The sequence below is a fragment of the Aedes aegypti genome, chromosome 3, assembly GCF_002204515.2.
Source record: "Aedes aegypti strain LVP_AGWG chromosome 3, AaegL5.0 Primary Assembly, whole genome shotgun sequence".
NCBI lineage: Eukaryota > Metazoa > Arthropoda > Insecta > Diptera > Culicidae > Aedes > Aedes aegypti.
The window spans coordinates 252,399,289-252,471,377 of record NC_035109.1 but is presented as its reverse complement, the minus strand read 5'-3'; positions in this window follow the sequence as shown (position 1 = coordinate 252,471,377).

Sequence of the window (72,089 nt, the reverse complement as noted above, 5' to 3'; positions counted from 1 at the left end):
AAAAATTGTTAAATTGCACTGGTTTGCAACATTGACAATGATGGAGCCACGCGCACAGTTGCGTCGGCTGCCCCAAGCTCGATGGTGGCCATTGATGTCGCCTAAGATCATCATTGGCTCTGGAGTTTGCTTAAGAGCGTCCTTGAGTCGGGATTCTAAATTGGTCTGCTTGCCGTTCGGTAAGTAAATGGAAGCCACCGAGACGGGGAAGGGCCGCGGGAGGCGGCTCGTATCAATCGGTAGATCGGTGTCTATCTTGTTGTCTGTAGTGGAAAGTTCGGCGGCCATTCCGATGGCAACCGATTGGTAGATGTTGGCATAATTTTTGGAATACCATAGAGTAAAGTGGGGCAAAAGTTCGAGTGGGGCAAGAGTTTCTTTTTAAGATTTCTAGCTCAAATAAAATCAAAACTTATAAATGTCATGGTGGTTCGAATGCTATTCAAGTAAGAGACTTTCACTCCAAATATCATAAAAATCGATTGAGATTTGGAAAAGTTATGGCTATTTGTTGTTTTTCGACGTAAATATTGTAATATTTGGTCAAACTTTCGATGCATGGAACCAAATGAACCTTTGACGTGTATTAGTTTTTCCATAAATAGTTGGAATCAATTTTTGGCCCATAGCAGGGCAAAAATTCGAATCTTCGGGGCAAAAGTTCGACCCATGTATAAACCCACGGAAAATTTTTCAAATTTCCTGAAATCTACATATTATCTTCAAATTTAGCTAAATTTGCCTCATCGTGCGAAAAATGTCACAAAAATTTTACATTTTCACTTAGTTTTGCGAAAAACTGCTGTTTTTTGGGTGTATTACAATTAACCCTGTTTTGGGCATTTTTTGATGAAAATTTAGTATGTATTTTTCGGCAAACATAAGTTTACGGCTGGTATAAAGTATGCCTGGCATAACAGTATTGATATTTTGTGTTTTAGCCAACGAACTTTTGCCCCACACTAGATTCGAACTTTTGCCCCACCGGTGGGGCAAAAGTTCGTTTAAGACAATCAATTTTGAAACTGTTATAACTAAAAATGGGTAAATATTTTGACACAAGTTTGTTCAGCAAAGTTATAGCCAATATGTCGAGAGTTCGCTCTATGGTATTTGTTTTGTTTCATCTGCTATTTTTTTCCTGGAAACTTTGATTATACCACTAAGGTCGAACTTTTGCCCCACCTTACTCTAGGTAGTTTTTGCCTATTCTATTGTTCATCACTGCAGGTGTTGCTCTGTGGATCTCTTGTAGACCCAGAACCATAGGCAGCTGATTCGTACTAACATTGCCACGTCCTGGAGGTTGTGAAAAAAGCCATTCACATTCCACTGCGCGGCAAGAGTGATTCGGCCACCGGGATCCATTGGACACGATGTTCTGAGAGGGGCTTGGGCTCGTGCTCAGCGAGTGGGCCGAGGGCAGAGCAGTCTCGTTGGTGGTATTTTGGGTTGGATCAACAAAGGATCCGTCATCCTGGGTTGGGTTTTCGAGGAGACCGAGGTCCTTGCTGTGTGCATGTAGGGGTTGTGCCATGTTGCATGCTGTACCAATATGGACTAGCTGTTGTAATACCAGGAAGAAAGCTCTGCAGAGGATTCAAAATAAAATTTTGAAAATGATTCTAAGGCACCCTCTCTGGTATAGTACCAATGAGTTACAAAGAATATCTAATGTTGAAATATTGGAACAAGTGTAAAATAACTTATTAATATATTTTGGACAAAAATAATTGCAACCGATTGATTATCACGATTTATGCGTTATATATTTAGGTTAAGTTATGTTAAGTAAATTTAAATCTTTTTGAAATCAAATCTTCTGTAAAATAATTCTGATTTGTCACGGAAAATGAACTGTAACATGTTGTTAACAAAGTGTTAATAAATGCGTAATTTAGTTAGACCAAATTAGGGCAATGGTGTTGCCTAACACAGAACCTTAAGATATAAAAAATGAATGTAACGTTTAGAATAATAAGATAATTAAACTAAATAAATGAATAAAAACTGTTCAAAATAGTTTTTTACTTACTTTTATGTTCAATGGGAAGAAAATACTTTTGGTCAGCCAAATTCTCCAAATACCCCTTAGTGGCAAAGGATGATGGGAACGAACAGAAAAAATCCGATAATGACGTTCAATCAAGAATTAATAAAGTCACCGCGTTGGTCTGGCCACGAGTATGGTTCGCTGTGTGATGGGAACGATGCTGTCCCTATTAAATGCACATTTGTTTCGCATTCGATCGAATGGGTTGCCGCTGCCATCAGTTGCAGGATGCTCGCGCAGGACAATGCCAAGTTTCCCGATTTCGGGGCGTCAAAGTGCGAGAAGATACGGTTGTTAAATGTCAAGTGACTTTGATGGATCACCCGGTGGCATTTTCGATTTGAAGGGTGTTATGTTTGCGTACGGGAATCAAAAACAGCCGACCTGCAGCCAGCAGCGATTTGGTTGGGCCACGGTTCGCTGGACGTTTTCGTTGCGGGGTTGGTGCATACGTAATGTACTGCATTCTATTAAAAAGATGGATCACTTTAGGATGTGTTTTATTTTCTTGGGCTTTCCGATGAAATGGTTGATTATTATCGGTTGGCAGAGCTTTAATGACCATTTTCGTATAGTGGGAAAGTAATCGTGAAATGTGCATGTGCGCATAGCGAATGGAAGGGATTTCCGTTCCAAACTCAACCTGTACGTACTGCAAAGGGTTTTTTTTTAATATTTGTTGCAATGATAGATGAGGCGTTAAATCAGGATTTGATTTTGTGCTTGAGGTAGGCACGAATACAGTTCAGTTGAAGCAGACCGAACGTGACATGTGTAAGGGTGAAGTCAAATTGTTCAAATATAAATACGTTAGAAACCATGCCACTTTAGATCAAGTTAATGAATCAAATTGGAAGAAAGACGGTGTTGGTGGTCTACTGCACTTGCTTCATAAGCAAAAGGCCATGGGTCAATCCCAGGCCCATTCCTTTCTTCGTACTTTGTAGTTGTATCTTTCACTTGCTTCTATCACGGCCCAAGTAAAAATGGAGCAAATGACAAAACTAAATAAGCGGTTTTCTCCTTTCAAACTGACAAATCGAAGAAAATATAAACACACAAAAATTTATTTGCCAAATAAAAGAGCTCAGTGTTTATATTTTCTTCGATTTGTCAGTGTTACAGGAGAAAACTGCTCATTAATTTTGACATTTGCTCCATTTTTAATCGGGCCTTAATCTATCACAGTTGATCTATTCGTTTATAGCATTTTCTAGAACCAGCGACGAAAGGGAACCCTTTCCTCTACGCTTCCATTTTTCCATCGCCATTCCTTACGCCTGATAAAAAGGCAGTCTGCTTCCTAAACAGCAAGCCTCTCTGGCGTAGATGCAGTGGTATATACGGTCTACTGTGGGCCAGTTTCAAATGCATCATCAATTCCTCCCCCTTACCCTCATTGGTCAGCAATCAGACGTGTCATGCGCCATTGTTGGCTAAAAAAATCACCAGCACACTGAGGGTGTTCGTTAGTCTTTAGCAGTCATCTGGTTGGGTCCTTGTATGAGTGCAGCTGATTTGGCGATACTGGAGAAGCAACCACGAGTGGTCAATCAAGCTCAAGCTTAAGCAAAAGCTCAAGTCAATAAATCGAATTTAAAAAAGTACATACAGTCGAAGCTTGTTATAACGACATCGCAAGGGACCGTCGTAATAGGGAATTGTCACTATAGAGAATAGTTATTATATCAAAATATTCTTCAAGACATCGAAAAATTTCACTATAGAGAGCTTTTGTCACTATAAAAGTTGTCTTTATAGCGAGCTTCAACTGTAATTTTCATTTACATACTAGGGTAACTTATGGCTTCGACACCTTTCGACTATCATCGGCAACCAAATTTCAAACGCCAAATACACAGTATTTTTCTATGAAAGCGCACCAATGAAAACATTCAGTCGATTCTTTGCTCTATCAGCTGCCCGCTAACGAGATTTTCGAGACTGGACAAACAATTTCGCAAGAGAAGTCATCAATCCAAATGAAAACGCGTCAAAATGCGACTGATTTGGAGCTGTCGAACAGATTTACCTGCAGTTGCTGCTGAAGAGAATAAGCCTGCCGATAATAGTCACACTGATTTGATTAGAGATTTTCGAAGCGTTGTTAAAACGTTTCCAAAAAGCTTTTGACAAGTCTGTTGGTGTAAATCGATAGAGGATTGAGCAGCGTAAACATGTAAACAGACAAACGCGTAATTTGACAGAGCAAGCTGTAAAACAAGTGTCGTATTGGCTTAGATTGCCGAGAACATGTAATGTCCCCTACATCCTAAATAAAATTTGTGATCATTTCAGGCCACGCGGTATTCCTTAAGCCCATACTTCACAGTGTCTTTGGCAGTAAATATAATCTAAAAAACATAAGTATCTCCGAGTTACCCATCAAAGGAAAGTTTGGACCAAGGTTTGGACCCTCTTCATTTATATGGTAATAACACGGCAATGTTCAATCCAGATTTTTTTTTATTTCTAGAAGACAAATTTCTAGGAAATACCATTACACCCCATAGGCCCATTTCAATATTTTTCGGTCGATAGAAGGTACCCATATTTCCAAATTCGTCATCATCCAACCAATGAGATAAGCGAATGCAGGGCAACTAATGGCTCTCATGGAGTCGATTATATTCCGCGGACAAAGAGCCGCAGTTCAAATCGGCTATGTTTGTGTCGCCACTGATAAGATACCGGGTTACCTATTGGGAGAACGTCAATTACCATTTATCTAATAACCCTACTGAACGAGTAAATCGGGTAATTGTAGCTGCAATCAGAACACACCTAAAACATGAGCAGTAAGAATGGAATAAGAACCTACCAAAGATTGCGATGGCTATTCGAACAGCAGTTCATGAGTCAAACGATTTCATATCCTTTTTTATATATTTTGAAGGAAATGACATAAGTTCAGGGGATGAATACTCAAAACTAAGAGAGATAAGAGAGGATGGGGAGTAACATCCGATGGAATTAAGCGAGGAGAAGAAAGAAATATTCATAAAAGTCAAAATTAAACCGGAAAAATCGTACGAAAAATACGGAATATATTATAATCTTGAATCCAACGTAAATCCAATCAATTTTGAAATCGGGGAGATCATTTTAAAGGAAACCCACTTTCTTTACAATGAAGCAAAAGGATTTAGTACCAAACTAGCAGATACCTACTCACCCCGTTAAAACCAAAGCCAAACTGGGTTCAAAATATTTTGAGCTTGAGGATATTGACACACACGAGCTGGGAACTGCTTTTTTAGTGGTGTGTGATATGCAGAGGCGCGTCGATCACTGAGAGAATGTGCAAGTTGAGGCTCAAAGGCCGGTTCTTCAACTTCAGCATAATAAACGTGCACAGCCCTCACTCCGGAAGCACTGATGATGATAAAGACGCTTTTTACGCGCAGCTCGAATGCGAGTACGAAAGCTGCCCAAGACACGACGTCAAAATCATCATAGGAGATCTGAACGCTCAGGTTGGCCAGGAGGAGGAATTCAGACCGACGATTGGAAAGTTCAGCGCCCACCGGCTGACGAATGAAAACAGCTTACAACTATTTGATTTTACTATTTGAATATGGCCATTCGTAGCACCTACTTCCAGCACTGCCTTCCATACCGGTACACCTGGAGATCACCACAGCAGACAAAATCACAAATCGACCACGTTCTGATTGATGGACGGCACTTCTCCGACATTATCGTCGCCAGGAACTGTCGTGGCGCTAACATCGACTCTGACCACTATCTGGTGATGGTTAAACTGCGCCCAAAACTCTCCGTCGTTAATGACTTACGGTACCGACGGCCGCCCCGGCATGACCAAGAGCGGCTTAAGCAACCGGATGTCGTAACTGCGTATGCGCAGCACCTCGAGGCTGCATAACCGGAAGAGAGTGAGCTGGATGAAACCCCTCTTGAGGACTGCTGGAGAACAGTGAAAGCAGCCATCAACAATGCAGCTGAGAGTAACGTCGGGTACGTTCGATTGGTTCGACAAGGAATGTAGGCAGATTGTGGAGGAGAAGAATGCAGCGCGAGCGGTCATGCTATAGCAAGGGACCCAACAGAACGTGGAACTTTATAGACGGAAATGGAAACAGTCCAGCCTCTTGCGGGAGAAAAAATGCCGCCTGTGGGAGATAGAACAGCTGTGCCGGACAACGGAGGAAATGCCTTCGTCAGTACTGCGGGCGATGGAAACCAACCAGCCCCCACTTTAAGGGAGGTTATGGATACCATTCACCAGCTCAAGAACAATAAAACTGCTGGTAAGGATGGTATCGGAGCTGAACTCATAAAGATGGGCCCGAAGTGGCTGGCTATTTGTTTGCACCGGCTGATAGGCACAATCTGGGAAACAGAACAGCTACTGGAGAAGTTGAAGAAATGAGTAATATGTCCCATCGACAAGAAAGGCGACAAGTTAGATTGTGAAAACTTCCGAGTGATCACCATTCTAAATGCAGCCTACAAAGTATTATCCCAGATCATCTCTCGTCGCATGTCACCTGTAGTGAACGAGCTCATGGGAAGTTATCAAACCGGTTTCGTTGACGGACGATCGACAGCGGACCAAATCATTACTGTACGGCAAATCCTCCAAAAATGTCGTGAATACCACGTCCCAACGCATCACCTTTTTATCGATTTCAAGGCGCCATACGATAGTATCAACCACGTAGAGTTATGGGAAATCATGGACGAGAACAGCTTTCCCGGGAAGCTAACGAGACTGATAAGAGCAACGATGGAAGGTGCGCAAAATTGTGTGAAGGTTTCAAGCGGACATTCCAGTGCGTTTATATCCCGCCGGGGACTACAACAAGATTATGGACTTTCGTGCCTGTTGTGCAATATTGTGCTAGAAGGTGTTATGCGGAGAGCTGGGGTACGATTTTTACGAGATCCAGTCAGTTTGTATGCTTCGTGGATGATATGATATGATGATGGCCGAACATTTGAAAAGGTGGAAGAGCAGTACAGCTACCTGAAACACGAGGTAGCGCCAGTTGGACTGGTGGTGAATGGACCAAGACAAAGTACATGCTAGTTGGTGGGGCCGAGCATGACAGGGCCTGACTAGGTATCTGTGCTGCGATTGACGGAGATTCTTTCGAGGTGGTCGACGAGTTCGTCTACCTTGGATCCTTGCTGACGGCTGACAATAACGTTAGCCGTGAAATACGGAGGTGCGTCATCAATAGAAGTCGGGCCTACCATAGCCTCCAGAAGAAGCTGCGGTTAAAAATGATTCACATCCGCACCAAATGTATCATTTACAAAACGATGATGAGGCCGGTAGTCCTCCACGGGCATGAAACATGGACAATGCTTGAGGAGCACTTGCAAGCACTTGGAGTCTTCGAACGTCGGATGCTTAGGACGATCTATGGCGGTGTGCAGGAAAACAGTGTGTGGCGGCGAAGGATGAACCACGAGCTCGCCCAACTCTACGGCGAACCCAGAAGGTGACCAAAGCTGGAAGGTTACGATGAGCAGGGCATGTTGCAAGAATGCCGGACAGCAACCCTGATAAGATGGTGGTCGCTTTCGATCCGGTTGGTACAAGAAGGCGTGTGGCGCAGCGAGCTAGGTGGGCGGATCAAGTGCGCATCGATTTGGCAAGCGTGGAGCAGAACCGGAGATGGAGAGATGCAGCCACGAATCGAGTATTGTGGCGTGAAATTGTTGATTCAGTATTATTTGTTTAGATGTTAACTTAATAAATGAAAAAATGAATCCTGAAGAAATCCATTGCTGATTTTTTGGCTACATTAAAACGTAAAATTTCATTTTAGAACTATGGATTGAAAATTCTACAATTGATTGAAAAAAAAAAACCACTAGTTACGGTTCTGCTCTTTCAAAAACAACCATCAACAAAGGGTAGGAAAATTAATAAACTTTCAATCATTTGGTCGGGACCGCCAGCTGCATGTCTGGTGCATATTAAAATCGATGATTGTGCTGTATTCAAATTGAAAATTTATCTAAACTTTCCATCGATAGTCATCCATTGCCTAGCGCATTCAGTGTCCCTGCTTTGTCCACCAAGAAGGGTGGCAGGTTCAATTCTCCCCCTGGATCCGAAAGGGGTTGGTGAAAATGGACAGGAAACAATATTGTCATTTAAATTCTGTACTCTCGTACAACTCGCGCACGCCCACCTTTTCTGCCTGGACGAAGGAAAGGAACCATTTCGGTGAACCGTTCTGGCCAACGTCATTGTCAGTCTTTTCCGGGGTCAACCGTCTGTCTGGGTCGTAAATAGAACCAGAACCCGAGAACAAAACACCATGGCAATAGTGGACTCGGGAAGGGCGATTGCACAGGGGTCCATTTTTCCAAAAAAAGCTAACAATAATCTAATTACCAATAATTCAAAGTTGAAAAACAGAAACATTCATCTACAATATCAAATGGTTAAGAAAACATACGATAATTTAAACAGAAAAGTGTTTTTCATCACTTCTGGACACTGAATAGCTGTACATCATGAAAACCCTTAATTTTTGATTCAAAATTCGACTATTTCATTTTTATCAAAATGTACGGGTTTTCAGCATATATTTTGCAGTTAACAACTAGTTCAACTAATTCTGATTTTTCTGCAGTACATTTATCTGCATATACCATCAAATTAGTTCATTTTCGTAGGTTTTAATGTAAAATAATTAAAGGACAGCTTCATGACACCATAAGCATCGCTTTCCGCCAAAGAGGTACCTTACTCAAAAATGCATTTAAGACTAAGAATTCGAAGCACTCAAAATTTATGGAAAACTGCTATTTTGTTTCGATATTGTTCAATAAAAATCAAAATATAGTGACTGCGTCCAAAATAGAGTCTTCAACCCTTAATCATATTATTAAATACTCTTGTGGCTTAGTAAAATACTGAGAATGCGTAATTTTCCACACGATTTTTCATATCTGTACCACTGTGGATCGGTATCTACTGTTCTGGCCAGGAACTTAGTCGTTTCAATCGACTGCATCCTACTTTCACCTAACGTAGGACCTGAATGAACGTATCGTGAAGGTAGGATCGAACGGTAAGGTGCGCCAAGGAATGGGTTAAGTGCGTGAGTAAATGTTTTGACCGGTAATTTTCACCCCTTTTCTTAACGTTGATCAGATGGAGCGACGACCTAGGGCTCCCATTTGGGTTATTCACCGGAGATTGAATGAATACAATTATGTAACATTTGTTCGATTTCCCCAAACTCATCGACGGACGCTGTTCAACCCTCCAGCACTTTTACCGGATCAGGGCGACAAGCTGGCCCATGAGACAACAACAGCAACTCGAAAGAGGACTGTTGACCTTTTCTCTGACCGGTCAGGGGCACAACATTGACAAAGTTCGACACGATTAGGGTTACCAGGTTGAATGAATGGGTTGGATCTCCTGAACCATTTGTAGTTCGTTATTATATACAGTGACTCAAGTTCATATTCGTACAAGGCACTGTTTCCTCATCGATGATTTTTGACATTACTGAGTACAACACTTTTCTAAAAGATCAAATTGAACCATAAAATCGAAAAAAAAATAGTTATAAATAGCTATAAAATAAAAAATAAAATCTAATAGGCTATTGTGAAAAACGAACACACAAATACAAATAAAATCACCAGAAAAGCCATTGTTAGCTTTTATTTTTGTTTTCGATTACCGTAATCCGGGGTAACATTGATCAGATTTTATGATATTTCTTAATAAAATCATTCAAAAACGAGAATGTTGCATGTTTTATATTTTTAAAACCAGTACTGGCACCCAGTGCTCGTGTCTATATACTGCATTTTGTTTTCTGAAAGATTTGAATATGTTTAAAAAAATGTTTTAAGTGATTTTTTTTTTCGGCTGATATGGGGTAACATTGATCACCTATGAAAACAACGATCGGTAATATTGAAAATGTCCAAACTCTTACAAATCATTTACTTTTTGAGTTATTTCAAAATTAAAAGAGCTTTGATTTGTGGAATACGCCTAAAGGTAGGCAATTTCCTAAGGAAATACTGCATTCGTTTTAGTAATTTGTGAACTATGCTCAACTGAACATATTTATGGAAGTTTTGACAACGGAATCATTTTCAGCGATGTCATTTTAAGTAACAACCGCATTTCTTTTGCTCATATTGTTTTTGAAACTCATGTGAGACGTGATTTTTTAGTAGCGTCACCCATAAGCATGAATATTATTGTTTCCAAAAATTGAAAAATTTACGCATAAACACTACTCAATTTTTGCAAAACCTCATTGTTTATTAGCTCATGAATAAAAGTAAGACAATCACCATTCATGTATTGAAAATATTGCATCGATAAATGTTGATTTGAACTTGTTATGAGCAGGGTCATTGCGATCAATGTTACCCCGCTGATCAATGATACCCCGGATTACGGTACCTACTTCATCAGAATAAAAAAGTCATATATAAAAACAATATATTGTATTGAACTTGTTTTATTTAAAAAATTATATATTTCATTTTACAATACTGTATTTGAGAAGTTTTTCTATCATATCAGCAAAAATAATGGTTTTACTAAAAATCTGAAAAATCCCGGGATCGCGGGATTTTTTGGGACAATCATCAGTTTTTGTCCCGAATCCCGGGACAAGAAAAACGGCCGGCAAATGTACACTGTAGTAAGTACTCAATCAATTTGTTATACATTAGATTTGCTTAGAATACAAAAAAATGTCCTGCTAAAATCAACATGTTTCCAAATTTTGGGAAATGATAGACTAGCACATTTCTTATGTACTGCAGTCCTATGGAAACCCTAATCGCGACTGATTAAGCGAATGAATAGACCCACTGGGAGAAGTGTTTTAAATGAAACGACAAGGATCTAAAACGAGCCAATTTAATTTACGCTCCAAATTTCGGGTGAGAAAAAGGGTGAACCTTTAAAACGGAATTTCTGTTTTTCTTTCAATTTAAAGCTGATGAGCGAAAATGTTTCAAGTGGATCCCAACTAATTTTATTCAATATTATATCTTAATGTTAGACAATAAATTGAAAACATTATGCTTTCCACCAAATCAAATAATTTCCCCCAATGAACTCTTCGAACTGGAAGATGCTGCAAGTTCAAGCTCATTTCTACTCAGTATGTTACCCCAAATAACCTGTCACTTCGAGGCCAGCATTTGTCAGCGTGAAACATGAGTCCTGTTTGTTCGTTTGCGATAAACCTGTTCCCCCGGCCCTATTCTACACCGAGCGAGCGGCGTCAAAAAGAACACGTCTCTCAATTAAAACTTATTGTTCCGAGTGATGTTATTTGTAATTGGATATGCATGAAGCGCACTGACTATGTATGTGGAGAATACACGGTTCCTACGACTAAATGGTGCAAGGACAATTGTCCTGACACGGGCGGCAGCAAAAGGGGCACACATCGTATTCATTGAAAAGTGGTAGGACCATTAAAAAGGGTGTCGTCGTAGAATCGGAGTTTCGCAATCTCGTCTCAAAACTGCGACAGGAGGGAACGTGTGGCATTAGGGTGTACAGAAATAACATATGAACTTGCGAAAAGATCGTTTAGAGTTTCCGGCAGATCGATTAATGAAAAATGGCAATTTTTGATGAAAATTGTCATATTTTGACGGGGCAACGTTGATCGCCGTGGTACCATTGATCGAAATTGTCCTCCTCGTATAAAAATGATACCACAATTTATCGATAAACATGAGATTTCTTACGCAATACAATTTATTTATTATTTTTATTCAATACGTCTTACCATAAGAAGAGGGAGGATTGAAAAATCCTAATAATAGTCTAACGTAATTAACGGACAGCCCTTAAGCCCAATATTACTTATAGAAAATTAAAATAGGAGGCTTTGAAAACATCTGTACAAAACGTCAACACATTACAATTTTCATAAAAAAATTTCATTTTCCATGTTTCGATCTGGCGGAACTTCTGAAAGATTTTTCAGAAAGTTCATATGTTCTACAAAAATGCTATTAATATGCATATTTCACCATCATGACTTTTCGAACATTGATTTTTTTTTTCTGAGATACCCTAGTGTAACATGTCCCGTCGTTAGACAAGGGCAGTGAAAAAATATTATGGTACAACATGTCTCATCTTCCAGCTCACTTTGACAGGCCACCAACTGGTATCGAGTGAGTCACATCCAGTTAACACCCACCGTGAAACGACCAAAGCAAAAATTGAACCACGTTCCAATTGTAAACTACATATCTCGTGAAGCTCAGTTCCTATTTGCTTTTTCTCATTATAATGTTGTGATAACGAAACGATCCAGATTCTTCAAACCCTCCTCGGGCGAAATCCGGAGAGAACCACTTGTGCTGCACATTGTGCACAATCATCGCACAATGGTCGGGCTCTGTGCGAAGAGACGGGCAAAACTATCAAAAATAGTTTTGGGATTTTAATATGTTTTTATAATTTTGTAATAACTTTAATATGATATATATGGGGCCTTCCTTAGTCATGTGGTTAGAATCCGCGGCTACAAAGCAAAGCCATGTTGAAGGTTTCTGGGTTCGAATCCCGGTCGGTCCAGGATCTTTTCGTAATGGAAACTTCCTTGACTTCCCAGGGCATAGAGTATCATCGTATTTGCCACACGATATACGAATGCGAAAATGGCAACTTTGACAAAGAAAGCTCTCAGTTAATAAATGTGGAGGTGCTCATAAGAACACTAAGCTGAGCAGCAGCCTCTGTCCCAGTTAGGACGTTAATGCCAAGAAGAAGAAGATGATATATGTTTATGACCTTTGACTGACATTGTGCTGAAATTTTAATTTATTAGTTTATTATGTGGCTTAAGTGAAAAATTCGATATTATAATCAAGAACACAATTCATATTTTAGAAATGGACTAATTAAAGGCCCGGTCGAAAGCATATAATTCTACGTTTTTATCGCAAATGAGGATAAAGCAAAAATATTGGAGTTTTAGAACTATTGAATATAAGACCTTAATGTTGATGATACTTAACTTGAAAAACGGCTCGTGTCGCGTCATATCACTGATTTGAAGAAAAGAGCTATTTGAAAAATTCTATATTTTATATGGGTTTTGATGATATTCTTTATACTAAGTTCATATAAAAAATATCTATATGGACTTCTCACACACATTTTGATCAAACACGATAGAGTACAACAAAAATTGCATTTATAATAATGAATCACGTACTCTATTTCGATGAAAAAAGTTACGTATTATGTTAATAGCTTCTGGGACAATAAAACATAACATTTTAAGATAAGACTTTTCCTCGATAAGGATGAAAAATTAGTTATGGCCAAACTTTATTCTTTCCGACCATTGTGCATCGCCGTCGTCCTTCGGAATCGATCCCTGCCCTAGTTTGATAGAGTGGTGAACGGAAAGCTGTATGTGCCCCTCTAACAATACCGGTACACTATGACGACGACGACGCTCTTGGCATATGTGAGGACTAAAGAAACATATCGCAAAATAAACATCGAGATCAAATTACCAATAGTGCACCGCACAATCATCTCGATGGCATTGTAGGAGTGTTGGATATCCTTTGAGTTGGTTTCTGAATCCAATTTCTGTGAATTGAGCGCAAAGTATACTGCAAAGTGCAAAACAATGAACATAAAATGACCAATTTCAGGAGATTGTATGACAGTGTAAGCTTTGATTTGGAAAAACTTCTATCAGTATTAGCTTATGGAGTTCCATTGGTGCCAAACTTTTCCATTTCGATTGTATAATACTATGATATTAATCCCCTCAAAAACATACAACAGTGTTTTGTCCAAATCTCTGGAACAACAGATCCAATTGACACTATCTATTGCGCATTTGAAAAGCATAGAGTTAATCTTACTTCGTAGGTATTTTGACAAAAACATTGTTTTGAATTTTGATACTACATTTTTACTAAAAGTTGTGACATTTTTCAAAAAACACATAAAAACACGTAATCTTTTATTCTTTGAGGAGCACTTGCGAAAGTTCGGCGGAAAAATCTAAAAACTATACATTATTAGTAAAATAGTCATTCAAGACATCCTACAAAAGTTTGGGTTCACTAGAACACACACAGGGGCCTTTCATAGCCGAGTGGTTAGAGTCCGCGGCTACAAAGCAAAGTCATGCTGAAGGTGTCTGGGTTCGATTCCCGGTCAGTCCAGGATCTTTTCGTAATGGAAATTTCCTTGAGTTCCCTGGGCATAGAATATAGTATCATCGTACCTGCACACGATATACGAATGCGAAAATGGTAACTTTGGCAAAGAGAGCACTCAGTTAACAACTGTGGAAGTGCTCATATGAAAACTATGCTGAGAAGCAGGCTCTGTCCCAGTGAGCACGTAACGCCAAGATGAAGAAGAATAAGAACACATTTAAAACACATAATAATACTTTGTAATTTTATTGTACATATAAGTTATTACTCTATTTACTAACGTCGTTGGCACATTCAAACCTATCAGTACCGTAATCCGGGGTAACATTGATCAGCGGGGTAACATTGATAGGGATGACTCATCTTGTTAAACGTTCAAATAAAGATTTATTGATGAAGCATTTTCGAACCATGAATGGTGCCTCTCTTTCGTATATTCATAAGCTAATGATAATTAAGGTTTTTGCCAAAATTGCGTTTAGTTCATGCGTAAATTTGTCAACTTTTTGAAACAATGATTTCTATCATTTTCACTGGCACTACCGAAAATTCATGTCTCACATGAGTTCTGCAGACGATGTGATCAAGGAAGATGCGGGTGTTACTAAAAATGGCATCGCCGAAAACGATTCCGTTGTCAAAACTTTCATAAGTTTATTCATTTAGGCATCATTAACTAAATACTATTACGAATGTAGAATTTCCTGAGGAAATTGCCTACTTTTAGGCGTATTACGCGGTTCAAGGTGTTTTTAATTTTGAAATAACTCAAAAAGTAAATGACTTGTAAGAGTTTGGTCTTCATATTCGGCTTCAGGGGCCCTGATTTTAGTAAGTAACGACATTTCCAATATTAGCGAACGTTGTTTACTTGGGTGATCAATGTTACCCCATATCAGCTGAATCAAAAAATCACTTAAAACATTTATTTAAACATGTTTAAATCTTTCGAAAAACAAAATAAAGTACCGTAAAACGGGGTAACTTTGATAGTTTTTTCGAAGAAAACTTGAATATTTATGCATGCTGTTTCAAAGAATTATAGTTTATATTTTTAAAACAAGTACTGGCATCCTAGCTATCGATTGCAATTGATAGATTGCCAAAAGATTTATTTTGAATGGATATATATTTTTTCATATAATCGAAAGTCGGGTTTCTGTTCTGGGGTAACTTTGATAGTGGAGTATAAATCGAACAAAATAGAATGAATTACGTAACATTTGTAGGGCATTGCATACCTCTAGGCGTTTAATGTTATAAGGAAATTCCTGACTTAGATTACAAAAATGGTCCCAGTTTGTGAAAATGCTTTTCCCTAAGAGATTTGAGACCATATTCAAGTTCTATGATAACTAGGCTATCGAAGATAAGTGACCAACTATTCAAAACTACATCAAATAGTGATCGTAGAACAGATTGTTTGTAGGCGTTTCGAAAATGCTAAAATCGTATCAATTTTAAATATTCGTATATAAAGCCCCAAGTGTTCTCGATTCAAATGAAAACAGCTCTTACATGAAGTTTCATACTAATATTCTTTAGTTTTGCATTCGTTTTGCTTAACAGATTAACAGAAATTATGATATTTCGTTTAGTATGTGGTGGGTCCCACACTATCAAAGTTACCCGCATTATCAAAGATACCCCGTTTTACGGTACATAGCTAGGAGCGGTGGGTGCCAGTACATGTTTTATAAATTTGAAACTTGTAACATTTGTATTGTGAAATGAAAATTTTTAGAAAAACTAAAAAAAATGATCAATGTTACCCCGGATTACGGTACATCTTTAATATTGTGTATCGTAATCCGGGGTAACATTGGTCAGCGGGGAAACATTGATCGCAATGACTCTCCTTGTAAAAAGTTCGAACCAACATTTATCGATATTTTCAATGTATGAATGGTGATTATCTTCCTTCTATTCATGAGCTAATAAAGCATTAAGGTTTTGAATTAAATTGAGTTGCGTTCTTGCGTAATTTTTTCGACTTTTGGATACAATGATTTTTATGATTATGAATGACACGATAGAAGAATCGTGTCTCACATGAGTTCTGAAAATGATATTAGAAAGAGAAATGCGGTTGTTACTCGCTGAAAACGATTCCGCTGTCAAAACTTTCATAGACATGTTTAGTCAAGCATTATTCACAAACTAATATAAAGAATGCAGAATTTTCTAATGAATTTTCCTACATTTAGACGTATTCCACAAATCAAGGTGTTCATCATTTTGAAATAACTCATATATGACTTGTAAGAGTTTGGCCTTCATATTCGGCTTCAAGTACCATGATTTTAGTATATAAATGATATTTACAATGTTCCTGAATGTTGTTTTCATAGGCGATCAATTTTATCCCACATCAGCTAAATTAAAAAATCGCTTAAACATTTCGTTAACCATGCATTAAATTTTCAGTACATAAAACACAAAATAAGGACACAAGCAAAACCAAAAGTGTACAAAAGTACCAAATGTAAAACAGGCATAAGCCATCATCCGTCAACAGCAATTTGCACAACGTAGAAGAAAACTTCTGCACGGTAAATGGCTGGGCATGGCGTACCATTGGTACCTCGCGTACCGTAATTTAGGGTGAAATTGATCACTTTTCACTGTTTTCCATGTCTGTTTTCTATGATGTTGCCAATTCCAAACAACTTAATGCAGGAAAACAAGTACTAAGGTGAGCTTCGTTGGTTTATATACTCAAATTTTCATACAGTTGTGATTTTAGTGCTGAAAATCGTCTCCAAAATAAAAAATCGAGGAATTCCATTTCGGGGTGAAATTGATCACCTGTTAAAACAATTATTGTTAGTTTTAGAAACAACTTTACTTATTTAATTTGAGCCTCCTGAATCCAAATATGCTTGCCAAATTCTTAACAATGCGACATTTATGTAAATAATTAACAATTAATTTTCAGCAATACCGCAGAAAACGCCTAAATGTAGGCAATTTCCGAAGGAATTTGATGATATCTATACAAAAATTCAATTATTACAACAAAATGAACAAATTGGTACGAATTTTGATGATAAATTTCGTTTTGGCGATATATTTCAAGCATCCTTACAAATTTTCAGGTTGACACCATGCCGAAATCCTTGTTTAAAACAATAAGTTTATTGATGTCTGCCAATACCACACAGAACACGATGATGGAATTTCCAATTATTTTAATAGAAATTAACATTCCTTAACACAAAAAGCTTCACAACATGCAATTTGACAATAGTTAAGACAAACAACGTTCATTTACATAGGTTGCAATGGTTTCTGTGCTCTATTAGAGGGAAATGAAATCGTGTGACACAGTGATCAATTTCACCCTACTGATCAATTTCACCCGAATTTACGGTACCTACAGGAATAAAATAGACCCCTTTGTGTGGTCCTTAGCCTCTTGCCCAGCAACTCCTATCTCTACCTCCTCGTGGTACTGGCCGGGGTACGAGTAACCTTGGGGAAGATCGGGTAATCAACCCCCGGTGGGAACTTTGGTCGTATGCTGACAGGGAAGGGGGGGTTTGCTTCTGCAAACCTTGAGGGTCTGTACTCCATGTTAGGAGCGGCTCACAACAGCGTCTGTTCCCCATGTCAGGGGCGGCTGATCAGCGTCCGAGTGCCAGAGAAGGACTCTAAGCTAAACTGCGCACTATGGCCCTCCGAACATATAGGGGGAATGGTCCTCCGGAATTCTAGGGGGTTGGTGTCAGGCCCTGCAAGGCAGCCGTAAAAATACACCAGCACAGGAACGACAACGAGAGAATACGGACCGGAACAATCGGCAAAGACCACAGCGACGAAAATGGACTTGCGATTGGAAACTCGGTACGTGGAACTGCAAATCTCTCAAATTCATCGGAAGCACACGCATACTCTCCGATGTACTGAAGATCCGCGGTTTCGACATCGTAGCGCTGCAGGAGGTGTGCTGGACAGGTTCGATGGTGCGAACGTTTAGAGGTAATCATACCATCTACCAGAGCTGCGGCAACACACGTGAGCTGGGAACAGCTTTTATAGTGATGGGTGATATGCAAAGGCGTGTGATCGGGTGGTGGCCGATCAACGAAAGAATGTGCAAGTTGAGGCTCAAAGGCCGGTTCTTCAACTTCAGCATCATAAACGTGCATAGCCCTCACTCTGGAAGCACTGATGATGACAAGGACGCATTTTACGCGCAGCTCGAACGCGAGTACGACCGCTGCCCAAGACACGACGTCAAGATCATCATAGGAGACTTAAACGCTCAGGTTGGCAAGGAGGAGGAGTTCAGACCGACGATTGGAAAGTTCAGCGCCCACCGGCTGAGGAACGAGAACGGCCTACGACTGATAGATTTTGCCGCCTCCAAGAACATGGCCATTCGCAGCACCTACTTCCAGCACAGCCTCCCGTATCGATACACCTGGAGATCACCACTGCAGACGGAATCACAAATCGACCACGTTCTAATCGATGGACGGCACTTCTCCGATATTACCGACGTCAGAACCTATCGTGGCGCTAACATTGACTCCGACCACTACCTGGTGATGGTGAAACTGCGCCAAAAACTATCCGTCATTAACAATGTACGGTGTCGACGCCCGCCTCGGTATAACCTAGCGCAACTGGCCCAACCGAACGTCGCTGCCGCATACGCGCAGCATCTCGAGGTAGCGTTGCCAGAAGAGGGCGAGTTTGACGAAGCCCCTCTTGAGGACTGCTGGAGCAACATAAAAGCAGCCATCAACAACGCAGCCGAGAGCATCGTCGGGTACGTGGAAAGGAGGACATGTGACGATTGGTTCGACGAAGAATGCCGGCAGGTTTTGGAGGAGAAGGATGCAGCGCGGGCTGCAATGCTGCAGCAAGGAACGCGACAAAACGTGGAGCGATATAAAAGAAAACGAAAGCAGCAAACCCGCCTATTCCGGGACAAAAAGCGCCGCCTGGAAGAAGAGGAATGTGAAGAAATGGAACAGCTGCATCGTTCACAAGAAACGCGAAAGTTCTACGAGAAGCTTAACGCATCCCGAAAAGGCTTCGTGCCGCGAGCCGAAATGTGTAGGGATAAGGACGGAAGCATCTTGACGGACGGACGTGAGGTGATTGAAAGGTGGAAGCAGCACTACGATGAACACCTGAATGGCACGGAGAACACAGGCGCCGAGGGTCACGACAGCGGAGGAAGTGGCTACGTCAGCACGGCGGATGAAGGAAACCAACCTGCCCCCACATTGAGGGAAGTTAAGGATGCCATTAACCAGCTCAAGAATAACAAGGCCACTGGTAAGGATGGTATTGGAGCTGAACTCATCAAAATGGGCCCGGAGAGGTTGGCAGCCTGTCTGCACCGGCTGATCGTCAGAATCTGGGAAACGGAACAGCTGCCGGAGGAGTGGAAGCAAGGGGTCATATGCCCCATCTACAAGAAGGGCGAAAAACTGGAATGTGAAAACTATCGTGCGATCACCATCCTGAATGCCGCCTACAAAGTGCTATCCCAGATTATCTTCCGTCGTCTATCACCAATAACAAATGAGTTTGTGGGAAGTTATCCAGCTGGTTTCATCAACGGCCGCTCGACAACGGACCAAATCTTTACTGTACGGCAAATCCTCCAGAAATGCCGTGAATACCAAGTCCCAACGCATCACTTGTTCATCGATTTCAAAGCGGCTTATGATAGCATCGACCGCGTAGAGCTATGGAAAATCATCGACGAGTACAGCTTTCCCGGGAAGCTCACAAGACTAATAAGAGCAAAGATGGACGGTGTGCAGAATAGCGTGAAGATTTCGGGCGAACATTCCAGTTCGTTCGAATCCCGCCGGGGACTTCGACAGGGTGATGGACTTTCGTGCCTGCTGTTCAACATCGCGCTAGAAGGTATCATGCGGAGAGCCGGGTTCAATAACCGAGGTACGATTTTCACAAGATCCAGCCAATTTGTTTGCTTCGTGGATGATATGGATATTGTCGGCAGAACATTTGGAACGGTGGCAGACGTGTAAACCCGCCTGAAACGTGAAGCGACAAAAGTCGGTGGTGAATGCGTCAAAAACAAAGTACATGCTGATAGGCGGAACCGAGCGCGACAGAGCCCGCCTGGGAAGCAGTGTTACGATAGACGGGGATACTTTTGAGGTGGTTGATGAGTTCGTCTACCTCGGATCCTTGTTAACGGCTGATAACAACGTTAGTCGTGAAATACGGAGACGCATCATCAGTGGAAGTCGCGCCTACTATGGGCTCCAGAAGAAGCTGCGGTCGAGAAAGATTCACCCTCGCACCAAATGTACCATGTACAAAACGCTTATAAGACCGGTAGTCCTCTATGGACATGAAGCATGGACCATGCTGGAAGAGGACCTGCAAGCACTTGGAGTGTTTGAACGAAGGGTGCTTAGGACGATCTTTGGCGGAGTACAGGAAAACGGTGTGTGGCGGCGGAGAATGAACCACGAGCTCGCTAGGCTCTACGGCGAACCCAGTATCCAGAAGGTTGTGAAAGCCGGAAGGGTGCGCTGGGCAGGACATGTTGCAAGACTACCGGACAACAATCCTGCAAAGATGGTGTTCGCGTCGAATCCGGTTGGCACAAGAAGGTGAGGAGCACAGCGAGCGAGGTGGCTTGATCAGGTGCAACAAGATCTGGAGAACGTGGGCCAAAATCGAAGTTGGAGATACACAGCCATGGACCGAGTAAATTGGCGTAACATTGTTAACAAGGTTTTATCAAATTAATTGATGTAACACAAACTAAATAAATAATAGAAGAAAACTAAAGAATGAAACTTTCATAGTTGAAACACTTGCCTTGTAAACCATTGTAAAACCGATCAAAACTGAATAAAATAAATTGAAATTAGAAAAAAAAGACACGAGCAACGGGTGTACTTGTTTGCAGTTTTTAATATAATTTATAATATAAAACTTTTAACATATGCCTTTTTGGAAGATTTTTTGCCAGCTAATAAAACCTAAGGTTTTTGCGAAAATTGCGTTTTGTTCATGAGTTATTTTATAATATATCAACTTTTTGAAACAATGATTTCTTTCATTATGACCGACATTACCGAAAATTCATATCTCACACATATCTTACGATGTGATCAAGGAAAATGCAGTTGTTATTAAATATGGCATTGCTGAAAACGATTCCGCTGTCAAACCTTTTATAAATTTATTCAATCAGGCAACATTCAAAAGTGGAATTTCCTTAGGATATTGCCTAACTATAGGCGTATTTCGCGCGTCAAGGTGTTTTTAATTTGGAAATAACTCAAAAAGTAAATTACTTGTAAGAGTTTGGTCTTCATATTCGTCTTCAGAAGCCATGATTTAAGTAAGTAGCGACCTTTCCAGTATTACCGCACGTTGTTTACATGGGTGATCAATATTACGCCATATCAGTTGAATCAAGAAATAGCTTGCAACATTTATTTAAACATGCTTAAATGTTTTCAAAAACAAAATAAAGTATATAGTCACGAGCTGAGGGTGCTAGTACTTGTTTTAAAAATATAAAGCTTGTAATATTTGTATTTTGAAATGAAAAATTTAAGAAATGCCCAAAAAATTATCATTGTTATCTCGGGTTACACACATTTTGCACAAATTCATAGGTGGTACAATCCTACGTCACCGATGTATGAGGGGAGCCTCCTTCCCGTTCATTACCAAAGCTAAAGGTTTGGGACTAATCTATGACTCTTAAACAAATGTGAGCGAAATATGATGTACGGGGACTAAGGGTAATTTGCCCATGTTAAGGAAAACAGTGATTTTAGAAGTGAAAAACATTGTTTTATGTGTCGTTAATTATGGTCGGATAAACAAACATGTTTTCTATCAAGTAGTAGAAACAGCTATCCATTTTACCTTTCTGGGGTTTATAAATCATTAAAAAAAAGCTTGCTTTATTGCATATGTACTACTATTTATTATTTTTCCAAGGAGTAGGAAAACCCCCTGGAGGTAAACTTTTTTCAAGTTATTGTTTTGTGTGATAAAACGTCCCGCCTGTTTGACACTATGGGGAGGACAGCTTTGCTCTGTGCAAGCAATGCGCATCGAGCAACTCTTTGAGTTACTCACTTTTGCTCAGAAAGTATTCATATTCAGTCAGATGTCAGGTTTGCTGCGATCGGGTTTAACAAATGTAAGATAGGAAAGGTTTTTTCTGAGATGTTAGAAGTTCATAATGTTACAAAGAAAACGTCATCATGCCAATAGTGAAAAAGTTCTAAAGATGGAAAATATTAGTGCTGGAAGATATTTTTGCCTAATTCAAAGTAAACATGAATTAATCCTCCAAATATCATGAACACAAATGTTGTGAATCAGATAGTCGTTCAAGCAGAATTTTCGATCGTTGATCATTTGCTTGTGATTATCAATTGGTAAAATTTTCAGCTTGAGAGGACTGCTTTTTCTGGTTTTCTAGATTTGTGCTCTGGAAGATTTGGAGTGTGACTGTAATTTTCTCACCTTAAACTCTTACTAGTTTTAACCTAGTCTTGAGAAGCTAGGTCTTCATAAAAATAACTAACTATGTACACTACACTACACTACATTTCAAGAGTGAATAAAGCAATGTGATATAGGGAACCGGATAATTTTTTTTGGCACTTTTCATTCACGTCGGCAGTGGCGTTTTTTGAAAGCTACTGATCACATATTTGGCCACAATATGCGTCGTATTGATTGCAAAGTTTCAGACAATTCGACAGAGAGAAACCCCCCATGCCAAAGTGAATTATGGAAGTGCCCAAGTAGCTCTGCACCCTAATACTCTCCCAAACCAAATAATTGATTGAACAGTCTCCAATATTGAAGGCAATTTAGGCCACACTTCTGATCTATTTCAAAACAAATTATCTGCATACATTTATGTTTCTTACTGTAGTTTTGTTTTAACGCGATGGTGCAAGGATGGTCCTTGCAGTACATGACTGGCGAAGCCGCCCCACACTGCAACATAAACATTACGAGGTTCGTTTCGGGTTGAGGAAGATGTAATGCAAATGAATAGCTCGACGGGCAATTATAAGCTTCTTCACTTTTGCCCCAGTATTTGATTTAGCCAAACTTTACACGAAAAACTTAAAAAAGTGTTTTTTTTTTCAATTCAAGTTTTTTCAATTCAAAACTAGACTTCTGATAAGGAATGCCTTCCGCACACCTATGACATGATATGATTTTTTTTCTCTGTGAAACTGTAAACTGGGGTGAAGTTGATCACTTTCGAGCGATTCTGTTTTGTAACTCCTAGTAGAATGCATGTATTAATAATACATGCATTCTACTAGGAGTTACAAAACAGAATCGTATTATTATCCAAATATTTTTAAAACATGTATCTATCAAATTATACAAACGAAATTTCGACGAAATGTTCACTTAATAACAAAATCATTTATTTTAAATCAAAAAGTGAAGTTTTTGATTCCGGGGTGAAGTTGATCAATTATTGCGATAAGTTTCCTAAAATAAAGAGATATCCTATTCACTAAATTTGGGGTCACTGAATCTGGATGAATCCTCAAAAAGCTTACAACTTAATGATATACCTATCGGTCAATTTTTAATTTGAATGTTGGAAATTACAGAACACATCACATTAAACGCCTAAAGGTATGCAATTTTCTTTGAAATTAGCAACTCGCGCACAAAAAAGTACATATTTTACTCAGAAAATGGTTGTTTATCCACAATGCAAATTCAAAACTGGATTTACAGAATATCTGCAATGTATAAAACAGTTTATTTAAATGTAGTATTTATATAGCCTTGTCAATAGTCGATTGTTTGGAGAAGAACCCTTCAACAGTTCATCAAACATTCCATAAAAAACTGGTTTCTCATGGTATAATTATCTTGAATGTCAAACCGAACATAGGAACATCAAGGGCAGCCATCAGGTAATACGACGTCACAAAAACTTTGCTAATTGAAACCGAATCATAGATCTCTTGACAGTTTATACATGTGGGTACGTGAATAATCAACTTCTCCCCACTGAATTATTATTGCGAATATTGCACAAGTTTCAAAAATTATCAGTTTTAGAGTAGCTAGGAGTGAATATCGACAACTTATACTTTTGGATCTACTTGGATAACATTTAAGACAAATCCAAAACGAAACAAAAAATAGTCAATTTCTCTCAGTTTGGCTCCTAAATGGATATACATAATCCATAGTAAATGTTTTAATCAAAACATTGCGTAATTATTGTTTTTAATTTACATTTTACTACCGAACATGATTATAGAGATTTATAGAGTAAATATTATTACCGTAGCCGCAACACAAACGTTTTTTAAAATGATAAAAACAACATTATATATTCTAGTAAAATGTATATCAATGCTCTCTGCTCATTAAAGTTATTTTGCATTTTTCATATTAAATCAATAAATTGCAAAAATAGGTGCTATTTTGAATATAATTTGAATATTAGTTCAAAGATAATTAAATATTGCGATCCACATAATTGATTGTGGAGGTACCGTAATCCGCGGTAACATTGATCAGTTTTTAGGATATTTCTTAAATATTTAATCCAAAAATGCAAATGTTCTGAGTTTTATATTTTTAAAACAAGTACTGCCACCCATAGCTCGTGACTATATACTGTATTTTGTTTTTTGAAAGATTTAAGCATGTTTACAAAAATGTTTTATGTGATTGTTTCCTTTAGCTGATATGGGGTAACATTGATCATCCATGTAAACAACGTTCGGTAATATTGAAAATGTCGTTACTTACCTAAATCATGGCCCCTGAAGCCGAATATGATGTCCAAACGCTTACATCTCATCAGCGATGCCAACCTTCCAGATTTGTCTGGAATATTCCAGATTTGTGAGGCCTCATTTTACAAAAATCTGGAAGATCCAAATAAAATTTGAAATGAATTTGTAAGGTTTTGTAAATAATTTGTAAGGTTCTTCATATACGACATAAGCGATCCAGACTTTTCCAGACAAATTTTTTAAATCTTCCAGATTTATGAAAAATTGACTTGGCATCCCCGCATTTCATTTACTTTTTGAGATATTTTGAAATTAAAAACACCTCGGAGAGTGGAATACGCATAAAGGTAGGCAATTTCCTAAGGGAATTCTACATTCTTAACAGTAATTCGTTAATGTTGCCTAATTGAACATACTTTTAAAAGCGGAATCGTTTTTGGCGATGCCATTTTTAGTGAGAACCGTATTTTTCTTGCTCATATCGCTTGAAGAACTTATGTGAGACATGAATCTTCGGTAGTGTCATCCTTAACCATTGAAATCATTGTTTCGCAAACTTGACAAATTTACGCATAAAGCTAACGCATTTTTTGCGAAAATCTTAATTTTTGATAGCTCATAAATGTAAGAAAGAGAAGCAACATTCATGCTTTGGAAATGTTTCTTCAATAAATGATGATACCAACTTATTACGAGATGAGTCATTTCGATCAATGTTACCCCGCTGATCAATGATACCCCGAATAACGGTACTGTTCAAGTCTGATCAAAAGGAATGGAGGAACTATAGGTCAAATACCAATATCCAAGCTGAAGCGGGTCATATTAGTGCCAGAATTGACAATTTGAAGAGGACCTTGTCTAATAAGGTAGAGGCCAAATATGAGTCTAGGGTGATACATTATTATTATCGGGTGAAGAGATGCGTTTCGGACACAGAAGAAGGTAAAGAAATGCGAAGAGAACTTAGCTGCAGAATCGAGAAAATTATGCAGTACTACCAGTTTGGGTCATCTCTGTCACCATTCAACGAACCATTCACTCCCATAATTCAAAAAACAGAGGGGGGCAGTAAGTCTATCAGGTCAGGTCAGTCCAAGTCGAGCAATGGGGAAACCGGCGTCCGACAGTATGTTTGAAACTGGTCGTAAAGGTAGGTATGAAATGAGCATCTCTCAAGGTACAATACCAAAAGTCAATCGGCCAGATTTAAGACTGCAAGAACGGACAGACCAAAACGAGATCAAAGATACCATCGAAGTATCTCGAGCGGAATGGGACGAGCTGAAGCGAATTTTAGCCGATTTGTCAAATAGGGCAAACGCTGATAATGCGGCGAATACGGTAAGTAGACCGCGAATTTCTGAAAATAGAGGGCCCAGATAGCCGTAGCGGTAAACGCGCAACTATTCAGCATGACCATGCTGAGGGTCGTGGGTTCGAATCCCGCTGGTCGAGGATCTTTTCGTAAAGAAAATTTTGTAGATTCCCAGGGCATAGAGTATCTTCGCACCTGCCACACGATATACATATGCAAAAATAGTCAATCGGCAAAGAAAGCTCTCAGTTAATAACTGTGGAAGTGCTCATAAGAACACTAATCTGAGAAGCAGGCTTCGTCCCAGTTGGGACGCAATGCCAGAAAGAAGAAGACAAACTTTTCTACAGCACAACCCAAGGACATGGCACCAGACAGAGTATTTCGGTCAACGTGCTATGCTGACGAGTTCGTCGATACGGATTCAGATGCAGAAAAGTTTGCCACGGTGCAACAAAATAGATTGAATCGAAAGGTCGATCGTGATAGCTACGACAATTCGCTGTACGAATACGGCAGCGGAAGTATTTTCAAAATCACTGTCTGCCAAGACCACTGTATAGAAGATACGGGGTGCCAAAATCATATCAATATGGGCATCAATGGGTATCAAACTTTAAGATTATTAATTTCCCCTAAAAATCTTGAAATATGAAACCCATATCGATATGGCTCCGGACTTATGAGGAATTGGCCATTTTCACTTAGGCACCTCGAACCTGCTATAGAGTAGTCTTGGCAGCTGGTGGTTGTGGAATTGCTTCCGGAGGAATGCCCTTAAGAAATCTTGAAGTTTGATACCTATTATTTGATACCCTGCTAAGTAAGGCCCTGAGGCTGGTTCATCCCCATAAAATATCATGATTGTCGCAACGTAGTGATTAACAAATTCAAGAATTCATCGTCTGAATAACCTTGACTAAGATATCGCCTTATTGTATATATGTAGTTCAACCATTTGTGCCATCTGGAACAAACATTTTCAACTTTCTCACGTCTACCTACCTGCTACATTAACAAGTTAACAATTTCAGCCAAAGTTGTTTCAATTCGTGCTGCGGAATTTATTTCCATCGAACATGTCTCGTTTTCTTCCCGTTTTGACACTTGGCTTTTCCGCTAGTTGTTCCTTGCATCGCTCCTCTTCCGGAAACTGAACTTGTTACAAAATGGAACCAGTTTTTATTTGCCGTCCCAACGAACACAAAAGGCAAATACAAAAGAAGGAATGGCGCGGCGTTCCGAACCTTGGAGGCGAGGAAAATTTTCAACCCCACACATGCGGAAACTCACAGCCCATTCCCGCATATTCTCAAACCAACACGGCTCGGCTCTCGTTTCGGATGGAATAAAAGTTTTTCCTTTCAAACGTCAGTCTAGAAATGTTATTGTTGTAATTTACAAATATTTACGTTCTTTGCTGACGTGCAATAAACCGGGCAGCCAGCAGCGGTGGAGAATGGCATGACGGAGAGCATACGTAAGGGAAGGCGGGGTAGTATGCACCCCTTAAGCTAAGTATGCTGTTTCGCTCAAGAAAAGTAATAAAATTCCTCGACTGAAAGAGTGAAGAAATTTCCTACAGAGAGCCCTCTTTGAAATGACATTTCCTCTCAACTGCGATCAGAAAAATGTGATTTTCTTGACCATTTCTTGGAAGAAATTTTCCACGCATCGAGATAGGCGATTCCTTTTCTTGTCAGTAGCAAACCGGCCTTTAAGGAAAAACACTCAAGAACTGTGAATTTCGTCTAAATAGCTTTACTGGGATGTCGCATGAAAAAACTCGCAATTACTAGAAACAATTAGATATGATTGAGCCGATCATATCTAAGAAATTCGATTTACAAGATATGAAACTATTAATCATTTATTTAGTTAACATCTAAACAGTAACACGTAGTCAACAATTTCACACCATAATACTCAGTTAGTGGCCGCATCTCTCCATCCATGGCCCTGCCCCACGCTCGTCAAATCGGTACGCACTTGATCCGCCCACCTAACAAGCTACGCTCCACGCCTTCTTGTGCCAACGGGGTCGGGATCCGAAGCGAACACCATCTTTGCAGGGTTGCTGTCCGGCATTCTTGCAACATGCCCTGTCCATCGTATCCTTCCAGCTTTGGCTGCCTTCTGCATACGCCGTAGAGTTCGGTGAGCTCGTGGTTCATCCTGGCGGTGAACACACCGTTTTCCTACACACCGCCGAAGATCGTCCCAAGCACCCGACGTTCTAAAACTCCAAGTGCTTGCAAGTCCTCCTCGAGCATCGTCCACGTTTCATGCCCGTAAAGGATTACCGGCCTTATGAGCGTTTTGTACATAATACATATGGTGCGGATTTGCATCTTTTTTGACCGCAGTTTCTTGTAGAGGCCATAGAAGGCCCGACTTCCACTGATGATGCGCCTCCGTATTTCACAGCTAACGTTATTGTCAGGCATCAGCAAGGATCCAAGGTAGACGAACTTGTCGACCATGTACCAACGTATTCCCTATCGTAACACTGCTACCTAGGTGAGCCCTGTCGCGATCGGCTTAGGGTTACCACCCGTCCTGATTTAGCAGGACATGTCCTGATTTTAAGCTTCTTCTGATGTGTCCTGATTTATTTTTCATTTTGCAAGTTTTGTCCTGCTTTTTCCTGCTTGGCAAACAACGTGAGATAAGAGTTAGGAAAAGCTATCATAATACCAAAAACAGCAAGAATGTTCAAATTGCATTTATCTAAAAATCCATGTTGAGTTTTGTGCTTTAGAATCCGACTTCAATTGCATAGAAAGTATGAGATGCGTTCTATAATGTATCACAACAGGTTCAGGTTAAGTCGATGTTTGAAAATGATGATGTTGTTATTAGAATTTTTGGGAAGAAACTCTCATTGGCGTATTTTACAGAGTCCTACCGCTATCAGAATAAAACAGATTCTCTCATTATTGTGTCAAATTTTTGGAACTTAAAGAAATATCAAATGAGAAAGCTTGTATGATTGCTGTCGTCATTGAAAATGTTCTCAAGAGGCACAATTTGCAATTTCAGTGGAGTTTTCCTGTGTTGGGAGTATTATCACTGCTGCCGTTTGGTTGATCTTTCAGTGGAGTTATTTTTATGGAAACCACTGCCGAAACTACAAACTTAAACCTGAAGAGCAAGATCGTCTAGTATCTCACACTCCATGAGTTTCTGGAAAGATCCTCGAACGAATGTCTCTCAGAATAGTGTTGAAAAAACTGTCAGATTCCAGTGAAGTCCTTTGTCCGATCTCTCCAAAAAACTTTGATTGATTTTTTGTAGGACTCTTCATCGGTTTCTAGCGAGATCTTTGGCGAATGATCACGATATCTCCATGAAAACTAAACAGAAGCTTCTTTGTGAAAATTCTATAGAGCTTCTTAACATATTCTTTGTAAAACCATGATTCAAAGAATTCAAGCGGCATTTTCTTCAATGAACTTCAATATACCTCCGAAAAGCAGACACTAAGCAGATTTCTGTTAAAATCATCGGTGCTGGCGAATTTGTTGCAGGATCTCCTGGACTGGATATTTTGAGACCCCCGATAGATTTTTAACGGATTCCTGTTTTTAAATTCCTGACGAGATGCTGAATATAATTATAGGCGACAGACTGATAGAAACGAATCCTACTGTGGTTTTTGGAGACTTCAAACAATAACCTTGAGAAAATACTTGTTAGATACCTAGCAAAATTGAAAGTCAAAACCAGGGTTGGGAAAAAATCTGAAATTCACTCTACAGTAGCCAAGCAAAGCCAATCACAGTCAGCGAATCCAATGAAACTCACGCCCATCGCTACTGTAGGCAAAAAGCCTTGAAAATTGCAAACCACCCGTTGCTAAGGGCAACCCAAAATTACTGTAGAAAAATGTTCTACTTCCCGCTGCATTTCCCGCATTTAGAGCCTTCAATGACACTAACGATTTAGAAAATTCATGCACCAAACATAGGCTACTTGATGAGATTCAACGTTTTTGAACTACTGTAGTCAGAGAGCCACGTGACTTTCTCGAAATTTAAGCCTACTACTACTACCATTCCCAGCACTGGTCAAAACACCCAATAGTCTTCTAAAAAGTGATAAATTATTGCCTTAGCAGAAGGCGAGTTAAATTAAAGATGTTATACTTATATATGAGCATAAGTAGTTTTTTATAAGAAGTTTCTTAAAATCGTACCTCAACGTAAAATATTGAAAAAAAAAACTTTGTAATCGCTGCTGTAAGGAATATAAGAAAAGTTATGAATTTGATACAAAATGAAATTTGCACATTCTAAAATGTGGATATGGTCACCCTAGATCGGCTCCACCGCATTCACCACAAGTCCAACGCTTGCTGCCTCGCGTTTCAGACGGATATACAGGTCTGTGTGCCACCTTTTCAAATGTTCGACCTACAATGTCCATATCATCCGCGAAGCAAACAAATTGACTGGATCTCGTAAAAATCGTACCCCGGCTGATTAGCCCGGCTCTCCATATAACACCTTCTAGCGCAATATTGAACAACATGAAAGTCCATCATCTTGTCGTAGTCTCCGGCGGGACTTGAACGAACTGAGGCGGACATCTGAAATCTTCACAGAATTTGGCACACCTTCCATCGTTGTTCTTATCAGAAGAATGCTGTTATCGTCTATATTTTTCCATAGCTCTACGCGGTTGATACTTGAAATCGTTAAAATTTATTTAGATATGATTGATTGATTATAATGATCGTATGAAACCATCATAAACTACTTTTAATCCTGAAAATATTGCGATGGATCGTTTTAACCTTACGGCGCATTTTACACCTGATTCCCCATCCACCTCGGATCCGTGAACAAATAACATACGAACGGATAACTTCAAGGCTGTATGGCAATCGTCCTGGCTTAGTTCCGTTTCCACTGCGGGATGTCTTGCCTTCGCTCGGTTCTTTTTTTCCCGCTTTTTATATAAATAGTTTTAAATGGATTTTTGTTTTCTCGAACAATTCACAGATTTCGATGGGGTGAAGAAGTTTCCACTGCCGTAAAGGGTTATGGCAAGAGTGTTTTTTGTTTGAATAAAAGAGGCTAAAATGGCGTAGGGGGAGATCTCCCAGTACCGGACACCAAAGAATCATAACGAATCCTAGTATCTAAATAAGCTTAAAACATGAAATTTAATAACATATACTGATGAAACATTTCAGCAAGGTTGCCATTCATAATAAAAGCGTTCATAATATAAGTCTGCTCGGAGTTTCAGACTAAATGGTATTTTTAATCAGTATTAGCAACGATTTGAATCTTTCAGGAAATTTTTTATTAGCTATGCTTTCCAGAAGCAAACTACTCAAAATTTCAAATATAAAAATGTTATTTTATTTTCAACTTGAACTCTTTTGAAAACTGCTGTTTTACAGTTTAAGGCCAATACATTCTTAAGTTTAGAAATGTTTCCATAAATCTAGAAAAAAAAACTAAACGAAAACAATGAATTTCTTCTTCTTTTTGGAGTTTCGTCCCAACTGGGATCGAGCCTGCTTCTCAACTTCCTTGTTCCTTTGAGTACTTCTACAGTTATTAACTGAGAACTTACATTGTCAATTGACCATTTTTTATATGTAAATCGTATGGGCAGGTACGAAGATACTCTATGTCCTGCGAAGTCAGGTAAAATTTCGAACCCGAAAAGATCGTCGACCGATGGGATTTGAACCCAAGACACTCAGCTTGGTCTTGTTGAAAAGCTGCAGCTATAAAGACCTCTAATTGAATTTATTTATCGTTTCTCAAAATCAATCAAAACTTTCAAATTTTACAAATCATTTAAAAATGTCATTAAGTATTAATAAAAATGATCCGCTTTTTTATTTGTCACAATAAGTTATGGTCAGCCTTCGACTGGGTCTTGATTTATCCATTTTCTAACAAATGTCCGCTATTAGGTGCTGTCCAATATTGGGGAGTCCCCCGCTATACTAGAAGATGAATACAGTTGTATGGAAGGCTCAAGGTAGTTGGAAAAATAGATTTTAGACTTTTCCATTAATTTTTTACCATAACGAAACACTGATTAATAAACTCACCCAATTAACACTCGTGAAAATTCTACTCATGTATCAGCATTCTATACACATACACTCACCAAGCGCCTTACGCTGTGATATCATTAAGGAGTAAAATGGAAGAAAATTAAAGAAAACAAGTGCCAACTCGACTCAATTGCCACACTCAATGAAAGCGCTAATTTCCTCCGCCGTTAGAATGGAGGCAACGAGTGCCACCCAAAGAAGGGATTTGTGAGCGACAACAGACGAGAGTAAGATTGTGCAAGTGCCTCAGTCTTTTCTGCACTCCAGCAAGGAGAGTCCGTGCGCTTTTAAATTGCCACACTTTAGTTTTATGATTATTGCCTTTCGTTGTTTTCGATTGCTCCTTATAATCACCATATATATTTATAAAGCACACGACAACCATGTCCATACACATGGCATGCATTGTAAGCTGAGAGTTCCGTGGAGGAATCATTTCTTTTTAAGTTTTTTCAATGGCGTGCTCACTCGATAAGGATTGCTTCGTATGTTTCCTAGAAGCTTAATAGGGAAATTAGAGGTGATTTGGACACCTTAATGAAAATACATCATAATATATAAAAAATCTAAGATTTTATTAACATTTTGTTAACCTTAATAAGGACCTTCCCAACTAACATTTGCTCATTTAACAAACACCATTATGATAGTTTTATTCAGTATCATGTTTAATAACATTTTAATAATTTTCATAGCCAACCTTTGTTCAGGCGTTGTTCACACAAACTTGGAGGAAACTTTAAAGCATGTCGTTGAATTCCAACTTTATTTTTTAGCTTTTAAAACGTTTTACAAGCATTTTGTTCAGTTTTTATACGGCTGAACCAAAAATAATTTAAAACAAATAAAAAACAAAAAAATATGTTTGTAGGTAATATAGTGTACACAATTATCAAGATATATCAACCATATTTAAAAATCATCTAGATACTGGCTTCGAACTCGAGACCTTCCAATCGTCAGCGGTATGCCTTGCCATCTGCGTCATCCTTGAATCGATGAATAAACCGTCCAGTGCAAAATATAAACCTCTCATAGCTGAATATTGATCACGTTTGAGCTTCTATTCGACAACGTCTAATCAACACACGGTACGCTAATCAACAACTGGACAAGCATATTTTCCAGCTGCTGTTTGGTGCTGATCCAAGCTGAGTTCAGTCGGCTATTTTTAGCGCACATTGAGAAAATGTATGTCAACGATGGTCAAAAATACTATTTATTCACACAAAGTAAAATCAATCTGGAATGATTAATCTAATTTCATAATAAGTTTTAGTTTGTTCAAAACTTCCATTTGAATGATTCATTAACTTCAATTGCAATTCATTAAATTTATAAATTATATTTTTATTAATTAATTATATTATTGGTTTTTATTTTTCATAAACCTGTTATGCATTAAAGAAATAGTCCTCTGTATGAATATATGTAAATCATTTGAAGTGTTCTGAGGACTATGCATCTGAATACTGAATAGAAAAGTGATCGAATATCTTGTTGAGCGGGATTTTTTTTTCAGAAGTAGCCAAGTAAATCATTTTCTGAGATCGCACTTTTCAGTTGAGAAGAAATGTCATTTCAAATGTAGCTCGCTATAGAAATTAATTTAATCAATTACGTCAAAAAAATTTCCACTTTTCTTGTACGGAACTACATCCCGAGCAGGCGAAATAAGCTCAGCAATTATAATATGGATAGCTAAAAGTGATATTAACTTGATAGATATGCGATACAAAAGATCTGGAAATGATATCTAATAGCGGCGAGCTATTCATCAGATCTGCGAACATTAAATTTTTCATAGGTTCAGAAGTTCCAGGAACAAAATTTTGATACCGTGGTGCATCAATACCCGGACGCTTAAGGTGCCACAAATGTTCTTACTTCAATATGAGCGTGTTGTTTTAGAAAATCCTCGGTGCAATATTGCTTGATAGATTGTTTCAAGCCAGATCTTCATGGAAGTGATGAAATTTTTGATAAAAATCATGATTTCAACACAAAAATCAATCAAATATTGAAGCATGTCTTGTCTTTAAATCCGGACACCTTAGACAAATGATGTCTTTAATTCCGGACACTTTTGGATCTAAATCCGGACAAAGGTTTTATAGCATGCAATATCCGTTAAATTTCAATGAAAATAATATCAACACGTAATTAAATAACAATCTTTAATAAACTTGATGGCCACGATTGCCCCACAATGGCAAAACCAATAACACGTTTGTAATAAAACTGGTTTGATTACCTAAGCTGAAGCACACGAAGCTTGAACTGCATTTAATGCGACTCGAACCGCTATTATTGAAGATAAATACAATTTATCCAATAATCAATTGCATTCTGAATACTCATTACACTATCCACAGTTGTTTTTCAAATATTCACTTATTTTTTCTTTCGGGAATCTCATTTACACTAGTTAAACGGGGGTCCATTACGCTGGCTCATAATCCCGGACAGTCTTTTTGCACACCGAAAATGTATATTTCCAATTTATTTAATGATAGTGGAGTTACCGAACTTCCAAAATATCTTCTTTCGAACAGTTTTGGATAAAAATTCTATAAAGATATATTTTACCAACTTTTACTTCAAACAAACGTTGTTCGCGCGTTCATCGATCGTTCGACTCGAGTTGAAGTTAAATCGCGACGTAATGACATCCAACATGAACAAAGGATTTGTTTTTATTTTTATTAATTATTTAGCAGTGGTTACTAGATAAGGAATAAATTTAAAATGATCAGCATTGTTCAATTAAAAGGGGATGAATGAAAACCAGACATGTAATCAATTAATTTTAACTGTAATTAATTAATATAATTAAAGTGTCCGGATATTGGTACCGTCCGAATTTTGATTCACCACGGTATTGATATTTTGATATTCACGCTTTGTTTGTCAGTACCGTGATGAATCAATACCCGGACGCTTAAGCAGTGTCAAATGTTCTGATACTAATTTCAATTCAATTCCGTTTGATTTGAATAATTTACCACCATGTCAAGAATCGATTAGACATCTATCTTTATGAAAACGAAAAGTGTTTCTGTTAAAATCATAAAATTATTACTAAAATAACCGTATTAATTTCACAAGTCTAGTTTTTAAATCCGGACATATGAATCAAAAAGCCGGACACTTTTGAATCAAATTCTGGACACTTGTACTTTAGCTAACTAAATACACTATGAACTTGAAATAAATGCACCCAAAATTCGGCCAATTGTAGTATTTATTAAGTTCATTGCATGGACACACATAATAATGCTTGTAATTGTCAGCAGTGAAGATTGTTTCATGTTTCGGTTGCTTACTTTCCTTGGTTGTTGGTAGACTCAGATTACTTGCAAAAATCATTGCCATGAGAGCAATTTTACCGTAATTCTCTTATTTTTCAACCAAATATATCCTTTTTCTTGCTATCCCACAATATTCCTCTGCATTTTTCTTCCCGAGCAGTTATTTTCTAGGCAAAATATATCTCGAACACTTAACGTCCGGATTTTGAAACCATGGACACGCACTAATCGCTCGATAAATATTATATTACACTTCTTTTCTACACTTTGGTATGCTTAAATTGTTTTGTAAATGATTTTCACACACTAATGATCACAAGAATTCACAAAAATTATACTTTTCAATGAATAACCGTTAACTCAATGTTGTCCTTCTTTTGCTGACGAACTTGAGCCACAAAAACTGCATTATGAAAAGACGGTGTCTGACTGGGGCAACAATTATGTTTTTTTGTTTATTAATTTTCTGCCAATGATTACTAGATGAGAAATCGTTGTAAATTGATGAGCAATGTTACAAATCTAAGATGTGAATGTGAATAATATCAGAGTGTCCGGATATTGATACCGTCCGGATTTTGATTCATCACGGTACTTCGCTCCTGCTCGGAATACTTAGCTTAAATGTTTATTTTTGTTTTCCAAAACAATCCTACATTTTTGGAGGCTGACCACGTTTATTTTCTGAATAGCTATTTAAAAAGTTGCGAGAAAGCATTAGCAAAGCTTTGAAATTCATTCAGAACTCAACACGAATTTCGGATATTTTGTCCATTTCATGAAATTTAGCTATAGTGTGATCGCTTCTGCAAAGCTGAACAATGTGTTTGTTAATCGTTATTTTGGCCTCTATTGAATCAACTGTTCTTATAATATACTGAAGCTGAATTAGGATTTTACAAAAATACTTATTCAGCTTTTATTCATGTTTATGTTAAACATGTGGAAATAGCTGAAGTGCGAAGCAGGTAAAACGTTAGTTCGTCTTCTGAATATCCCTTTATACATATACATTTGTTTGGTGATATATTGGCTTTTTATTTGGGGGAAACTTGTCTTGTTCAGCTCTTTAGTAAAACAATCTTGACTAGTCGAATGAGAATCTTTGGAAACGTTTGATAAGTGGCAATTCAACTTTTGTTCATTCTAATGCATGACGTTGAACATTGACATAAGTTTGTATTTAAAGAGCATCTTCTCAGCTCCTTATAGAGCAAAATTTCTATTCAGCTGTCATTCCCATTATCAAATAATAATTAAACATTTATTTATTCCACATCTTCAACTTATTAGTTGTACAGACTGTTGAAAGGGTCTTAATAATATTGAAATGAACTAACACATATCGAAAGCAAGAACTCACATACATCAAATTTACAACAGATAACAAAAAATCGCGCAGTAGTAGCTCAAAAACAATAATACCGCAAAAATATCACGAGGGTACATATTTAAGGTTTCCAAACTATTTTTCTATGTTCTTCATGTTTAATTGCGCAAAGCAAAATCCTTCCACTTTTCCTTTGACTTTGAATGAAATGTAATCCAGCAGGCGACAATCCGTTCGCAAGGTTTTATTTTCGGTCACAATTAGCCAGAGTGGTAATTCATCTATGATTGAACTAGAAGAGTCACAGGTATCCAAAATCATGAAAAATGAGCCGCCGCATGCCTAGTTTTGGTACAAAAACTGAAATGTATCACAATACGCGCATCTCCGGTGGTCATTCCTGAGTTATTTCGGTGGGCCAGATGAACCAAAGTGATCATTCATATATAATTGAACTAGAAGAGTCACAGTATAGTATTTAGTGACTCCAGACTTCTACAAGATGTATTGTTTGTCCATGAATATGGTCAGACTGTCAACTGCACAATCATAAGGTAAAATAATAGTGAGAACAGACCGAATTTGACAGTCCACTTAGTTAGCTTGTGCATATTTTCAAATGAACACTTGAATTATTCCTTAGTAAAATGATTTAGACATAATATGCAAAAATCGTTACTCATTCATAAAGCAAGGTTAGGCGAGCCGCATCTCGGAAAGATAGCCGCGAAACTTAAATTCTTGAAGCTGCTGAAAGAATGCCAGTCAAGCATAACTTGTCAAGCGACAAAACCCTGGCTAAATATCTAGCTCACCATCTCTAACATTTGATGAAATAATGGAATTCCAAAATTAAGATACTATCGAGTATGCTGCTCTCAATTTTTGGTTTATCACGGCAAATGTGACTTCCTTCGCAACATACTTCAATGATTTTGGTATTTGAACTTGCGCTGTCTTTAAATTGACCTCCCACCTGTTACCTCCAGTGTTGATCAGACTCATTTCCTTTACAATTCGAATTGTGAAGCCATGAACTGTTATAACTGTGCGTTGTATTCCTGAGATGGAGGGGGAGGTGGTTGGGCTTGAGTGTTGCACATGGGATCCGACAGTTTCGATCTCGGTGGGCCGCAATTCAAGTTTCGGTGAAATGAATCGCACTCACTCACTCACTCATTTCATTTCACCGAAACATGAATTGTGGCTCACTGGGATCAAAATTGATCGATTTTGTGTGCAGTACTCAAGCTTAACCATCTGCTTTTCTATCCTAGGAGGATAGATCATGGTTGTAGTAGATCGTAGCTTCGTAGTTCGGAAAATGTTATTTTCGGGGAAATGAGTCGGAACAACACTGGTTACCTCCATTAAAACTTTTAACTCGTTTCATGGAAATGATCCCTCGAACAAACCTTGCATTTTTGGAAAAACATATCGTCAGAAACAAAATAAATTTCATAAACAACTATTCGCTTACGAAAAACAACAAATCAACATTGAAATATAACTAGTGATCTAGTGACTTCATTGGTTAGAATGATATAAAAAGTAGATTGCGCGGTGTTTTTGTTTTGAAAATAGAAGGTTAATTCTTTGTTGTATTATAGAAATATCCGGGAAATACGGAAATTCCGGGAAACATAAATTTATTTCCCAGCAAATAGGAATCCCTCGAAATCTTATTTCCCGGGAAATGTTCTCGGGATGGAAAAATCTAGACCCTAAGTCACAATTTGTAACTTTTTGTTAGGGACTATGGAAGGTTAACAACATATGACATTTCATTTGTAGTAACAGTTCAGACTTTTTACAGGTGAGATGATTTCACCTACTTATAAAAGATTAAAAACACGTTCTCAATTAACTTAACCTAACTTAACATAAATATTTAACGCATTAATCGTGGCAATAGAAGATTGTAACGTTTTTTGCCTGAAATTATTGATTCTTTTATTTGGCATTTGTTCCAATGTTTCAACATTGGATATTCTATGTATGTAACTCATTGGTACTATACTGCCATGAATCGCTAGTCAGTTTACAGATGGGACTGACTTGCAATTCACGGTAGTATATCAGAGAGGAAGCTTCAGAATCATTTTCAAAATTTTATTTTGAATTCTCTGCAGAGCTTTCTTCCTGGTATTACAACAGCTAAAACATAGTTGTTCGTAAGGCAAAGTTTTGATTTTATATTAGAGACATTTTACATATTTATTACATTTGGCTTGAATGCCAACGTGGGAATATTATTAGTTGAGTTTTGGAAGCATTAGGGGAAATCTTCCATTTTTGCAAGTATGAAGAAAAAATATCCAAACTTTTTTGCCATCGACTACAGATGACACGCAGGCTTTCCACAAAAAGAGATTTTTGACATCCCTGAGGTAGCTCAAGTAAGTCAGATGTGAAAATATTGCACAATATTGGTCCCAAAATGCTGCCTCTTACAGGCTGGAGTTCTGCTGCCTCTTTCAGACCTAGAGTTCTGATAATTAACCTGAGGTGTACGATTTGGCAGATAACTTTGAATTATTCTAACAATGTATGTTGGAAAATTAAATTTCTTAAATTTTACGATCATACCTTCATGCCAAACACTGTCGAATGCTTTTTCTATGTCTAAAAGAGCGAGACCAGTAGAATAGCCTTCAGATTTGTTGGAACGGATCAAATTTGTTACACGTAAAAGTTGATGAGTGATCGAATGTCCATGACGGAATCCGAACTGTTCATTGGCAAACATGAATTTTCGTTGATGTGGGCCATCATTTTGTTCAAAATGACCTTTTCTAAAAGTTTACTGATGGAGGAAAGCAAACTGATTGAACGATAGCTAGAAGCTGCTGCAGGATTTTAGTCCTGTGTAACTTGATTTTCAATTGGACTAGTAAGTCTTAAATTACAATTGTGCGCACTTTCAAACTGCATAGCAAGTTTTTAAGCTTTTTCACAATAAGTTAGTTATAATTTGTTTTCCTCTTTCAAGGCCGGTATTAGCTTCTGAGGTTTTTTCAATTTTTAGATAATTTCTAAAAGGGCTAAGAGCTAGGGTCCAATTGAGAAATCTTATTTTCAAAATTTTTGTTTCTTTATTGTGCAAAACGTTTCTTGATTTCTTTCTGCAAATCCTGCCATATAATTTTCATAGCAGGATCGCGAGTGCGTTGAAATTGCCTTCTCAAGTTTTTAAGGCGGATCAAGAGTTTAAGATCATCGTCTATAATCACGGATTCACATTTTGGAATTGCAATGCTCCTGGCTTCAACAATGAAATTTGTTAAAGTTTCAAGAGCATTGTCAATATCAAGTTTAGTTTGTTAAGGAATATTAACATTAGGATTAGAGTCAATAAATGTTTTATATATATTCCAGTCGGCTCGAAAATAATTGAAAGTGGAGCTGATAGGATTGAGAATCGCTTCATGGGATATTTGAAATGTAGCAGGGACATGATCAGAATCAAAATCAGCATGAGTAATCAGTTGGCTACAAAGATGACTAGAGCCGATTAAAACCAAATCAATCGTAGATGAATTTCTAGAGGAGAAAAACATGTAGGGCTATCAGGGTATTGAATTGAGAAATATCCTGAAGAGGACTGATCAAATAAAATTCTGCCGTTGGAATTACTTTGAGAATTATTCCATGACCGATGTTTGGCATTAAAGTAATGACAAAAAAAAATTGACTTATTGCGAGTCAATTTTCGCAAGTCAGTTTGGAGCGAATTAATTTACTGCCCAGAGCAATGAAAAGGCAAATAGGCAGCTATGAAAGTATATTTACCAATCTGTGTTTCAACAGAAACACCTAAAGTTTCAAAAAAAAAAAAAATAGTTTCAAATGACGATAATAGTTGATGTTTTATACGCCTATGAATGATGATTGCAACTCCCCCACATGCCCCATCGAGTCGACGATTTCGATAAAAAAATAAAGATCGGATCTTTTTTGAGTTTGATCCAGGTTTCAAATAAGTTTCAGTAATATCTGTGCTATATGACGGTTATTAGCCGTTAGAAAATTAAACAGTTCAGTATCCTTGCCATTCAAAGAACGAGCATTCCAATTGGATCATGGATTCCAATTCTTCTTGGATCGGGCAATGAGAATTTGTACTAAAGTGTGGAGCATTCTGCAACGTGTTGCGTAATCTACTATTTTAGACTTGCTTCGATGTAACTTATGAACTGAAAATCAAAATCTACGTCATATTGAAGAGTACCTGTAACGAAAGAAATATTATTGGGACCTTTGTTACATATTTTATCATAAAACCCAAACAAAAAATTGGGAAATTAATCCATCTCCCATCATGTAATCGATCCGCACTAGGTCAAAGACAAAGCCGCTTTTATTTTTTCTTTTTGTTCTTGTCGGATTTTATTTTATTTTCCATTCTTTTCGCTTTGTTTTTAATTCAATTCATCAAAGTCCGGATGTCTTGTTGTTCTATATCGGTGCTACTCTCCCCTCCTGTCATAGAGCCGTAGCGCCAGTTTCGGGATTATGTTGTGTAATCCTTTCCGCTCTACATCGGCTAATCCATTGTAGTATAAAAATTCACAGCCCAGTTGATACCCTCGGTTTGACGTAACAGAGTATTCGCGTTAGGCTCCTCCCCCGCCCCCAAACCAACAAACCACCCATCATCAAGCAAAGTTTGGCGTTTTCCTTCGTAACCGACCGCCGCCAGCACCACAGACACAGTTTGCAACCCGAAGCATTGTCTATGTTGGCTAATCCTATTTTCAAAGTGCAGTAGTCGTCGGTTGGCTGGTGATATGGCAGCAAGATTCAACAAACAACAGCGGATTTTCTGCCGCACTCCTTCCGACTTCTTCCGTGGCAGTTTTCGTTTTTTTTTTGACTGACAAAGTAGTGAAGTGCTGGGGCATAAATTGGCGCGCAATGCGCGTGAAAAACGACGCTATGGTTGTGGAATTGAACAAAAGGATGCTACTTACGTTCAGTGCAAATATTATTCGAAGTAACGCATTGTGAGCCCGTTCGTAAAACTAACATGAAATTTTATTATCTTCTTTCGGTTATTCTAGGGTTAAGAAAAATTTATCAAAACAATTTTCATTTCGCAAACGGATTAGCTTACTGGAAATCGGCATTTAGTAGTTGAATTCTAACGATATGTGCCGATGACAGCCAGGTTTCAGCGAGAATTACTCATTGTGTAATGCATGTTGATTTTGAATCCGAAATGATTTAATCAGATCACATTTTTCATTTGGCTGAGACATACATATATTGGATGAATATTCCAAGCTGTGAACAGTATTTTAATAAGAGTGAATTCTCTTGTACATCGATGTGCACGCCATTAATCACTCATGACTAACGAGGCAAGCTGCACCTGCTTCGATTGCATAATTAAACACTTAATTATGATACTACTTAGCATGCCTATTAATGCACTTGGAAACGAAAGTCAAAAGATCGATTATCTCATCATTAATCTTGTGTGCTCATCTTTTCTTCTTGTAGTGGGCGCTTCCTATAGTCGAGGAAACAGACGACAGCCTATGGAAGAAACGCCTACCGATCCGGCTGTATCCAGATTCACAACACATCAACAATGTGTCCAACGGATGGCGTTTCACGTGAGGGAGTTTCACCGAACGAAAAATATCATATTACATTTCTGAGCTGTTAGTGTGTTACGCACAGAGGAAGCAAAATATGCTTCCAGATCAGAAACCTGACTTCACTCATCTGTCACTTCGAAGCAATATGACTAGTAAGCGGCAAAATAATGATGTTCAATCCTTATGTGATGATTTTATGTTGCTAGTTGATTTGAGTTTTCAAACAAAGATTTCACTAGACTCCACGAATGTTGGTTAGAAAAATAAACCAACCGAACAGTGACAATACTATTCCTACACAGAAAAAAATCCGTTCTCGTATCCGTGAACTCGTCAACAACAAAAATACACCGTGAACTAGATCATGTGTATGTGACCATTTGTGGTAGTTCATGGTGTATTTTTGACAGTTCACTTTTTCCAGAATTCTGTTTTGAGCGTGTAGAAAATCCGCTAATTATTCATATAAAGAATGTTAAGAGATGGATTCGGAACAACAAAAGTGGTGGTAAGCTGCAAAGAGCAAAATTTCTTCAAACATATAAAATAAATAAAAAAGAACAAAATTCTTTAGCTTAGACATATTTCGATCAATTTTGATGAGATTTTCAGGAAAAATAAAAAATAAATGTGTTTTTGATTCATGCATTTAATATTTTGTCATCAATTAATCAATTAAATTAACATAAAAAAAATAATTCTGACAATTTTCAGGCACTTGGTGACAGGTTCCAATAGGGCTCCTAATGGTCATTTTTGTGTCTTATTTTGCCGTTGTTGTATGAAACTTGAACTTATTAAATTTTCACGCAGAAGTGAATTGACAATATCTTCTATCCTTTGTCTACCGTTACGTCCCAACAAGATCAGAGCCTGTTTCTCAACCAACTATTTCACTAGCACTTTCACATTATTGATCAGAACTTTCTTTTAAAATTGACCATTTTATGCATTTGCATGAAATAGTCTCCATACCGCAGCAGGTGATGTAGTTTGTCAAATTGATCAATATACACTTGATTTTCAAAATTATGATAGGCTTTTTTTGCATTTCCAAATTATTTAAATTTATAATTATTCCTAGGTACCCCAACAAATTCGACCAAAATACAAAACCGTCACCGAATCCAAAATTTATCAAGATCTAAATTCATTAAATAGAGTAAAGGATGGTAAACATTTCGAAACTTCGATGTCAGCACCCACTACTGTAAAGGTTAGTTTAACAACAAATAAGAAAATGGCCAAAACGTTTGACACCCGCCTTTTGACTAGCAGTTTTTAAAACAAAGCATTTTGTATTTTTTAAACTCAGGGGCAAAATTAATCAACCTTTGTTGATTGCTATTTGTATCCGAGCATATATGCAATACTCACAATATTTTATATATTCTCCTAACTTTTACATACCTATTGCCCAAATATTATTTTTTTAAAAACATATTCCTAAGAACTTACATAACATTTAGCTTCTAAATTGCTGTAACGATGTATGTTATAAAAATAAAAAAAAAAAAACAAAGATATTACACAAATGGCTACAAAACGCAATGTGATCTTATTTTCCTGTTTGGGAGCTGGTCCTTACATTTGGGGTAGCGAATCCTTCAGTGGCTGAGGTGGACATCCGGCAGTAGTATATGGCGGTCGACTGACCTATTCTCAGTGGGTTTTTTCGGATTTTATCCACTCAACACGTCAGATTAACACTTCTCCATTACACATAACAAACACTTTATTTAACGAGAACTATGTTTCTTCACGATGATGCTTATGCTGCATCGAGGGTATCTTCAAAAGTGTTCAGTACTCGAACATTTCCCTTTTTCTAATTACACGTTGATCGTATGTGATGTATCGCTTAAGGTACTTAGCGAATTGAAATTATTATTATTTTACATGTAGGAAACGTAAAACCAACAGGTGTCCTTCAAGTAGATATCCCCAGCAACACACATGTTATAATTGTGCATTATCAACTGATATATGACCAAAATTAGTCATATATTAGTTGATAATACACAATTATAACATGTGTGTTGCTCGGGATTCATCTGGCTCATCTTATAAAATTTGAACGAAATCATAGCAATGATTACCGACGATCATAATCAGCTATTGGTTTGTTGTAGATAACAGATAAAAGATAAGTAGATAAATAAACCGAATTTAGTACTATATTATTTAATTCCACTAGAGTTTATATTCTTTGACAGATACGCGTATTCCGACCTCAACTGTCTTCAGTGTCCTGTACTAGACTTGACTTGAAGAAAACCATCGCATACACACATTATATATAAACTAGGTGTGAACGTTATTCCCTACCCCGCCCCCTTTTTTAACATAAATTTAAAATTTAAGAGCTGTTAGGTACATCAAAAATAGATAAAAATAATTAGTATGTAGTAAAACCACCATTTTTATAGATATTTTAATATCAAAACAATATCTGCCAATGAGCTGGTTGACCATCAAATCAATATCAAAATATGATCTGAAAAATGAAGAAGAATGAAATAAACAAAAATCGAACAATCAGCATTAAATTCTCGACTTTCAGATCTTAACCCAGAGATGCTATCCTTTCGCCTATGCGTCACAACTGCAAGACTGAAGAAATAAGAGCATGATGTTCTCCGCTACCTGAGACTATTTGATAGCCGCGTAGTGTCGGTAACAATTGTTTCATTTGGTTTGTTCGGGTGGTAAAAGTCCACCTCACTGTGACCCCTAATTCATGCGGCTTCATCCTTACCGTGCCTGATAATGAATGGCTAGGGGGTCTAAAAGAAACCCAACCGCAAAAGGAGTCTGTGGAGTACCAGATATCCCTCCACAGTATTGAGCCCTTCCTGTGCTACCCGGAGCAATGGTGCATGTGACCTTGTGTTTCTCCGAAATAATCGGCTGGCCTTCTAAAGTCTCAATCCTGAGGCTAAATGTGGGTGGGCTTCTAAAGTTGTAAATAAGTTTGAAAATTTTTCACCTTTATGGTTACGCATAATGCGTTTTACACAGTATATTCTGTGTTTTTCGCCTTTGGCGACTATCAATAGATACTGATCTCGCTGCTGGTCTTTTTCGTGCTGAAATTGCAAAAAGCTTAATCCTGCCTAGTTTGGGTAGTGGATAGAGTAGATCAATCTTCAGCATGAAATATCAGCAACGATCAATCTTTACAAACGCAAGCAAAATGGTACAGCCCAAGTGGCGCTAGTTCAAGAACCTTACTTTAGTAAGGGTAATTTCTATCAACATAACCCTGTGGACCCAGTTTTTGCTACTTTCAGCAAACTTGAAATGGCAAACTCGCGCTCCATGCCCCGCACATGCGTGCTCGTTAATAAAGCAATCGTTGCTACACTCATTTCTGAGTTAACTACCAGAGATGTAATGTGCTGTCACAATCGATCTTTCTGTTGGTGACTTTAACAGGAAATACTTATATTGTTCGGTGCATTTACCACATAATGAATCATCCCAACGGATGATTTCAAACGAGGTGTCGTACACTGCGTAACAAAAGGCCTTCCGCTGATTTTGGGCAGTGATGCCAATGCTCATCACATTATCTGGTCTTTTTTTTTTTTTTTTTTTCCTTCTAAGCAATGGGGGGATAATCTGCTCAACAGACTCCGGACCGAGGTCCGGGAGTGTGGGGTTGGGGACCATTTACTACGTGCAAGCAGTAAACAGGACTACACCCCCGACCTACTAAACCATGTTCGTTGCTGCATGGCTACGCAGCTAACCTGGAGGATGCGATGTGCAGTAGCCCCTCTCCGAAGCAATGCCTTCTTGGTGGTCCCGGAGAGACGAAGGGTTTGGCGGCAATGGAAATGGTTTAGTGGGTCGGGGGTGTAGTCCTGTTTACTGCTTGTACGTAGTAAATGGTCCCCAACCCCACACTCCCGGACCTCGGTCCGGAGTCTGTTGAGCAGATTATCCCCCCATTGCTTAGAAGGAAAAAAAAAAAAAAAAAAAAAAAAAACCATTTCCATTGCCGCCAAACCCTTCGTCTCTCCGGGACCACCAAGAAGGCATTGCTTCGGAGAGGGGCTATTGCACATCGCATCCTCCAGGTTAGCTGCGTAGCCATGCAGCAACGAACATCGATGACACGCTTATGGGGGTCCACCAAGGTAGCATGCTGGCGCATTGCCAGCTTCCCGGGTGGTCCTCACCTCCCGTTGTCCGCTGAAGGCGGGCAGGGTCGACCACTAAGCCCGCGCCCAGCTGCACCGCAGGTATCAAGAACTGATACTGCGGGCTTCGCAATTTGACCTACTGAAGGCTCAGGCCCTATCAGCTAGCACCAGCTGGGATTGCTGACGAAGGGGCCTCCACCTGCCCCGAACAACCAGAGGCTCGTATCCACCCAGTAGGCCGGAGCCACGACAGCAGCGCTACCAGGATGTTCTCCCCGCGGCCACTTAATCGCTGTAAGGGTCGATTTCGACCGTAGGGCACCGGTATGACCTACGTAGCCGACTGCGAACCCTTGGACCACCTGTTGATTAGCGTCTGCACTAGTCACTCCTCGAGTCCACACGCCACCTCCTTTGGAGTTCCGAGACGATGTGGGTGATAGCCGATGAAACGGCATTCCAGCCAAACTCGTCTGCACATATCCTCTGGACCAAATTGTCCGGAGTCGTGTCCCGACCGCATGTGGCAAACATGCGGTCACGCATTGTGCGGAAACGCGGGCACACGAACAAAACGTGTTCCGCCGTTTCCTCTAAACCTGCACAAACTGGACATTCGGGAGAACCCGCATGACCGAAACGGTGTAGATATTGTCTAAAGCATCCATGACCCGAAAGGACCTGTGTTAGGTGGAATGTTAGTTCCCCATGGCGCCTATTGACCCAGATATCTAACCTCGGAATCAACCTGTGAGTCCACACTCCCTTGGTGGAACTGTCCCACGCACGCTGCCATTTGACCATGGAGGTCAGTCTGGCAGTCCTGCGTATGCCTCTTGTGCCGCGCATTTCGAAGCACTCTATGTCTTCCATGATAAGGATACCAATAGGCATCATACCGGTGATGACACAAAGTGCATCGTGTGACACGGTACGGTACGCGCTCGCAACCCTCAGGCACATTAGCCTATAAGTACTCTCTAGCTTGCTACGGTAGCTATCGGTACTCAAAGCCGTGCCCCAAGCCGGGCCACCATACCTCAGTATGGACAAGGCGACACTGGCCAGAAGCTTACGCTTGCTGGCGTACACCGCAGAGCTATTGGACATCATCCGGGACAGTGCCACAATAGCTGTGGAGGCTCTCTTGCAGGCATAATCGACATGGCTACCGAAGGTAAGCTTGTCGTCGATCATCACCCCCAAGTGTTTGACGGAGCGCTTCGAAGTGATTGTGCAGTCGCCTACACTGATCACCGCTTGCTGCACCGACTTTCGGTTGTTGACAACAACAGCCTCCGTTTTGTGGTGAGCCAATTCCAGTTTCCTGGAGCTCATCAACTCCTCCACAATTGCGATCGAGTGGGCTGCAGTCAATTCCACTTCTTCGATCGATTCACCGTAGACCTCCAGCGTAATATCGTCGGCAAAGCCAACGATGACCACACCCGCCGGGAATTTTAATCTCAACACCTCGTCGTACATGACATTCCATAACACCGGACCCAGGATGGAACCTTGCGGGACTCCTGAGGTTATGTGAAAGCACTTCCGACCCACCTCTGTGTCATAGACTAATACCCGATTCTGGAAGTAACTTCCGAGAATCTTGTACAGGTACTCGGGTATCCCCAGACGCAGGAGCGCATCAGCAATAGCCGCCCAGCTGGCACTATTAAATGCATTCCTTACATCAAGAGTCACTACTGCGCAGTAGCGAATACCCCTCCTCTTACGCTGGAGTGCTATCTCAGCGGTTTTCTTAACCGTCAGAATAGCATCTACAGTGGACCTCCCTTTCCGGAAGCCGAACTGGTTGCCTGAGAGACCATTTACACCCTCGGTGTACCTCGACAGTCTGTTGAGGATGATCTTCTCGAGCACTTTCCCCACCGTGTCAATCAAGCATATTGGTCTATACGCCGACGGGTCACCGGGTGGTTTCCCCGCCTTTGGCAATAGTACCAGGCTCTGCCTCTTCCACGCATCTGGAAATACTCCCTCGTCCAGGCATATCTGCATAGCAGATCTGAACATACCGGGAGCCTCCAAGATTGCGACTTTGAGGGCCAGGTTTGGAACTCCGTCCGGACCTGGTGCCTTCCCCATGCTTAGGGATTTTGCAATCCCTACAAGTTCCTCATCAGTTACTCTATCCTCATCACCAGCCCCAATTCCCGGCTGTCCTACAAAAGGAGGCCATGGGCTAGGGTTGTGGCGCGGGAAGAGCCCCTCGATGATCCCCTCCAGCATCTGTGGAGACTGCTCCGTAGGAGCAATTGCACCTCTTGTCTTCGCCATTACGATCCTGTAGGCATCACCCCACGGGTTTGCGTTGGCACTCTGACAGAGTCCCTCGAAGCAGGCCTTTTTGCTTGCCCTTATCTCAGACTTCAGCGCGACTTTGGCAGCGGTGAACACCGCCCGTCGTTCTTCACGCTCCTGCTCGGTACGTGCTCGGTACGTGCTCGCTGCATCCGTCTCCTGGCCCGTAGGCAGGCACGGCGCAGGTTCGCAATAGCTTGAGTCCACCAGTATGTCGGTGGTCTCCCATTCCTAGGGTGGACTTTTCTAGGCATGGTCGCATCGCATGCACGCGTAAGCACCGCTACCAGTTCGTTCCCGCTTAGGCCGAGTAGGTTACGCTCACGGCGGAGCGCCTCCCTAAGTACTTCATCATTGAAGTACGATGTCTTCCACCTACGAGGGCTTGGCCTTGACCTAGCCGCTTCCTCAACCCGCTGCCTGCTGTTGTTGTAGTCGATACTGTAGCGAACCGCCAGGTGGTCGCTGTGAGTGTAGGCATCGTCTACCCTCCAGTTCGAACTACTCGTTAGGCCAGGACTACAAAAAGTAACGTCGATAATCGACTCCGCTCCGTTACGGCTGAAGGTACTTTTGGCACCAACATTAGCCAGATCGACATCTAGCACGGCCAGTGCCTCTAGCAGGATTTGACCTCGCTGGTTCGTGTTACGGCTTCCCCATTCCACGGCCCAGGCATTGAAGTCACCCGCTATTACAACTGGCCTTCGCCCTGTCAGCGCGGTCGTCATACAGTCCAGCATCTGCGTGAACCGCTCGGTCGACCAACTCGGAGGCGCATAGCAGCTACAGAAGAGGACCCCGTTTACTTTGGCGATCACGAAGCCCTCGTAGGTAGTAGACACCAACTGCTGGACAGGGTATTTACCCGTTGTCCATATCGCCGCCATTTTTCCGGATCCATCCACGACCCAGTTGCCGTTGCCGGCGGGTACTCGGTATGGGTCCGATATGATGGCGATGTCCGTCCCCCACTCAGCAACTGCCTGGTACAGCAGTTGCTGAGCTGCGTCACAGTGGTTCAGGTTCAGCTGCGTTACCTGCACTGTGATTTTTCGTTGATGGCTCGTTTGAAGGTCGGGCACCTTGAGCCTCCCGTTGGGTGATTGTTGTTCACGGACTTGCCGGAACAAATCAAGCACTTGGGAGGGTTCTTGCAGCCTAGTGCCTTATGACCTTCCTCACCACAACGCCTGCACAACTTAGTCCTATCAGGGCCTTTACAGCCCCAGGACTTGTGTCCAGGTTCCCTGCACCTAAAGCAGATCACTGGTTGCTCATGTATGTTCAGTGAACATACTGACCAACCAACCTTGATCTTACCTACCTTAGCGGACTTATTTGCGTCTGCCACAGGTAGGTGTACTAAGGCCACCTGAGTACCTGCCGGACCTTTCCGTAGCTGAACGGCGGTGGTGGGCACCTGCACTTCGCACTGTTGCCGCAGTGCCGTGACGAGCTCTTCTGCGTTAGTGATCTCGTCAAGGTTCATCACCTTCAGAGTCACTGACTGCGTCAGAGCCCTCACTTCAACACCAGCGCCAAGGACCTCTTCCGCCAAACTTTTGTAGGCGGCGCCCTTGCGCTCCTTGTCGCGCTTAAGCTCGAGGATCATTTCACCTGTACGAGTGCGTCTGACACTGCGTACGTCGGCTCCTAGATCCGCAAGCTTCGCGTCACTGCGCATCGCCTTCAGGACTTCCGAGTACTTGGGCTCTTCCGTCTTGATGATGATCGCATCACCCTTTTCGCGCTTGGCACCTACCCTCCTACCTTTCTTAGGTCTGGTATCCCTGCGCTCCTGTTTCTCCTGTTTCTTCTTCTTCTTCTTCCTCACTACGGTTGTCCAGGGGGCGTCCCCCCCCTGCTCCGCCCTGACCTGTGGTGATGGAGGACCTCTTAAAGGTCGCAACCCCCTGTTCCCATCACTCCGTGAGGGGCCAGCCTTTTCGGGCCCACCCTTCTCGGCTTTCCGGGACGCCTGGCTGGGGTCCGATTTTCCGGCACTTCTGCCGGTTTTCGGGGTCAGTATCCGCCTGGCCTTACGAGCGCCGCCGGGTAGCTCCTCCCCTGACGGCTGCCTCGCGCGCTTCTGCGATTGCTTGCTGTAAGCATTCGCTTCCACGCTTTTGGGGCTGCCCGCGAAAACGAAGGGTTCCGTCTGGGTAGACTTCGGCACCTTCAGTTCCACGGGTTCTGCCGCAGCCACAGTCACCATGGGTTCAGCATGGTTCTGCTTGGCCGCCAACATTGACTTACGAAGTCTAAGCAAGGCCTGCTTGAGGTCCTTGCTGATGTTAGACTTCGAGGACGCAAAGTCAATTATGGAGTCGAGCTGCTGTGCAGCCACTTCCATCGCAGAGAGCCCATCTCTACTTTTATTGATGGCCCTCATCAACCACGCTCCATCCATAACCTCACCCGATGCGTTAGCCGGGGATGAAATATGGGTTCCAGCACTGGCACTACGTGCACTGCTGCCTCCTCCTGCTTCTACTCTCCTCAACGGAGATCTAGCTAGCCCACTTCTTGCGAAGGGGTTCGCTTCCCTACTACTGCTACTACCTGCACTACCACTACTAATCTGATTGTTGTTTGAATTTGTACTCATTTTGGATCCCACGAGTAGCACGGGAAAAGAGGTCAACCACGCCAGAGCCCTGCATTAACGCGGTAAGGGACAAATACTGTGAGGGGTGCCCAGGTGCCCCACAGGCTCCGTTAATGGCCGAACATCTTTTTCACCCCTTCGACCATTCATTCCTCAGCACGGTTTTTCGCATCACACCTTGAATTGGGGTTACCCCGTTTGGTGGACTCTTACCACCGGAACGGGTTGTCCGTAGTTCTATTCTGGACGCCGGAACTACACGGCCAACATTATCTGGTCTGATGGAATACTTAAGTAGTACATATCTTGGATTATTTAATATAGGCAATCGCCCAACCTTTATGGCATCTACCAGAGAGGAAATGTTAGACATAACGCTCTGCTCGAATAGAATCAGTTACGAGTTGACAAAGTGGCATATATCAGATGAGGAATCATTATCTGATCATCGCTACATCTTCTTTGAACATTCAAATGAAACTGCGCAGACTTTGCGTTTAAGGAATCCCAGGTCAACAAACTGGGAGCTCTACACTGAATTGGTTGCGACCAAATTTTATGGATATTCTTCGTCCATTGATTTCGATGATGCCGTTGGTACTACAACATCCTGCATTATGGAAGCTTTTGAAGAAGCATGTCCTCTGCGGTCTGTTAAGACTACAAGAGGGACCCCATGGTGGAATCCCGATCTGACTAGGCTCAGAAAACAATGTGAAAGGAGTTGGAACAGACACCGTTCAGCTGGATCAGAGTCGTTCAAGTTGGCTGGCAAAGCTAACAAGAAGGCTCTTCGTTCTGCTGAACGATTCGGCTGGAAAAACCTTTGTACAAATGTTTCCAGTTTAAGAGAAGTCAGTCGGTTGAACAAAATCTTTGCAAAATCTAAGGAATTTGCTTACCTAATGGTGACTGTACTTCCTCCGATGAAGAAGTTTTAGAATGATTACACAGCGTCATTCTTGAATGTCTTAAGGATCAAATTATGTGTCATTGATAGTTTTGGGGTTGCTGAATCTGGTGCCATTCTCAGAAATGTTCCAGCACGTCACAATTTTTAGCTACAGGTCGCCAAAGTTGTTAAAAACACTGGTTTTATTGATGTTTACATAAAATTTAGAGTATAATTTATCAAACTTTTTTGTCATCTTATCTACCAAGCATACAAAATAGGACCTGAACTTTTTCATAACATGCTTACTGTTTACAAAATTCTTTGTTTCTCTTATATGGAAAAATACAATACATTTTTAAACCATCAAAAAATAACTTTTCGGCATCGAAAGTATTATAACTTTCATTGATAAGCATTGTTATACACATAAAGTTTAAATTCTGTGGTAAATTGGCCAAATAAATGGCCTTGCAAGCTGGCAAACTTGCATGCAAGTTGGCTAAAATAGTGATTTTCTGCATTTTCAGCAGCCAATATCTCGATATTTTTGAAAACGGCAATGGATTCAGCAACCCTTAATGGAGTAAATAGCGGTATTTTGGTGCTTGAGACAATAACGTGTTCCGCAGTGTTATTCAATACACATTTCCTCGGATGTGTTGACATAGTATCTACGGATGAACCAAATGTCTTTTCATGTAGTTACGAGTCTCTAGCTTCGGCTTGCAGTATTGCAACTACTGAATGGATTCGGTGTCCGGCCATTTGGCCGAACGCCGTTTGGCCGAATGCCGTTTGGCCGAACGCCATTTGGCCGAATGCCATTTGGCCGAAAGGGTCATTTGGCCGAATGCCGTTTGGCCGAATCATGAACAAAAAAATTGCTACAACGCTGATGTATAGGATTCATAAGTGTGACCCAATAACTGATAAGCTAATTAATATGTCGATTTTTATGATGTGACAGGACGTCATGTTTGCCACTTTTTGAGCTCCAAGAGAATGATAACATTGAACCTTTAATTCAGGAAGGAGCTGTGAACAACACACTTCGCGTCAAGACTCTAAGGTGATGATTGAATCGCCACTGGATTACCAACGGTGTAATAAGGTTTCAAGTGTTTTTAATAATTTCATCAGAAATTTTTCCTTCTTTTAAACAAAGGCTATTCTTTCAAGTTATACTGGTTCCATTACTATCGGTAATAGTTTAGCTTATATTTCAATTGGGATTTTTTCCTTCTTTAAATAATGGGTAGTTCTTTGTAGTTGTACTGATGTTTTAATTACTGTCAAATACAGACGCGATGCCAAAACATCTGCTGGTGGCTCTTACCGCTGGCATCGAAGTGAGCAACTGCTTACATGCAGGATCTTTCAGCACTGACTGTTTCTTCAACTAATACTAAAAAGCTTATGTATATCAATGATGATTTGTCTTTTTAATGAATAAGCTGAATAAGTTCATTGGAATTCATCATAAATCCATGAACTTTAGTTCACTTTTGTTTTCAATTTCGGCCAAACGACATTCGGCCAAATGGCGTTCGGCCAAATGACCCTTTCGGCCAAATGGCGTTCGGCCAAACGGCATTCGGCCAAATGGCATTCGGCCAAATGACCCGGAACCATGGATTCAATGGGCACTCAATAGTTTTGCTCCTTTCAAATCTCCAGGAGCAGATGTAATTTATCCAGTACTACTCCAGAATGGATTTGAGTTTATCAAGCATGTTTTGAAAAAGCTACTTGTAAAAAGTGTATTCCCAGATCCTTTTTTTTTTCTTCTAAGCAATGGGGGGATAATCTGCTCAACAGACGCCGTGTGGGGTTAGGGACCATTTACTACATGCAAGCAGTAAACAGGACTACACCCCCGACCCACTAAACCATTTCCATTGCCGCCAAACCCTTCGTCTCTCCGGGACCACCAAGAAGGCATTGCTTCGGAGAGGGGCTATTGCACATCGCATCCTCCAGGTTAGCTGCGTAGCCATGCAGCAACGAACATCGATGACACGCTTAGGGGGGTCCACCAAGGTAGCATGCTGGCGCATTGCCAGCTTCCCAGGTGGTCCTCACCTCCCGTTGTCCGCTGAAAGCGGGCAGGGTCGACCACTACGCCCGCGCCCAGCTGCACCGCAGGTATCAAGAACTGATACTGCGGGCTTCGCAATTTGACCTACTGAAGGCTCAGGCCCTATCAGCTAGCACCAGCTGGGATTGCTGACGAAGGGGCCTCCACCTGCCCCGAACAACCAGAGGCTCGTACTAACCCAGTAGGCCGGCGCTACGACAGCAGCGCTACCAGGATGTTCTCCCCGCGGCCACTTAATCGCTGTAAGGGTCGATTTCGACCGTAGGGCACCGGTATGACCTACGTAGCCGACTGCGCACCCTTGGACCACCTGTTGTTTAGCGTCTGCACTAGCCACTCCTCGAGTCCACTCGCCACCTCCTTTGCAGTTCCGAGACGATGTGGGTGATAGCCGATGAAACGGCATTCCAGCCAAACTCGTCTGCACATATCCTCTGGACCAAATTGTCCGGAGTCGTGTCCCGACCGCATGTGGCAAACATGCGGTCACGCATTGTGCGGAAACGCGGGCACACGAACAAAACGTGTTCCGCCGTTTCCTCTAAACCTGCACAAACTGAACATTCGGGAGAACCCGCATGACCGAAACGGTGTAGATACTGTCTAAAGCAACCATGGCCCGAAAGGACCTGTGTCAGGTGGAATGTTAGTTCCCCATGGCGCCTATTGACCCAGATATCTAACCTCGGAATCAACCTGTGAGTCCACACTCCCTTGGTGGAACTGTCCCACGCACGCTGCCATTTGACCATGGAGGCCAGTCTGGCAGTCCTGCGTATGCCTCTTGTGCCGCGCATTTCGAAGCACTCTATGTCTTCCATGATAAGGATACCAATAGGCACCATACCGGTGATGACGCAGAGTGCATCGTGTGACACGGTACGGTACGCGCTCGCAACCCTCAGGCACATTAGCCTATAAGTACTCTCTAGCTTGCTACGGTAGCTCTTGGTACTTAAGGCCGTACCCCAAGCCGGGCCACCATACCTCAGTATGGACGAGGCGACACTGGCCAGAAGCTTTCGCTTGCTGGCGTACACCGCAGAGCTATTGGACATCATCCGGGACAGTGCCACCATAGCTGTGGAGGCTCTCTTGCAGGCATAATCGACGTGGCTACCGAAGGTAAGCTTATCGTCGATCATCACCCCCAAGTGTTTGACGGAGCGCTTCGAAGTGATCGTGCAGTCGCCTACACTGATCACCGCTTGCTGCACCGACTTTCGGTTGTTGACAACAACCGCCTCAGTTTTGTGGTGAGCCAATTCCAGTTTCCTGGAGCTCATCCACTCCTTCACAATTGCGATCGAGTGGGCTGCAGTCAATTCCTCTTCGATCGATTCACCGTAGACCTCCAGCGTAATATCGTCGGCAAAGCCAACGATGACCACACCCGCCGGGAATTTTAATCTCAACACCTCGTCGTACATGACATTCCATAACACCGGGCCCAGGATGGAACCTTGCGGGACTCCTGAGGTTATGTGAAAGCACTTCCGACCCACCTCTGTGTCATAGACTAATACCCGATTCTAGAAGTAACTTCCGAGAATCTTGTACAGGTACTCGGGTATCCCCAGACGCAGGAGCGCATCGGCAATAGCCGCCCAACTGGCACTATTAAATGCGTTCCTTACATCCAGAGTCACTACTGCGCAGTAGCGAATCCCCCTCCTCTTACGCTGGAGTGCTATCTCAGCGGTTTTCTTAACCGTCAGAATAGCGTCTACGGTGGACTTCCCTTTCCGGAAGCCGAACTGGTTGCTTGAGAGACCATTTACACTCTCAGTGTACCTCAACAGTCTGTTGAGGATGATCTTCTCGAGCACCTTCCCCGCCGTGTCAATCAAGCATATTGGTTTATACGCCGACGGGTCACCAGGTGGTTTCCCCGCCTTTGGCAATAGTACCAGGCTCTGCCTCTTCCACGCATCTGGAAATACTCCCTCGTCCAGGCATATCTGCATAGCAGATCTGAACATACCGGGAGCCTCCAAGATTGCGACTTTGAGGGCCAGGTTTGGAACTCCGTCCGGACCTGGTGCCTTCCCCATGCTTAGGGATTTTGCAATCCCTACAAGTTCCTCATCGGTTACTCTATCCTCATCGCCAGCCCCAATCCCCGGCTGTCCTACAAAAGGAGGCCATGGGCTAGGGTTGTGGCGCGGGAAGAGCCCCTCGATGATCCCCTCCAGCATCTGTGGAGATTGCTCCGTAGGAGCAATTGCACCTCTTGTCTCCGCCATAACGATCCTGTAGGCATCACCCCACGGGTTTGCGTTGGCACTCTGACAGAGTCTCTCAAAGCAGGCCTTTTTGCTTGCCCTTATCTCGGACTTCAGCGCGACTTTGGCAGCGGTGAACACCGCCCGTCGTTCTTCACGCTCCTGCTCGGTACGTGCTCGCTGCATCCGCCTCCTGGCCCGTAGGCAGGCACGGCGCAGGTTCGCAATTGCTTGAGTCCACCAGTACGTCGGTGGTCTCCCATTTCTAGGGTGGACTTTCCTAGGCATGGTCGCATCGCACGCACGCGAAAGCACCGCTACCAGTTCGTCCCCGCTTAGGCCGAGTGGGTTACGCTCACGACGGAGCGCCTCCCTAAGTACTTCGTCATTGAAGTACGATGTCTTCCACCTACGAGGGCTTGGCCGTGACCTAGCCGCTTCCTCTACGCGCTGCCTGCTGTTGTTGTAGTCGATACTGTAGCGAACCGCCAGGTGGTCGCTGTGAGTGTAGGCATTGTCTACCCTCCAGTTCGAACTACTCGTTAGACCAGGACTACAAAAAGTAACGTCGATAATCGACTCCGCTCCGTTTCGGCTGAAGGTACTTTTGGCACCAACATTAGCCAGATCGACATCTAGCACGGCCAGTGCCTCTAGCAGGATTTGACCTCGCTGGTTCGTGATACGGCTTCCCCATTCCACGGCCCAGGCATTGAAGTCACCCGCTATTACTACTGGCCTTCGCCCTGTCAACACGGTCGTCATGCAGTCCAGCATCTGCGTGAACCGCTCGGTCGACCAACTCGGAGGCGCATAGCAGCTACAAAAGAGGACCCCGTTCACCTTGGCGATCACGAAGCCCTCGTATGTAGTAGACACCAACTCCTGGACGGGGTATTTACCCGTCGTCCATATCGCCGCCATTTTTCCGGATCCATCCACGACCCAGTTGCCGTTGCCGGCGGGTACTCGGTATGGGTCCGATATGATGGCGATGTCCGTCCCCCACTCAGCAACTGCCTGGTACAGCAGTTGCTGAGCTGCGTCACAGTGGTTCAGGTTCAGCTGCGTTACCTGCACTGTGACTTTTCGTTAATGGCTCGTTTGAAGGTCGGGCACCTTGAGCCTCCCGTTGGATGATTGTTGTTCACGGACTTGCTGGAACAAATCAAGCACTTGGGAGGGTTCTTGCAGCCTAGTGCCTTATGACCTTCCTCACCACAACGCCTACACAACTTGGTCCTATCAGGGCCTTTACAGCCCCAGGACTTGTGTCCTGGTTCCCTACACCTAAAGCAGATCACCGGTTGCTCATGTATGTTCAGTGAGCATACTGACCAACCAACCTTGATCTTGCCTACCTTAGCGGACTTATTTGCGTCCGCCACAGGTAGGTGTACTAAGGCCACCTGAGTACCTGCCGGACCTTTCCGTAGCTGAACGGCAGCGGTGGTCACCTGAATCTCGCACTGTTGCCGCAGTGCTGTGACGAGCTCTTCTGCGTTGGTGATCTCGTCAAGGTTCATCACCTTCAGAGTCACTGACTGCGTCAGAGCCCTCACTTCGACACCCTCGCCAAGGACCTCTTCCGCCAAACTTTTGTAGGCGGCGCCCTTGCGCTCCTTGTCGCGCTTAAGCTCGAGGATCATTTCACCTGTACGAGTGCGTCTGACACTGCGTACGTCGGCTCCTAGATCCGCAAGCTTCGCGTCACTGCGCATCGCCTTCAGGACTTCCGAGTACTTGGGCTCTTCCGTCTTGATGATGATCGCATCACCCTTTTCGCGCTTGGCACCTACCCTCCTACTTTTCTTAGGCCTGGTATCCCTGCGCTCCTGAACTTCCTGCTTCTCCTTCTTCTTCTTTCTCACTACGGTTGTCCAGGGGGCGTCTCCCCCTGATCCGCCCTAACCTGTGGTGATTGAGGACCTCTCAAAGGTCGCAACCCCCTGTTCCCATCACTCCGTGAGGGGCCAGCCTTTTCGGGCCCACCCTTCTCGGCTTTCCGGGACGCCTGGCTGGGGTCCGATTTTCCGGCACTTCTGCCGGTTTTCGGGGTTAATATCCGCCTGGCCTTGCGAGCGCCGCCGGGTAGCTCCTCCCCTGACGGCTGCCTCGCGCGCTTCTGCGATTGCTTGTTGTAAGCATTCGCTTCCGCACTTTTGGGGCTACCCGCGAAGACGAAGGGCTCCGTCTGGGTAGACTTCGGCACCTTCAATTCCACGGGTTCTGCCGCAGCCACAGTCGCCATGGGTTCAGCATGGTTCTGCTTGGTCGCGAACATCGACTTACGAAGTCTGAACAGGGCCTGCTTGAGGTCCTTGCTGATGTTGGACTTCGAGGACGCAAAGTCAATTATGGAGTCGAGCTTCTGTTCAGCCACTTCCATCGCAGAGAGCCCATCTCTACTTTTATTGATGGCCCTCATCAACCACGCTCCATCCATAACCTCACCCGATGCGTTAGCCGGGGATGAAATATGGTTTCCAGCACTGGCACTACGTGCACTGCTGCCTCCTCCTGCTTCCGCTCTCCTCAACGGAGACCTAGCTAACCCACTTCTTGCGAAGGGGTTCGCTTCCCTACTACTGCTACTACCTGCACTACTTCTATTATTTTGATTTTGGTTTAAGTTTGTATTCATGATTGGATCCCACGAGTAGCACGGGAAAAGCGGTCCACCACGCCAGAGCCCTGCATTAACGCGGTAAGGGACAAAATACTGTGAGGGGTGCCCAGGTGCCCCACAGGCTCCGTTAACGGCCGAACATCTTTTTCACCCCTTCGACCATTCATTCCTCAGCACGGTTTTTCGCATCACACCTTGAATTGGGGTTACCCCGTTTGGTGGACTCTTACCACCGGAACAGGTCGTCCGTAGTTCTATTCTATACGCCGGAACTACACGGCAAATTCCCAGATCCTGGTGTAATATTATTGTAAAGCTTATCCCGAAAGGAGGACGTGCGTCATATGAAGCGAAGAGTTTTAAATAAGTCTGATCTCTTTTCTCCTGAAATGTCTGGAACACATTATCGATCATCACATCCGTGATGTTTATGTGTGCAAACATGTCTCTTCATGTAAATCAACATGCTTACCAATCTGGAAAGTCCACAGTGACTCTTTTACGCAAAGTTGTATAAGATATTGAGAAAGCATTCGCTCAGAACCAATCCTGCTTGGGTGTTTTCTTGGATATTGAGGGTGCCTTTGATAGCGTGTCTTTCGATGCCATATTTGAAGCTGCACGAAACCATGGGCTACCTACAATGATTACCAATTGGATTCATCAAATGCTCAAAAACCGACATCTCTTCTCGACATTGCGTCAAGCAGCGATTCGAAAATTGAGTGTTTGCGGATGCCCCCGAGGTCGAGTCCTGTCACCACTTTTGTGGAATCTCGTAGCAGATACGCTATTGAAGCAACGCAATAATTGCAGTTTTCCAACTTATAAATTTGCTGACAACTATCTAGCTTTGATAGTTAGTATGTGCATAAGCACCTTATTCGACCTTATGCAAAGTGCTCTTCAGGTAGTCGAGAGTTGGTTTCGTCAATATGGCCTTTCGACCATTTTGACCATCATTAACCTGCTGATGTTTTACTGCAATATTAAAATAACCACAAAATCTAAAAGTTGTTTGATTTTCATTACTATCGGATAGAACAACAGGAAAAAAACTTTCATCGGGAATCGAAATCGTGCCTTCTGAGTGGTAATCTAGTGTGCTACCACTAGGTCATCTTCACTTCTTGGAGGAACTGTGATAAACTTGAATCAAGTAATGTGCACTTTGTCCGACGGGGTTTGATGGCAATAATGCCATTTTCTGAACAACTAAAGCGCACCAAGTCCACCGGAGTTGTTCACACAGTATCAGAATTAATGAAAACGTTTTTTCATTACGGCTTCTGTAAGATTTGATTAACATATTATATAACAAGCCAATGCAATTATTTATTTCATGTATATGTCGTTACTTCATGCCTACATGTGATTTTCAGGTAAACAGTACATGGTGAGGTGTGGCTGGATAAAATTTCAAAGAAAATAGATCAACGCCACCGAAACAATCGACTACGTTTTCAAATCGACGTGAGTAACTTTCATACGGTTTTGAGAGGGTTAATTAAGAAGAATCCTAACCTTTCTTCTAATATTGTTTTACAATGAATCCCCTTTTTAACATTTTTTTTGTGTATATCGCTTAAATTTTGGCATGCAATCATCTCGCGTTAAAACACTAGGTAGTTTCTATCATTTCCCACAAAAAATGTATGACAAACTGATAAGCCGTTTCAATCAGTTACTTACGACGTTTTTGTACCAGTGTAAAATCGACTTTGTCTCCCATACAACGGAGCGGCGAAAGTAGCGGTTAGGTTGCAAAAGTGGAGAATCTTACTTTCGTCGTTTTGTAAATCCGGAAATTAAACGTTCTAGAAGTGAAAAATCGAGTTGATTTAGAGCGGAACGTGTAGAATTTCGTCTTCGAAACACGTAGGATTGATAAAGAAGTTTGTCAACTTTTCTGACTTGAGTCTGTTTGAATAAGTCTTCGAGATTTATTTTTGATTAGTCTATTGCTGCCCAATTTCACTGGCTTCTGTTTCTATGAGTTGCTTGGAATGGAAAAATTGTAAAGATATAGAAGGAAATTGGAAAAATATAGCTTTATATCTGAAAAATTAATTCCCTCTGATGACGTGCGCTGGTTTATGGTTCACACTGGCTGAACAAAATAACATTTTTACGTGTCCTTCCAAAGAAAAATTGTGATCTAAGATTACAAGGGACTGTTCAAATTACTCTATATTTTTATGGAAGAGAGTTTATGATTATTTAAGTCCTTTGGTGCAAAAAACTCAATTTGGGGAAAAATGGCACTTGGTGCGGTTTAGCAGAACCCCGAACATATAATAGCGTTAGAGTATTTACGGTATACTTCGTAGATTGGATACTAGCAACATTCATGTTTCTTTTTAATAATCTCATTCTGACTACTTTTAGGAACAAAGCAGGGGAGTATACCTTGTTCAAATCATAAACAAGAATACTTAAAGCATGAATATCACTATTCCCGGCCACGCCCATATTTACTCAGTCGGGGTCCATATAATGCCCAAAATCCTATCATCGCATTCTAGACATATACACTCTCGTGCGCAAGAGCAGAATTCTAGACATATATACTCCCGTGCAAAATAATTAATTAAAACTTCTATCGCCGTGTTATTGATTACTAAATAAGTTTGTCTGTTTTGAACATGGTAAACCTCAAAAAGGACCACATAAACATTGCGATTAACAGTATTGTTGACTGACCCATGATCCACATGTATTTCCGTGTTGCCAAAATCGAAACGAGCCAAAATCAGACGGGTACTGCATTTATTACGCTGAAAACTTTGCCAAATATATAAAAATTTCCAATATATAAAAAAATTAATAAATACAGTCGACTCTCCATAACTCGATATTCAAAGGATCATCGACATATAGAATTATCGAGTTATAAAACATACCGATAACAAAAATTTTAAAATCTAAGGCTTAAATTTCTATATTTCCTAAACTTTTATGATCACTTCTGCAAGCAGACTATATCATTTTGTTGATAGAATTTTAAAAAATATCTCTGGACACTTTTTTCAAAATATTCGAAAAAAAACCCTTATTTTTACTAAAAAAATATTTTTTTTATTTTTATGTTTTTAAACTTTTATTACAACTTGCAAGTCCTTATTCACTGCAAAACCAGAAATGGTCCATGTCTCCCTGTATAAAAATGGGTTTTTAGATTGATATCGAGTTATGGAGGGAATCTAGTCGACTAGTGGAGACATCGAGTTATAGAAACATCGACTTATGGAGAGCATGATGTATGGGAATTTAAAGGGACCGCAAAATCCATCGAGTTATAGAATATATCGAGTTATAGAACATCGAGTTGAGGAGATTCGACTGTATTGTTACTATCGCCACCTAACAGATGAATTCCCATCCACATGTTTTAACGGCAGCATTCTAGCTTATCAAGATCTCAATATAAAGAAAATTTAAAAAAATGTTACTATCAACACCTACCCAATGAATTCTTAATCGGATGTTTCACTGACAAATAGCCCTTGATCTGTTGAACAATTTGTACCCCAAGACAATCCGGAATAACTCCGGAACCACTTGGACCATAGTCCTATGTTTTCCTGACCATAAACTTAAAAAATTTTTTCGGGAAGTTCTGAAAATTCTAGTGTGTTTTTCACCATGTGAAAAGTAAGTTGGCTGGATGAAGGTTAAAGCAACTAGAAATGGTCGGGGTTCTGCTAAACCGCACCAAGTGCCAATATCTTTATTCCGAGATATTTTACTTTAAAATATTTTCCTGTACTAGTTTATCGCGGACGATAATTTTGATTTTTTTATCGCTCACATGCGATTAACAGTGTTGAATAAGTACACCGAGATTAAATATACTAGTAAATCATCCAAAATTAACGATGTAATTGGATTTCATTAAACAATATGAAGCACTCAGTTCACTCTGGCTGAACAAAAAATGAAAAATATGGTTCTTGGTTCGGTATGGTTGGATGTGTTTCACAGTTTTCAACAACACAAGTAAAATTGGAGACAAATGATGCTTATCATCACCGTGCATGTTGGAATCCATGTCACAAGTGTTTATGGGAAGGATTCGTATGTATTGAATCAAGGTTCTAATGTGTTCATACATAAATCCTAATGATCGAAGAAAACCATGAATTCGCTCTGCTAAAGCGCACCAAGTTGCTCCCATTTGGTGCACCTTTGCTGATCAAGTTCACAGTTCAATGCGTGAAGTGTTCACCAGGAATGACCATCATTTCAGATGTACATTGACCTGCTGGTGTTTTACTGCAATATAAAAATAACCACAGAATCTAAAAGTTGTTTGATTTCTATCACCATCGGATAGAACATCAGAAAAAAAGTTTCATCAGGATTCGAACTCGTACCTTCTGAGTGGTAATCTAGTGTGCTACCACTAGGTCATCTCCACTTCTTGAAGGAATGGTGATTAACTTGAATCAAGTAATGTGCACTTTGACTGACGGGATTTGATGGCGAAAATGCTATTTTCTTAACAACTAAAGCGCACCAAGTCCACCTGAGTTGTTCAAACAGTAACAGATTAATATATTTAGTTTTTTCATAACGCCTTCTGTGTGGATTGATAAACATGTTACATAAGAAGCAAATGCAAGTATTTAGGGTACCGTAAAATCGGGTGTAATTGATCAGAAGGGTGAAATTGATCATCTTATCACACGATTTAATTTCTTCATAATGGAGCATAAATATCAAAGTAAGCTGCAGTAAATGAACGTTGTTCGTCGTAACTATTGTCGAATTGTGTGTTGTGAAGTTTTTTGCGTTGAAGAATGTTTATTACTATGAAAATAATGTAAAATTTTAAAATCATGCGCGGTGCAGTATTGACAAACACCTATAAACTTCTATTTCTAATCAAGGATTTGAACATAGTATAAACCTGAAAGTTTGTGAGGATGCTTGAGATATATACGCAAACCAGATTTCATCACCAAAACTCGTACCAATTAGCTCAAATGGCTAAAATAATTGAATTTCTGTTAGATATCATTGATTTACTTAGGAAATTGCATACATTTAGGCGTTTTCCGCGTTTTCTCGAAATTTAACTATTCGTTATTTATATAAATATTGCATTGTTAAGAATTTGACAAGCATATTCGGATTCAGGGAGTTCAAATTTATCATGTAGAGTTGTTTTGAAAACTAATAATAATGGCATTGACAAGTGATCAATTTCACCCCGAAATGAAATCCCCTGATTTTTTATTTTAGAGATATTTGTTAACACTAAAATTACATTTGTTAGAAAATTTCGGTACCTGAGTCGATGAGGCTCACCTTCGTACTTGTTTTCCTGCATTTAGTTGTTTGGCATTGTTAACATTATAGAAAACAGACTAGAAAAACCGTGAAAAATGATCAATTTCACCCGAAATTACGGTATGTAAATGCCTTTACTTCATGTCTAAATGTGATTTTCAGGTAAACAGTACTTAGTGCGTTGTGGCTGGATAAAATTTCGAAGAAAATAGATCAACGCCAATGAAACATTATTTAATTTTAATAAATCGATTGCTGCCCAATTTAACTGGCCTCTGTTTCTATGAGTTGCTAGGAATGGATAAATTGTAAGAATATAAAAGGAAATTGGAAAATTATAGCTTTATATCTGAAAAATGTATTCCCTCTGATGACGTGCGTTGGTTTATGGTTCACTCTGGCTGAACAAAATTACAGTTTTACGTGTCCTTCCAAACAAAATTTATGATCTAAGATTACAAGGGATTGTTCAAATCACTCGATATTTTAATGGTAGAGAGGTAATGATTATTTAAGTCCTTTGGTGTGAAAAACTCAATTTGGGAAAAAATGGCACTTGGTGCGGTTTAGCAGAACCCCGACCAAATATGGTTAATTTAAATATAATGCAGGATCTCTTATTTCGTATCTAAACAAATCAATAGCTCCGTTTCAGCTGTTCAAATACTTGGATTGTCAAATTATGTTGGAGTTATACAATCAAAATACTGCTGTATATATTTTAAGGTTCTCTCTGTTAGCAAAAGTCGGATAATTTTCATTCGAATGTTAGGTATATTCAGGCAGAATCCCTGGAATTGATTTAAGGTTGCATAAGGTTGAACATTGAAGGCACACATGAGCCACGCCAAACGAAGCCAGCATCTCTAAATCGACAACACCAGCTCTGTTAACAGCAATCTCGTGCCAGCAACCAACCAACAGCAGAAGGCAAGCCAACCAACCGGAATGATCTGAATGGTAGTGATTTGTGAACGATTGCCGACCCATCGACTCTCTTTTCCGGGTTGACACTTCAACCGGGTGCCTATTGAAGATCTATCAGCGATGCATTTTGGCACACAGAAGAGAGACCGACATCGAACGTGCTCAAAAGAAAGCGGCTTCCGAGGCACGATTTGCTCCAGCCGCAAAGTGAACCTTTCTTCGATTGTCGTCGTCGTCGGTAGATGGAATCGGACGGATCGAAACACAACACGGGCAAGTCATCATGATAGCAACAAACAGCAGCAGCAGCAAACATGAATGCAGTTTTTGATTCGGAAATCTCTAGCCCAGCTGGGGTATGCGGTATTTCGAAAACATAAACAGAAAAATTCTTGTTTTCCAATTTTAATTATTTTCGTTACTAAAAAATATCTCAGAATGCACTTCCTTGTTTCACTTTAGCATGGGTTTTTTTTTCGGCTGAATTTTCGAAACTTTGCAATAAAACGTATTTCAATACAACGCATATTGTAACCTATTTGGTTTATGATCAGTAGCTTAAAAAAACCACTGCCGAAGTGAATCAAAATTAGATGGAGAATATTACATCTTCCTTCCACTCCTCCGGTAGCTGTTCTGTTGAAGAACCGGCCTTTGAGTGTCAACTTGCACATTCTCTCATTGATCGGTCACCACCCGATCACACGCCTCTGCATATCACCCATCCCTTTGCAAGCTCGTGTGTGTTGCCGCAGCCCTGGTAGATGGTATGGTTACCTCTAAACGCTCGCACCAATGAACCCCTTCCAATACACTTCCTGCAATGCTACGATGCCGAATCCGCGGTCCTTCAGCACATCGGCGAATATGCGTGTGCTTCCGATTAAGTTGAGAGATTTATAGCTCCACGCATTTGAATCAATATGTGCGGAGTATAAGACAGATTGAGCACAGTGTTCGGCATTTGAAGCAAAATGTTGTTCTTTACCTTTAGGTAAAAATAACATTAAAACACGTTTAAACATTATTTTTATCTGCACATTCAATAGTTTTTTTAATTTCATCTGACTCATGCTTGTAATATACATTGGACGGCTTATGGTAAAGCCTTAAGTGTTTGGAATACGAATCAAACCGGTACCAAGAGAATAGCGCATACCCTTAGGCCACCTCTCGGTGATGATGAAAAATTAGAGCGCGGGGGGAAGATGGTGTCAAGGGATAAAACACATACGCTTCAAATACCGCGGCTTTATGGTGTGATTCAATGGCGTTGATTGGGACACGAGTGAGGCAAGATATGGAACAAGGCCGGGAGTAACTCTGTCAGGCTTGGCCAACAAAATGTGACCACATCGGCACGTCCAGAAGCCACATTATGTGGGAGAATATATGCATTAAATTAAATGAGATGGAGTGTTGCTAAGTACTCCATCGAGTCGTTGTTGCTGGATGGGAAGACCTGGGGTAGAATGCACCAGTCAAGACAGATGAGCTGAAATACAAACCAAATAACATGTATAAAGTGTTTCAATACACGAATCTGATTGATTTGTGCCCCCTCTCCATGGTGTTAAGTAGTAGATTTTCAAAGATTCTCAAACGTTATTGTGCATTTTAAACTCAAAAGACGTCCATCTCAGTGAAATCGCCAAGGTAAGTTTTGCCCCCATTGTGCATATTACCCCAGGCATTCCTGAGTACTTGGTTGGATGTCGTGCGCATTTCTCCTCAGGCGGCGGAAGGACGACTTCGATTGAGGTGAGAAACAGAATGATTGAAAATCAATTAGATTGGATTGAATGTAAGTACATCCGGGATGAGCCGAAGGGTGTCTTTAATCGAAGTTTCATGCATGCACCTGGTATGTGCTGAAGTAGCAGCAAACTTACATTAAGTACGTGTGGTTTCACTGTTCGTGCTTGAGGGCTACCTAGTGCAAATTGTCAATGACCCATTTATCAAATAGGCTACATGGATTAGACTAGAAATGTCTCTTAAATCAGATTGAATGCCAACGTTCATAGTTGCAGAAGCCAGTAGAAATTAGACAACAAATTAGTTAGGAAAGCAAACGTATCGATAATATCTACAGTCGACTCTCCACATCTCGATGTTCTACATCTCGATATCTCGCCCTATGTCGATGATTGCTTCGGTCCCTTCATTCTGCATAGGATTTCGTTCTCCATATCTTGATATCCTGCTTATCTCGATGTATTCCTATTGATTTTTGTTCCCAATTTTGTCTCCAAATTTCGATATGAACATTATAAAAGAACCAGATTTAAATGATTCAGAACAATTCAGAAACTTGAAGTGAAGTTTGTTTGTTTATCATTTTCTAGTAACGGAGTGATTTTCAATCTAGTGATCTAGTGTTCTTTGTTTCGATCTCTCCCTATCTCGATGGTTCCTTCGATATCGAGATGTGGAGAGGCGACTGTATTTCATTTTCTGAACAGAACACGAAACCATTTTTTCGTACTTCCCCAGTTTGGATTGCACATGTTAACATAACTTATTTTAAAATCATTAACTCATTACGAGATAATGGCGATTCATATTAATACATTTTGCATAACGGCGTATGGCATAATGGACGTTTTGCCCAAAATAGATATATTCAAGAGCAGGTAGCATTATATTTTACTTCAACTCCACTTCAGTTAAATCGCTACTAAAAAATGGAAAAAAATACTCAAAAATGTTGAAATTCAAGGTCTGACGTATTCAATTCAAATCGGTCCGTATAGAAATGTTATTTTTAACTAAGCTAATCGAACCTTCGTAACAGACAAGATGCTAAACGTTCCACTGTAAACCAGCTCGATTTTCACTTTATAATGTAGAATTCTCGAAATTAACCACGACGAAAGTAAGATTTTCAACATTCGCAAGCTTACCACTTCTTTTACCGCTCTGTTTCATGGAGAGACAAAGTGTTCCATTTTGTCATTAAGGCTTTGTGTGAAAATAACGACATCGTCAAACCCGTTCAGCAAATACACATGTTGCGTAGGTTTCCATGTGTTTTCAGTAATCGGAAGTCCACAACTTGCGCTAGTTGTCTAGTCTACCATCTTGGATGTCAAAATGGCGTCAAACATCCACACTTAGATTTTTTTCACGAGCTCGGCTGTGCGAATCTTGGTTTCCCGATTTTAACCGTGACTCAGCTAACAATTTGTCCGGTTGCTTAGCAACGAAGCACGTTTTACTGATACTCGGCTGTTATTTACTGAGATCCCATGAAATTTGTTTGCCGACTTCTCGGATGTGCGGATCTCGGTTAAAATTAGCCGAGATACGGCATTCTAATTTAAGTGTGTCGGTTTCCGACGTCAACTCGTTGAACCCGTTTCAAGAATACCAATATTGCATGTGTAATCTCATTATGTTTTACTCAACTCAGTCAGATCTCCTACACAACGGTGCCATCCACTTCCTGCTCAATTCCATCATGATGTTATCAAAATTTTGTTATCAAATAGTAGATTTTAATATTACACAAACAAAGTTAGCCCTATCGAATGTGTAACAAGTGAAAAATGACGGTAGGTGCCTTGATGATCAAAATCACAATTTTGTTTTCTCGTCCACTATTGTGGATTCCTCCGTATTTCCTCGAAACTGGTTACAATTGCAGTTCGATCCAAATGGGAAAAGGTGGGACTTCTGCTTATTCTCGAATTGTACATGTTACCAGTTTTCATATTCTTCTTCTTCTTGGCATTAACGTCCTCACTGGGACAGAGACCGCTTTTCAGCTTAGTATTCTTATGCGCACTTCCACAGTTATTAACTGAGAGCTATCTTTACCAAAGCTGCCATTTCCGCATACGTATATCGTGTAGCAGGTACGATTAAACTCTATGCCCAGGATAGTCATAGAAATTGCCATTACAAAAAGTTCCTGAACCAACCGGGAATCGAACCCAGACACCTTCAGCATGGCTTTGCTTTGTAGCCGCGGACTCTAATCACTCGGCTAAGGAAGGCCCCTAACAGTTTTCATATTATTGATCAATACTGCGCCAGCCGAGGCCTTACAGTCAATTGGGTTGAGGAAGAAATGTTAGTGTGTAATGATTGTTGCTGCTATACACAGAGAATACCTCTGCATATGTTAGTGTGGAAGGAACAAGATCTCCAAGTCACCTTTGTTCGATGATGTGATCCATGGATAAATCGAAAAAAATCGACCATTACTTACAACTAGTTGCGGTTGGCCGCAGTAAACCGAATATTCCCTGCATTTTTGGATAAGCTTTGACTGAGGTTATGTTATTGAACCAATGTTGGCTGAACAATCTTCGAGGAATTAAAAACGCTATTTTTTTTATATTTCCCGACGTTTCGGTCCGCTTGGGACTTTTTTCAAGGGTACTAAAATTTAAATGTTATAATCAATTTTAAAGTTTTACATGTAATTTTAAGTCAAACATAATAACCAATCACTACGCTTTACGCCAGATCATGTGGAAAGGTGCAGGGTGGTAATTTTATGGCAAAGAGGCTTGGGCCCAGATAGCCGTAGCGGTAAACGCGCAGCTATTCAGCAAGACCAAGCTGAGGGTCGTGGGTTCAAATCCCACCGGTCGAGGATCTTTTCGGGTTGGAAATTCTCTCGACTTCCCAGGGCATAGAGTATCTTTGTACCTGCCACACGATATACACATGCAAAAATGGTCAATTGGCATAGAAAGCTCTCAGTTAATAACTGTGGAAGTGCTCATAAGAATACTGAGAACACAGCTGAGAAGCAGGCTTTGTCTCAGTTGGGACGTAACGCCAGAAAGAAGAAGAAGAAGAAGAAGAAGCTTGTTGTTTGGTTAGCAGGCTGCCTTTGTATCAGGCGTAAGGAAAGGCGTGCTATAATGATTGAAGAATGAGAAGCTTAGAGAAACGGGTGTCTTTCCGTCTCTGGTTCTAGAAAATGCTACGAATTGATCAACGGTGATAGATTAAGAGTGGAAGATAGAAGCAAGTGAAAGACAGAACTGTGAAGCACGAGGAAATGAACGGGCCTGTGATAGAGCCCACAACCTTCTGCTTTTGAAGCAGAAGCGGTAGTCATTCGACCACCAACTCCATCTCTGTGGCTGCCGAATAATTCTTGTTCTGCTAAATAATTTTGTCGAAACCCCTATTAACATTCTATTTTTCAGGATCTTAAAATACTGACGATCGAAAAAAAAATGTATTATTAGCGCCACAGAGCAGATAAATTTCCAACCAAATTTGTTACTGTCAAAGATTGTTTTCAGCATCATATTTAAATATAATTGTTTCATGATAAACTTTTTAAATTGATCTTTAGGTCCAAGATAAAATCAGACTTATGTACAAGATTTTACAAGAAATTAATCAGAGAATTCGGCTTTGTCACGCTCCTCCCTGGCCGAGAAGTTATTAAAAAATTTTATCAACAGTTCGAAATATATCTTGAGAGGAATCTGTCAAAAAACTATTATGGAATTCAAAACATTCATGCCAAAGATCTGGCAAGTCATCATAAAACGAATTCGTCCAGGAATTCTTTTACGAATCCATCTATGATCCCCTGGGATTTTTCTAGATGATTTTTTCCTTTCTTCATGGAGTTTTTCGAACAACCACTCAAAAATCTATGAATGCATCTCTGGAATCCTCCTAAACATAAGGAATTTCTTTATTTATTGCTTCAAGAGTTCTTACAAGGAATTTACATATTTTATTAAAAAAAATCATTCTTCTCAGAAATTTTTACAGAAATTTAATCAATTCTGTTTGTGAATTTTTCAAACATTTATCATCAAACTCAATTTTATTTGAGTATCAGAACAATTACACCAGACACTACTTGTATTATCAAATAATCCCTACAGAAATAATTCTGAGATTTGTCAAGTTTTTGATAAGAATTGCACTAGAATTATCTCAGAGTATTGCTTTAAGACGGGGTTACGTTTCAAAACAACTTCTTCATTGAACTTTTTTCTATAAAATTAACAGTTTCGGAGTAAGATTTTTTTTTCATTTAGAGTTAGATTTTTATTTTAAAAAATTATTCTCGAGTCAAAATAATCGATTTTTCTATGAATTACACTAATTCTATCAAATCAAAATCATGTGAAAAATTTAATGCAAATCGAAGATGGTCGAGTTCTGTTACTGACCGATTTGACATGGAATTCGTCATAACACTTCAGGATTGCTTGTCCCATTTCTTGAGGTAATCTCCAAAAGTTCTGCGATGTATTTTTAGAAAATATGGAAACTTCTTAGAGTTCTTA